The 72089-nt window shown below is 38.8% G+C and overlaps 2 protein-coding genes across 2 annotated transcripts; one reads left to right on the top strand and one right to left on the bottom strand.

Moving 5' to 3' along the window:
* Positions 1 to 13039: 13039 nt before the first annotated feature.
* On the top strand, positions 13040 to 39888 carry CCDC152 (coiled-coil domain containing 152). Its single transcript, XM_028097940.2, has 8 exons — positions 13040 to 13126; positions 15074 to 15179; positions 21685 to 21753; positions 31616 to 31680; positions 34757 to 34859; positions 36490 to 36617; positions 38850 to 38933; positions 39739 to 39888. The coding sequence occupies exons 1-8, from the start codon at positions 13040 to 13042 to the stop codon at positions 39886 to 39888; spliced, it is 792 nt and encodes a 263-aa protein (XP_027953741.1).
* An 820-nt stretch (positions 39889 to 40708) lies between these two features.
* On the bottom strand, positions 40709 to 51327 carry SELENOP (selenoprotein P). Its single transcript, XM_028098084.2, is given in 5 exon segments — positions 40709 to 41464; positions 45590 to 45707; positions 47175 to 47387; positions 48151 to 48366; positions 51256 to 51327. Coding segments are annotated over 4 exon segments (1170 nt in total). The 5' UTR covers positions 48354 to 48366; positions 51256 to 51327; the 3' UTR covers positions 40709 to 40828.
* Positions 51328 to 72089: the final 20762 nt, after the last annotated feature.

The following is a 72089-nucleotide window of genomic DNA, read 5'->3' as shown; positions in this document are numbered from 1 at the left end:
AAATGTGCTCAGATTGACATTTTCTGGAAAACTGCCTCTTGTGGAGTTTACTTCTAATGGCCTAAAAGTCTAGTATTGACTCAGCCTCATAGTTTTTGTAATGCTAATAGAAGGCAAGTCCTATTACACTGTTAAATGAATTAAACAAGGAGGCCATTGGGCTGAGGAGGCTCTAATGTCATGCAGGTTTGTTTTTTTTTTTTTAAGATTTATTTATTCATTACAGAGAGAGAGCATCAGTGGGAGGGGCAGAGAGAGAGGAGGAGAGAATCCCACGACCCTGAGATCATAACCTGAGCCAAAAACCAAGAGTCCAATGCTTAACTGTCTGGGCCACCCAGGCAACCCACCATGGAGGTTTATCTCAGCAAACCAAAACCTAAGACTGTAAATTCCTCAAGGTTATGATATCAAACCCTAAGGACAACTGATCACAAACAGCCAGTTAGGCTTTAAGCTATATTCTGTTAATAATTTCCTTGCTTTGCTTCCACCTTTTCTCTATAAAAAATCTCTCCCAGCTCCTGTTGCTGGAGCCCTCCTAACCACTTCTGGTTTGGTACTGCCTATTCAAATCAGTTTTTGTTCAAATAAACTCTTAAAAATTTTAATATGCCTCAGTTTATTTTTTAACACCACCAAAGCAACCTCAGAAGTTCATTGATTGTCTAAGGTCACACAAGGGCAAAGACTTGCATCTCAATGAGATGTATTTCTCAGTGGTTCTCAAATGCGCTCAACCAAAAGATGACATTTCATGGTCTTCAGTTCTATTTCTCTACCATTCTCTCACTACCATTTCTACTGAATCTGAAATGATGGGCTATTTCCTTTCAGATCTGTTTCAGAAATATAATTCATTGACTTGTAGACGACTCATTACAAACGATGAATTTCAGTTTTAGTTGTCGAACAAGAATTTGCTAAAGAATAAAGCAAACAGGCATTTTTTTCAAATTTTTATTTAAATTCTAGTTAGTTAACATACAGTGTAATATTGGTTTTAAGAGTAGAATTTAGTGGTTCATCACTTCCATAGAACACGAGTGCTCATCATAACAAGTGCCTCCTTAATGCCCATCACCCATCTAGTTCATCCCCCACCAACCTCCCTCCATCAACCTTCAGTTTGTTCTCTACAGTTAAGAGTCTCTAATGGTTTGTTTCCCTCTCTCTGCCCCCCTCCTTCCCCTATGTTCATCTGTCTTGTTTCCTAAATTCCACATATGAGTGAAATCATATGGTATTTGTCTTTCTCTGACTAACTTATTTCACTTACCATAATACTCTCTAGCTCCATCCATGTTGTTGCCAATGGCAAGGTTTCATTCTTTTTTATGGCTGAGTAGTATTCCATTGTGTGTGTGTATATATATATATATATACCACCTCTTCTTTATCCATTCATCAGTTGATGCATGCAGGCTCTTTCCATAGTTTGCTTATTGTTGATAGTGCTGCTATAAACATGTACCCCCTCAAATCTGTATTTTTGTATCCTTTGGGTAAATACTAGTAGTACAATTGCTGGGTCATAGGGTAGTTCTATTTTTAACTTTTTGAGGAACTTCCATACTGTTTTCCACAGTGGGGCAGATAGGCATTTATTTGGGTAATTAAGGAGACACAGATTCAGGTAGAAACCTGAGTTGCTGTCTGAGGAGGTGGGGTTATAAAGGCCAAGGGCTACAAGTATAGTTCTTAATCATGTCCCTTATGCAAAACACGGTTTGAAAGCAGGTAAACTGGGCATGGCTGAGTTACTATGCAAATGAGAGATTGAAACTTGTCAAATCACATTGGCTCCTTTCAAAGTGAAGAACACAAATGATTCAGGTGTCATGCTGAGGAGGGAGTTAAGCCCAGGCTGAGGGCTTGCAGCTGGCAAAAATTCATGATTCCTCCCATCAGGAGGTGCATAAATTTCTCCTCCCTTACCACCTCGCCTCTGACCCCATTTTAAAAGAGACTCTCTTAGCTAGGCTTGCTTGCTCTCTTTTGAAATCTCCTTTTTACATAATACGGTAACTTTGCTAGACTCAGAAAATCCATTTGTACACTGTTAATATTATTGAGGAGGAAAATATTCCCTTCTACTTTTCAAAGTCATGTGGTCTGGTCTAACAGTTAAATTGACATGAGACAGAATACCAGAAGAAAAACTACTTAAATTATGTTTGTACATACAGGAGGCCTGCAAAAGGAGCCAGATAATTGAAGCTTATATACCTTAGAGGGGCCTGGGGCTTCAAAGTGGGGGGAAGGCAATTTATGGGAAGATGAAAAGAGGAAATGTTTGTTAAACAAGGGTTACCCTGCCAGCTAGATAAATCAGAGGAAGTTACTGCTGGTAATAGGTCTCTTCCCAGTACAGGCCCCCTCTCTGATGTAAAATTACCCTTATAAAAAGGGCAACTTCTCTGTTTGCAGAGCTTCTCCTGTGTCTGTGGTTTCCCAAAGTATTCAGCTCAAAACAATCTATACACCAAAGAGTACTACGCATCACATAATGCCTTGTGTTATTGCAACTTTTATCAGGATTTTTGGGTAGACATCCGTCTCGGCTGTATTCTAATTATTTGGCCTTATTTAAAAGGAGTTTATTGGGCAATGTTTAATTTTCCTTGATAATTTCAAAAATTATAACGGGCTAAATCTCTAAAGATGTGGCTGCAAATGGTAGAAGTCAAAAAGCTAAATCTCTTGGTTTGTTACTACCTTTCTACATAGAATGGAGGTCCCCCTACCTACACTCACCCCCAGACAGGAATTTTACTGATTTGTTCTAACTCTGATACTCGCTGATGAGGGAGCAGAAGGCAAGCTGAGGACAAAACACAAGCTAATACCCCAAAATCACCCCCCACACACACACTCCCAGGTGGGATCTGTGACCTTCCTCAGGCACTCCTGGCCACCCTAAAGCAAAGGGAAAGAAAGACAAAGGGTTAACTTAACAGAGATCACACTCCTGCAGGACAGGAGTCTCCCTCAGTTTACAAATATCTTAGTGACTTATAAGAAAAAAGCATTCTTATCAATAACCTAACTTACAGAAGGAAATGTAGGTAAAATTAAAAGTCCTTATAACCTGCAGCCCATTGACAAATACTTGAGGCTGGCAGAGTCCAGTGTTGCTCCAGGAAGCTCCAACTATCTTCCTGTTTATGCCTTAGTAGAGGGAAAAACAACCTAAACTTGACAACGGCCTCGAGTATCTTGTAGGTCCTCTTTAGCATAGGAAAGTTCTTTTGAAAACCTCCCTTTTTCCTAACCTCCCCAACCAACTCCCAAGTATATAATCAGCCACCCCTCACAACCCCAGGGCAGCAGCTCTTTCTGCCCACCTGTCTGTCCCCGGGCTTTAATAAAACCACCATTTTGCACCACGGACATCTCAAGAATTTTCTTGTCACCAGCTCCGACCTCACCCCACCAAACCTCACCTACATTCAAAAACTACATCACTCCCTATATCAAATAATGGTGTCAGCACTTATGATGACCTCAGTTACACAATATCTAAGCCCTAAATATCCACTCTCTGACCTCCAAACACCCATTCCATTGCCAAGATTCAACCTCCACATACTCCTTGAATTTTGAATTTTCTCTTTTAAAAGTTCAGACTTTTATTGTCTGATTTCCCAAACTTCTCTTCCATCACCTCTGGTCTCACCAGATTTGTCTTTCTAAAATATAGATGGGATCATGCCAATCCTTTAGTTATAACATGTTGCTGACCTCCCCCTGCCATCAAGGTAAAATTTATCCTCCTTAGCCTGATTTTTAAGGCCCATCACAAATGGGTCCTGTGGCCCCGGCCCGCTACAGAGTTTCCAGCTAGGCACTTCTAACTCCTGTCTCAACCTAGCCAATCCTTAATCAAAATTCTGAGCTTTAACTCTGGTCTGAAGATTTTGATGGCCCACGTGGATTCTATTTTTAATTAAATGACTTAGTGGTCTTACCCCTGCCTTGTGTCCTCTCTCAGCCTAAAGCCAGCAAATCTGACCAATAGAAAGAACAAGCTTTCCTCCCCTGATCATAACAAATACATTTTTGAAATATCCAAATTCACCTGTATCCTTTTGAACAGCTCATTGACACGATGGTTTCTGAGCACATTTTAAGGAATTGTTTGCACTCGTTCATGGCTATAAAACAGTGACTGTTAGTGATGAAGCTCTAGAGGGAACCAAATGCCCGCATTCCTCTCAGGAGGTTTTGCAATGCTCTGAAGTAGTTGTGGGAGGGCTGTACCCCCTCCTCCTCAGCATCTCAAGCATCCCCAGTGCACAGACTACAACCCCTAAGCTTCCAAGCAAAACAAATAAACAACAGGGGAGCTTGAAAAACGTAAAAATCTGTGGAATGACAGTGCGGGAGTCAGAGGCATGGCCAACTTCATGGATATGTGCCCCGTGTAGTAGCCCAGGGTCGAGCCCCATGTAGAGAAGGGCCTATTCCTGGTTTAAGGCTCTGCTATGCTGTTCTGAAATTCTTAATTTTTTTAACAGGAGCCCCACATTTTCATTTTGCACAAGGGTCCACAAATTATGTAGCCAGTTGTGGTCAAAAGATTTGAAGCCTGGCACTTTCAGCCACATTTAGCCTTTCCTATGGAAAGATTTGATGTTGAATTTTCTTCATCAATTTTTTTTTTAAATCCAGGTCCAGTCATAAAATCTTTCAGCCCCATTTCCCCTAACATTGGTTAGAAGATATTCTGCCAGCGTCTGTTTCATTTTAGCACTTGCTAACCCTAGGCAGTTGATTTTCTCTATTCCTTCAGTAAGCAAGAGGATCCAGGTGGGATTTAATTATCTCCAATGATTTCTTGTGTGTTTATTTTCCCATTCTTCTCCCTGTTTTTGGCAATATTATTTTCTAATATTTTACAACAGCTGTGATGGAATCAGCTTCATTTTTGAGAGCTGGTTTTGAGTGTTTGGCCTAAAGATCCAGGTGGAAAGGCTGGTGCCTTCAGCCCAGCAGCTTAGAGGTGTTTAACCCTTCAGCTGAGTCTGTGAGGCCATTGTAATTTAGGTTTCTATGGTAGTTCAGGTTCTTGAAGCTTAAATTAGTCGCGTTGGTTCTCAGCAGTATTTTATTTCCCACTGTTGTCTTATTTGTTGCAGAACAAGGCTTTCAGAGGATTCAACATACTTTGGCAAATAAGGCAGCTCCTGACCTTGTTGCAAGCGGAAATCACCCAGTGGGCTTCAGACCAGCTGATGAAGGTGTCGAAGGGAGGTTATGACTCTAGATTCTCTCCTTAAAATTCTAACATAAACTCTGTAGGGATCACAAGATCGACTTAAATGGAACTGGAAATTGCCTTTTTGCAGCAACATCAATTAAGAATTGGACAAGAAGTCTTCATAATACATGCCATGTAGCAGAGGAAACAGTGACACTAAGCAATTTAAGAATCATGCAATGCAAATGAAGCCAGTGGATAAATTGTTTCATAGGAGTTGTAAATGATATTCAAGTATATTTGTCTCCTTAAATCTCTTTAAACTATATATACAATCGGTGTACGATTAAATTGCTATTGATGCTTCTTGGTAAAGATGAGAGATAAAAACAAATCACAGAATCCCATCACTCCATAACCTAGCAAGATGAACAAAACATAGATAAAACCAGTGACAAAGTTCAACAACAACAAAAACCAAATAAAAGAAAAGCCATAATCCTAGAACATAAATTGTAAAAGATGACAGCCAAGAGAATAACACAGGCAGGTTAGGGAGGGCTCATCTACTCACCCTCACCACCCTCAGACATTACTGATGAGTCAGAAAAGTCCTGACTTTATACCTTCTAACTATGGAGAGAAGTGGACTAAAGAAATACCTCCTCGGGGCACCTGGGTGGCTCTGTCGTTAAGCGTCTGCCTTCAGCTCAGGTCATGGTCCCAGGGTCCTGGGATCGATCCCCACATCGGGCTCCCTGCTCCGCGGGAGGCCTGCTTCTCCCTCTCCCACTCCCCCTGCTTGTGTTCCCTCTCTCACTGTCTCGCTCTGTCAAATAAATAAATAAAATCTTAAAAAAAAAGAAATACTTCCTCATGATGGGTAGAACAAAGGGAAACACTTGGGCTGAGTCTCCACTGAAACACGAGTTCTGGTCCTCCATGAACAACCCGAGAAAGAACCTATGTCATGAAGACATTCTCCCATGGAGTAGAATAAGTTCTTTATTAAAAGAACTTATTAAAAGGAAAATTCCATTAGTGAAGATTGAACACAATCTCAGAGGAGATGGCTAAGCCTGTTTTTCCAGTAAAGGCTGCAAACATCTTCATCCAAGTTGTTCCCACATTTTATATACAGGAAAATGGTTAGAACTTAATTCCCAGTCTTCAACTATAATTCAGAGGCCAGATAGATTTGTGAACTAATTAAAGGCAAAATAGGAGATTTATATTTGAATGTATAATAGATATTACTAGAAATTACATCCCTTCAAACTCCATCAAGCTGAAAGCCTCTCTTAACTTGGTCATGAGATTCAAAGAGTGAAAAGTTCCTGTTGGGGATGGTCATGGAAAAGATGTGACTGCAGACTGACCCATGAGCTGGACTGGGTACTCAGAGGCTCTTCATCCCCTCTGCTGTCCTTGAAAGGTGGGTTCCACTTGCCTTTCCCACTCCTAGAGGCTGCATAGCCTTGAAGACACAGCCTTGAGATAGTGATGTGGTGTTAAGAACCCCTGCACCGTATACATGACTGAACCTAGTTATGGTCTCTATGTAAACTCTGAAGGTTCGGCAGGTGGGTTTGGTGATCCATTCATCTCATTGCCACCCAACACAAACCTCATAAGTTCCCTTTGTTTATTAAAACTGCCACCTACCAACGTGGAGTGGTTTGCTTCTTCCTTTGGTCTCTCCCTCCCTCGGAGTAGGGGGTGGCTGGTTTCAGGGAAGCTCCCTGGATGGTTACAAACCAATGGTGCCCTAAAACTCAAGAAGACAAGAACCAATTTCCTTGTAAATAGTGCCCATGGGAGATCTAGAAGCCACTAAGAGAGATTAGTGAAAAGTAAGAATAAGATCAGGGAAAGTGAGCATTAAGAAGAAAGTGGGCAGGGGCACCTGGGTGGCTCAGTTGGTAAAGCATCTGCCTTCGGCTCAGGTCATGATCCTGGAGTACCCGGATCGAGTTCCACATCATGTTGTGCTCCCTGCTCAGCAAGGAGTCTGCGTCTCCCTCTGACCCTCCCTCCTCTCATGTTCTCTGTCTCTTTCTCTCAAATAAATAAAGAAAGAAAATCTTTAAAAAAAGAAGAAGAAGAAAGTGGGCAGAGAAGGGATGAAGGGAGTGAAATTTCCAAGGTACATTGCTGAAGGTGGAGGCTGTGTTTGCCTGGACCACCACAGCAAGGCCAAGTTAAGAGGAAGCCATCTGGGGCAGTGTTTGAGTGCCAATCTATCAGGAAATGTAACAAAATGAAGAAAACCACCCAGAACTCTTCTTCTAGACAACTATGTGGGATTAGAGGGAATCTTTTAATAATTTACTTGGGTTGGAATCTGAGAGCTCCTAAGAGTTGATCCCTAAGGAGATAGGATCAGGTTAAGAGAGTGACTGAAAATTTGGAGTCAGGCTAGGAGTGTTTAGGACATGGAGGAGGGAAAGAAAACCTACAAGCAAAGATGTGGCTTTTCACTTTCTCAGCTTGAAAGTGAAATTCAAAGGCTCTAGCTAAAACATCAAATTCTGCCTGAACTGTATCAAGAACATGTAATAAAATTTTGCAGAAAATTAGTGAAAGAGGGAATCTACCACTTACAAAGGAAAAAAAAGAGAGAGAGAAAAAAACCCTCGCAAACTGTCTGAAAACATCAGCTGTATAAACCCGAAGCACAACTCAGGGAGGGAAATGGATGAAGACCCGGGGAAAGAATTGGAAAGAATGACTCCCTTCTATCAAGGGCAGATTATCTCCAGTGAGAAAAAAAAAAAAATCTAGATGGTTTAGGCTCTATCCTGGAATCATATCCAAATTCCTCCCTGAAGTTGAGTCCAAGTAACATAGTTCCACAGGGTCATAGGGCTGGTGCATGGGATGGCTTTTACTTAATGAGTGTGAGTGGTGCTGCCGTCAGGCAGCCATGGGCCGGGACTGGAAGTGGCAGCTGAAGCTGAGACAATATAGTTCAAAAGTAGATATTGAAAAACGGGAACCTGATAAGGAAATAAGAGCAGGGAGCAGTGTGTCAAAAGAGCAAGCAGGAGGTAAGAAAGGCAACCCTGGCGTTTATCTGTTGTTGGCAACTAACTTTTTGATGTACCCTACACATCTCATTTTCATCTGATCTGCTCAAGACTTCCCTTGACCACTATATATAAAGCACCTCCCATTCACTTTTTAGTCAATATCCTGGATTTGTGTTTCTTTCTTTGCTCTTATTACAGTTTTTATTTATTGGGTTACTATTTTTCTCTCACAAACCAATGGTGCCCTAAAACTGTAAGCTCTCTGGGCTCAGGGACCATACCTGATTTGTTTATTCCTGTTCTCACATATCCCAGTACAGGTTTGGTGCCCAACAAGTATTTATTGACTAAATAGATGGGAAAGTGCCCAGGTCTTAAGAACGCAATCCTAAGAGACTTAAGTTCCAAATTAGGAGAATTATCTTACTTGTCTTTCTCTCCATAGTGCCTAAACCCTCAGTAGCTGGTACCTTGCAAGTACTTAACAAATATTTTTGAATGAAATAAGAAATGAAGCTGTTTGTAACCTAAAAAAAAAAAAAAATCAATGTTTATCACTCATCTTAAGAACCTTATATGAATAAATCAGTAACCTCGGGTTTCTTTACAATTGGGTAGGTTCATATGTTTATTTTCCAAATCAAGTTTTTTTTTTAATGGATTCAAACATTGCTTTCTCTGTACTCCCTTTGTTAGTATGGCACAATAATGTAATTAATTCCTCTCTTAGGTTTCCCAGGCAGTTTCTGAGCAAATACTCAATGACTCCTTTCTGTTTCTCAGTTGGATGATACTTGATGAATAAAACTGTGAATACAACTATGAAAGGCATTCCCTTTTTAAAAATGAAATCAGAGGAAGCTCATATAGTTTCTCATTGACAGATATATTTTGAACTCACTAGACTCAAAAAAAGCTAGTATCCATAAACTGGAAGAGAAGCTTATGACTCATTTCAAACTAGAAAAATCAAGCTAAATTTTTCTGACTTATTTCTGGTGTGTTGGTTCATTTCTATTTATTCTGACTATGCTAGACATTATGGAGAAAGATATATATATTACATATATATAAAATAAGGTTTAGATGGGCCTTAAAATGGGCTTGTTTCAAAAAGCATTATGATATGGGTTACACGGAACATTTAAATGTTCTGATCGGATAGAACCAGTAATTCAAAAGGCCATTTTCAATATACTCATGTGTTGTTACTAATGTCAAGGAAAACTTACTGAGTAGTCAGAAGTTAAAAAATTTAATGACATATTTATATATATGACTAGGTAATATACATATAAATAATATATATATTTTGTGTGAAATTAATGAGCTAAAAAACATGAGAAAATTACATTTTTAAAAAATATTTTGATGAGCAATGTTTTGTCATTAGACCGGTTTAAAATCCTAAAATTTTAGCTTTGTTATTTAGTCCACTGCTCTTATTTTAAAATTGAAAAAAAGGGAGGTTGGTGCTTGGGAAGATGAATCAACCTTCCCAGATTACTAACTGCAGAGAGAGGACTCCATCCCACATTTCCTACTTTGACCTAGTTCTCTTGCCACCATGCTATACTACTTTTCAAATAATAAAGTATGGATTATCCTATTACAGGCTACATGTATCTGCTTGCCAAATTTTGGCTTTCATAGGAAATGGAATTAATAAAAATATATCTCTCATCTCCCACTCAAAAAAAAGTAGATAGTGCAAAGTTGGCAGTGGATACACTTTCAAACAAAATTTTTAAATTATACTAATATTTTTGAACACTTACTTTATGCCAGGAACTGCATTAAGCACTTTTAAAATGCATCATTTCCTTTAATTATCACAACAGCCCCATGAGGTAGGCATTATTATTTAATGTCTATTTTACAGATAAAGAAGTGGAGGCAGGGGTGCCTGGGGTGCCTGGGTGGTTCAGTCGTTAAGCGTCTGCCTTGGGCTCAGGTCATGATCCCAGAGCCCCGCATCGGGCTCCCTGCTCAGTGGGAAGCCTGGTCTCCCTCTCCCACTCCCCCTGCTTGTGTTCCCCCTCTCACTGTCTCTCTCTCTGTCAAATAAATAAATAAAATCTTTAAAAAATAAAAAGTGAAGGCAGCTATACTTAAAAACTTGCCCAGGATCATTCAGTTGATAAACAAAAGAGTTGGGGGCTTGAATCCACACAGAGTCTATGCCTGGAACCATTAAGTTACCAAGATAAAGCTTTGTAGGTGGGAGACCAGATCCATTAGCCGGCTCTGGACAGCAGAGACAGCATTATATTACTGCTTTCATCTCCATCACCTAGCACAGTCTCCTGGTACCTTATAAGCCTGCTTCCTAAGTTTTCTCGAATACATTTATATAGTTTATTATTTATTCAACGGTGCTGACTCACTGATCAAAACTTAAAGCCAATGGGATTTATTCTTTGGTTGGGGAAAGAGTTAATAATATTAATAATTATGGATCTGGCAGCCACTGGGTGTTGAGTCCTGTCCTAGAGGAAATATCTAAGAAGTAGCAGATGCCGCAGGGAGCAAGGGCCAAGGAGGTAAGGGAGGAGAGGAGGTGGAACGCGGGTCGGGGCACAGGTGGGGCCAGGAGAAGGGCGGACCTGATGTTGGGGGAACTGGCTTCCGGGAGGGGACAGCCGTGTGGGGCGGACCGGCACCCGGAGGAGGAGGAGGTGTGGGAAACGGGGGGAATCTTGAGGCGAGGCAAGTAAGCTCCAGACATTTTGTCGGTAGGTTCGAAATTCCCACTTGGCCCTTGGAAATTCTTTTTTTCAGTCCCCCTCACAGACTCCCAGCCCCTCCCCTCGGGCCCGGGGGTGCATAGCCCGCAGGGGAGCTGGGCTCCTCTGGCCCCCCGCACGCGAGCGGAGGGAGCAGCGCCCCGAGCTTCGCGACTGAGTGAATTCGCAGAGGGCAGCTGGGACACGGGAAGAGGGAGGAGGTTGCGAGCCCCTCCTCCGGCGGGCGGGGCGCACGCGGAGCTGGGCGGGGGGGAGGGAGAGGGTGAGGCCCGGATGCTAGTCTGCGGTGGGGGGGGTGGGGAGGACGGGGAAGAAAATGGGGCTGTCGCCCACGGGGGGGGGTTGGTGCTGGGCCGCAGAGGTCTCAAGTCAGTCTCTGCTTCTCACCAAAGGATTTGACAGGCACTGAATCACCAGCTTGTCACCTAGTTTCACGGGCAAGAAGGCCGTATATCCACCCCCATGATCGAGGAAATGGGGCGGGGGAGGGGGGTACTATGAAGACACCTAGAAATGGACCGGATGGCTTTTGAGCCTGTGTGACAGACAAAAGGGAAAGCATGCAGTAACAGCCAGTGGAACGTGAGCGGTGGTTTTATAAAGAAAAACATTCCCAAGAGTCTCATTAGAGGAAAGGAGTTGGGAGAAAAATCAAGCTGAAATTAAAATGAATTTAATTCAAGAGCTGGGATCTGAGACAGAACGGAAGTAAAACCTTTTTTATTTAAAATGTTAGGAACTAAAAAGAAAAAAGAAAGTTGGGAGGGAATATTTTGCATTAACTACTTCAGATTATCCTGTAGTTCTTTTAAAGAATAACAGTTTATCAAGTAGAGGTGATTTTTGAATTTTACCCCAAAAGGAATTTTGCTGGATTTATCACAGGTTGCTTTTACAATTATTCACCTGCCTTAAAGATCAAGTTGTAACTTTCTAAGGGATTTTATAGAGTTTTACTTGAAAATGTGATGGAGGATAATAATTCAATAAACTGAAAATATACAGCTAAAATTCTTTAATTTAAAAACCACTAGTAGTTGTTAATGTCATATAATATCAAAAAGAGAAAGGAAATGGGATTTCTTTGTGAAGTAACAAATTGTCAAGCAATGTTTGTTTTGATGTCCCTCATTTTAAAGAAGAATATGACCCCTAAAATTACCTTCAGTAATCACTTTAGGAATTTACTTACCTTTTACTTTGGACTAGCTACCACTACCACTTTCACACACCAGGCACTGGCACAGGCTCTTTCCTCAATCTAGAACGTCTAAATTTCAAATTTGTATTTTCTCCTTCCAATTTGCTTGTGAAAAGCCTAAAGACAAGTGTCTCATACTTTTAGATTGCATTAATCCTCATTCTTCTATACACTCTCCCATCCCCAAATGTAAATGCTTGCAGTTTTGCAAAAGTCAATTTCTTCATCCTGACTGGAGGAGTTTACCTCTGGAATTCTGCAGAATTTCTTATGATTGGTTCCATAGGACTAAAACAAACTCATTCTTCACTTCACCAGTTAGCTGGCTAGACCCAAAGGAATTGTGGGGGCAGGGGATACAATTCAGTCCATGGCAATAGCACACCACCAGGAAATAGGGCAAAAAATATCAGTGGTGTGACAGTTAATAAACATTTTAAACATCTTAAATTGAGACTACCTATATTTAAAAGTCACACATCAGATTTAACAATACACCAGATTTTAGTGCTATCACACTGATGGCCAGGAGATGAGTCGAACATGGCATAGTTTTTTGTATAATAGGAACAAATAATTTCTACATGTGCACATAACATTGCACTAATTTTAGATTTGTTTAGAGAAAACTTGACTGGGGTGGCGTGGAGAGGACTGAGGAAGGCTTAATGCATTTAACTATTATTAATAATGAGTATAACAAAAATTTTCTGAGTGTAATGGAGCTCAAGTAGGTGCTCTGTGGGTAGAATACAGAAACGTTAGTATTTGAATTATCGCCACTATTGTAGTGCTTTAGCATTTGCTTATTTCTTTCATCTGTTTCTCACCCTGTTTACTCTTCACTAGTTTAGACATGAATCAAAGCAGCGAAGAATGTATGAAAAATATCAGCAGTGTGAATCTTGACAAACTTATAAATGACTTCTCACAGATAGAAAAGGTATGTAAAGATATAAAACAGTTGTAGTATAAAAGGAAAAGTGAAACAGATTTTGTCAGTGGGAGGAGCTGGGAAAAAAGAAAAACGTAACAAAAAATAAACAAGGTAAAGATAATGGAAATATATTTTGCTAAGCCCTGTCTCATTTTTAAAATCCATATTTCAAATATATTTCATTTTGGATCATTTGTATTAATATATCAAAATGTTTCTGGTACAAGGAAACAGTTGATATACTTTGGCTAAAGTTAAAGGGAAAATACATACTTAAGTGTTCAAAATGTCCATAAACCCAGGAATGTTTTAGTAAAAATTGAAATAGATTCAATGCACAATGTCTTACCATTATGACTAACTGATATTTTTTTTTTACTTTTTCCTATTCTGTCCCTTTTCCTTCTCTTTTGCCTAAAAACAGATCCCTTTGAAGTCTTCCCCCCTCCCCCGTCCCCCGCCACCCCTCTAACTCTGGACAAATCACATGATAGACCAAACCCACAAGCATATATTAGGTGTTTTCCCCCTCGTCTGCCCTGGAGAAGAATAGGAATAGCTGTTGAGAAGATGTAGGTAGATAAATGAAAGATTTGGGGAGTGGGCTTCTGAAGCAAAGGTGGGAAGGGGAATAATACTTACCTCTATTTTCTCTCCTTATCATTCTTTCCTATTCCTTCTTTTCCTCTGCACAGGATAGGATGGCCATAATAAAAAAATATCATGATGATGGGTATTTTGAGGTAACATTATCAACTTTTTTAAAACAATGAACTTGAGTTTTCTTAACCAAGTGACTCTTACCAAAATAAGAGAGAATAGAGAAAGAAATAAGAAGCGCTGTTGGTGGGAGAGGAATTGGTGCAAAGTTTTTGGAGATTATTCAGATATATCTATCCTATCCTTAAATATTTTAAATAAGAAATATTAATTTTTATGCGATAATGGTATTGTGATTATATTAAGAATTTTATCTCTTAGAGATACATACAGATGGTGAGATTTATGGAGTTGCTTTGAGATAAATTCAGAAGCAGAGAGAATAGGGAAGTGGGTAGAGATATAGATGATACAATGAATTGAAGATTTCTGAAGCTGTTCCTAGGATATATGGCAGCTATTATACTAGGCACAAAGATACCAAAACGGTATGTTTATTCATTGTTTGTAATAGCAAAAAACTGGAAACAACACAAATTCTCAAAAGGGAGACTAGTTAAATAAATTACAGGGACACGTGGGTGGCTCAGTTGGTTAAGCCACTGTCTTTGGCTGGGGTCATAATCTCGAGGTCCTGGGATCGAGCCCTGTGTCTCAGGCTTCCTGCTCCCTCCTTCTCCTCTTCCCCTGCTCATGCTCTCTCTCTCTCTCTCTCTCTCTCTCTCGTGAGGGCGCGTGCTCCGTCTCTCTCTTTCAAATAAATAAATAAAATCTTAAAATAAATAATACATAAGTAAATAAGTTACAGTGTACTCATAAATGAAACTCAATGGAAGTCTTTAAAAGAATGAAGTAGATCTATATGTGCTTATATGACGTAATCTCCAAGATAACATTCAAGTGGAACATCCAAGGTGCAAAACAGAGTATAATATAATCCTTTCCTATAGTTGTATAGTCATAAAATATCTTGGAAATATATATAAGGAATTTTTAACCATAGGACTGAGGGTTGGATAGTTGGAAAGAAGGGGATTCAAGTTAGGTCATATTTTGAATTTCATAACTCTTTATAACTGTTAATCTTTTAATTTTTCCCATGTTACTTTTTAAAATTAAAAATAAATTAGGAAGTTGACTTACATAAAATATATCCCAGAATTAATTATTAGAATTTTCAGTATTAAGTGGTCTGTATTTTCATTAGTCTTCATGTCATTAGGTAAAAAAAAAAAAAAAAAAATCGAAATAGTAGCATTGCTTTGGTAATAATATATATTATTTCTTCTACAGAAAATGATAGAAACCAGTGGGAAGAATAATATACTGGATATGCAGTTGGAAAAAACTAACTATTTGTTAAAAGTAATGCAAACAAAGGAGGTCTCAATTAAAGAAGGTTAGTTCTTTGCTGCCTGAAGAAATACTAATTCTAATGAAAGTATTTTTTGGTACAACAGTAATTAATATTATACCATACATTTGTAGAACATTTTAAATTCACATAGAACTTTCTGGGCTATCATTTCATTTTATCCTTACTAGAGCCCTGATAGACAGATAGGGTTGGTATTACTAAGCCACCTCAGTAATGAAGAAACAAAGGATGAAAGAAGTTAATCTGTCTGAGGCTGCTAAAGTAAGAAATGGCAAATCCAAGGCTCAATCCAGGCCTTCAAAACCATGGGAAAAATAACAGTTGAATTCCTACCTCACAGTTACACCAAAAGAAATTTCAGATGGGTCAAAAATTTTCGTGCCAAAAATGGGCTGTTCTAGTCCAAAGCTCCCCCCTCACTTCCGGGACAGCCAGTCCACATATACCTCTCAACTCCCAGCAGCCAGCTACCCTCCCAGCTGTGGCCCCGCTTTTGCTCTACCCTCCTCTGCCCACCTGCTGGCCTGCGGGGAGCCTGAGAGCCTGGGTTCTTTGCAGGGCAAGGTGCTGCTTTTGAGAACGTCTCCTTGCTTTGAGACACAATGGTCTGGGACGACACACAGATAAATGAGCTTCAGCTGCACCTCCAGTCCCAAAGCCTGGTAGTGCTTGGCTTCCCTGTGCAACCAGTTCAGGGCATCTGGAGAAGTCAAGAGAGCCTGAATTCCCTCAAGTTTACCTGGAACTTTGAGATGTTCCCAGGGTGTCCTGACAGTGTTCTTGTGCCTGACACTGAAACCCTGCTGTCCTTGGGCCTAGCTGTGCCTTAGGTGCCCCTGTTGCTTGGGGGTCACAGTGCTATTGGGGTAGAGGGGGTCATCCATGATGGAGTTTTCTCTAAATTTGCATGGAGGAATGCTTGCTGTTCAGGGGTGTCCCCAGGCTGGGCACTGATCCTGTTCATCCCAGCCACACTGTTCCCCGACCAACACTCCTCACCAGTAAGGTGCCCTGTTTCTGGAGGGGAAAACAGCAACAACGGCAACAAAACACATACACAGATATTCCCTTGCTATGTTAACTAAGAGGGCCTAAAAACAGCAACAGCCGCAGTAGCAACAAGAACCCAGATCTTGGTTTCCAATACTATTTTACAATAAAAGGAACCAGGGCTCCTTAGAGAATGGCTGATTCTAGGACCGAGGCAGGAAATATATTAAGATGAGCCTGAAGCGTCTTGCAGTACCAGAAAGCAGGAAAATGCTCAAAAAGATAAAACACTCCACAATGATGGGGGTATGTCAAAGGGATACAAGAGCCAACTGAAAGAGTTCTCAATGGCAAAGCTGAGACAATTTGGCCAACAAACTAAATAAAGTAATATTGGGTTGTAACCCAAAGTATATAATAAATATCTATGAGCCCATACTGATAAGAATAGATAAATAAATAAGGGAGAAGAGACATCTTTTCTGCAGAATTCCTGATAACTTATGTAAGTGGTGTTCCCTCAAAGAGGCAAATCAGAATGCCCCACTCATGAAGTGTGGGTTGTGTAGAGTGACTTTCTTCACTGTGTGAAATATACAGTATGGAAAACAGGGTGGTGGAGAGTAACTATACAGTGGAGAAACCTGACATGTGTCACTTAGGGCAAACGATCAAGGTCAACTTGATGCCACATTGATAGTATGTACCCTTGATATGGTGTGATGAAAATGGCACTTCACCTCTGTGATCTTCCCCCAAAAAACCCATAACCCCATCTAATCATGAGGTAAGCATCACACAAATCCCCGTAAAGGAACATTCCACAAAATACCTGACCAGCACTCTGCAAAACTGTCAAGGTCATCAAAAACAAGAAAACTCTGAGAAACTATCACACCCAAGTGGACACGATGAGTAAATGTAATGTGGTATTGTGAATGGGATCCTGGAATAGAAAAAGAACATAAGGTAAAAACCAAGAAAACCTGAATAAAGCATAGATTCTAGTTAATAATGTATCAACATTGGTTCATTAATTATTACAGACATACCATACTAATGTTAGATGTTAATAGGGGAAACGGGGCATAGGATATTGGGCAATTCTCTATAATACCTTCCTGGTTTTTCAGGATATGTATTTAGTATAAAACCATACTAAAATATAAAGTTAAAGGTGAGAAAAAAATGAAACCACAGAAAAAAATAGAAGAGAATATGGGTTTTTGTGGGGGTTTTGTGTGTTTGTTTTTTAGACAGAGAAGACCTTTTCAAATGTGACATTCATCTGATTAAATAAATTATGGCATATTTATTTAATGAAATACTAAGCAGCTGATAAAAAGAATAAAGTAGCTCTCTATATGACATAGAATAATCTCCAAGATACGGTAAATGAAAGCAACAATGTTCACAACAGCATGCTATCATTTTTATAAAAATATCTTTGTGCACACAGAACACCCTCTCCCTTATGCATTTGTGTATCTCTGGAAAGATAAACAGCATCAGCCTCCTGGTAACAGTGCTTGCTTTGGGGGAAGGGAAACTGATTAGTCTGGGGGCAGAGATTAGAGAGATAATCATTTTTCACTATATTATTGTGTTTCATGTGTATTTATTATTTGAAAAAATAAACACTTTTTAAAAATCCAGTTCTACTTATTCTTAATCTAATGGCCTTTTCACTGGATAACACACAGCCGAAGTAAAAGAACTAGTGGGAATAACAGCTTATAGAGCCAAGTGTGTACTAGTTCAGTTAGGAAGAACAAACTACGTATATGATTGGCTTTCTTAAACAATAAAGAACGAGACCATGATATTGTATTTTCTACATTTGATACCAGATAAAGAATTTCTGTGCCAGTTCAAGATGATAGCAATATTAGTATTGAGGGCCAAGTGCTAAAAAAAAAAAAAAAAAAAAAATCCTTTTCATACAGAATTGTATTCAACATTTCCAAGTGCTTTGTGAAGTAGATGTTAATGTTCAAATTGCTAGTTAATGGTAGAGCCTAAATTTGAGCTCAAAATAACCATTTATTTACTCAATTATACAGTATAAGAAGTAGCTTAATATTCTGAACTCTAACTTTTAGAAGAATTGGATAGGATAGTATTAATTGTAAAATCCAACAGAAATGATGTGGGTAAAGGTATGCAAAGAGAATTAAAAGCCATTATTCTAAAATAATGAATGGTATTCCACCTTATGAACAATTTTTTTATTGAGCCAGTTTCCTTTGGGAAAAGAAGAAGTGTTGAGAGAGCCACCTCGTGTTCATTTTTGAAAATACACATTTTTTAAAAAAAATCAGTATACTTTCAGTTTCAGGGCTCTGTTTTCAATTTGCTGATTATAGTTGGCCCTTGAACAACACAGGTTTGAACTGCATGAATCCACTTATATGTGCATGCTTTTTCATAAATACAGTGCAATACTGGAAAGGTATTTTCTCTTCCTTGTGATTTTCCTAGTAGCATTTTCTTTTCCCTAGCCTTATTTTATTGTAATAATAAGGCTATAATACATAACACAAAATATGTGTTAATGCACTTTATGTGATCAGTAAGGTTCCGGCCAACCGTCAGCTATTAGTAAAGTTTTTGAACTTTTTTTTCTTTTTAAAGGAAACTCTACATCCAATCTGGGGCTCGAACTCACGACCCTGAGATCAAGAGTCGCATGCTCCACCAACTGAGCCAGCAAGGCACTCCCTTAATTTTCTTTTTACTTTTCTTTTTTTTTAAGGATTTTATTTATTTATTTGAGAAAGAGAGTATGAGAGATAGCACGAGAGGGAAGAGGGTCAGAGGGAGAAGCAGACTCCCTGCCGAGCAGGGAGCCCGATGCGGGACTCGATCCCGGGACTCCAGGATCATGACCCGAGCCGAAGGCAGTCGCCCAACCAACTGAGCCACCCAGGCACTCCCTTAATTTTCTAATTGTAGCAACTGACATAGCAACATATGCAGTAGGCAATGTCAAATGTGATTTAACCATCATTCCATTACTGGGAAATACCAAAAGAGAAAAAAATGGAGGATGGTGGACACTTTGAGCGGATGGGAGGAATGGTAGAGGGGATACGCGGAGGAGTGAAAAACCACAATAGTAGAACCTGATATCTGCATAAAGCTTTTAACTTCTACAAAATACTTTCATTTGTTGAAGAAAGTACATGGAGACTCAGTTCAGGACCTCTAATTGAAAGACAGAGTTTTGCATTCTCCCCTCACAATATTGGTTCTTTCCTTTAGTCAATAAATAAAAATACTATCGAACACCTATGAAATAGTCACCATGTTAGGTGCAAGAAATATCAAAATTAATAAGATATGATCTTTACCTGAAAGAGTTCACCATCTAGTGGGAGAAGCCACAAATAACTAAAATGAAATGTGAGAAATGGAGAGAAGAGATATAAACAAATTGCTGAGAGGCAGAGGAGAGAAATAAAAAACAATAACAATCTTGAATATGTGTAAGTAAATTTAGAAAGTATTGTTTTCTCATTTGGTTGTCAGAACAGTCATATATATGAGAATAGTTTTATATGTGAGGGAGGATGGGTATTACCCATACTTGTATTTTGCAGATGGAGAATATAAAATTCAAATAGGGTGTCATAGCTAGAGAGTGAAAAAGGAAACTCTACTCTAGTCCCTCAGACTCCAAGTTTCATGGTTTCATCAGCATATCCTATAATTCCTGACGAAGTATTGAATAGAAGATTAACCGTAGGATTTGAAATGGGGAAAACCTATGTTTGAGTCCATACCTTCCATTTACTAACTCTGGAATCCTGGGCAAGTAACCAAACCTCTATGGATGACTGTCTCCCTTTGTAAAATCAGGCCAATAATACCAACCTCTCAGTATCATTGTGAATACTAATTGGGGTAATGTTTATAATGCACTTAACATAATGCCTGGCAGAATGAACACACAATAAATGGTATTATTATTATTATACCTAGATATCTTTTTATTATCAGATACAAATATGGTATTTAATATTTAACCATCAAAACAGATGCCCAACTAGAATGGAAGCCAGTCAGTATGCCATATTAGTACATATCCATCTGAATATCCATCTTGGTTCTCTAAAACTGAATGAAAGAGAGTAAGACTCAATATTTATTAGTTGTTAAGCCAAGCACATAAAGGTGAAATTGTCCTACTAAAAAAAAAAAAAAAAGTTGAAATTGTCCTTAAACTTTAAAGTTTTTTTTAATTTTTTATTGTTATGTTAATCACCATACATCATTAGTTCTTGATATAGTGTTCCATGATTCATTGTTTGTGCATAACACCCAGTGCTCCACGCAGAACGTGCCCTCCTTAATACCCATCACCAGGCTAACCCATCCCCCACCCCCCTCCCCTCTAGAACCCTCAGTTTGTTTTTCAGAGTCCGTCGTCTCTCATGGTTCCTCTCCCCCTCCGACTTTAAAGTTTTAATATTTTAAAGATATTAAGTTATTCTTTTGTGGGCTTTTCATCACTATATATTTAGCTAGTGTAATTGTAAACTTAAACTAATGCAGCCTGTGCCCCCGAAACTTCTAGTGAAAATGAAATAGCAATAACTATCAAAAAGAGTCTTTCTCTGACTCTGCCCTCTTTCCGGGACCTCCAACCTACTCTTATTACTCTAGAAGACACTCCTGAGCTAGTCTTCTTTATGGTAGTAAGGTAGTTAAGTCATAGGCTTTATTGCTGGACTGGTGGGGTTCAGGTTGTAGCTCTACCACTTACTAGTTATAAGTGTGACCTTGGGCAATTTACTAAACTTCTGTGTGTCCATTTCCTCACATGTAAAATGAGGCAACTACTAGGACCCACCTCATACGGTTAGGAGGGCTAACTTATTCAGTATTTGCAAAGCACTTAGAATAACAATATAACATGTTCTTTTCAGGCCAGAGCTTTTCCACTTACCCCTTTCTTGCTTCAGTTTACTATAATATTGCCTGTCTATCGATCAATCACTCAAAAAATATTTATGGAGTGCCTGGTATGGACCACGACTTCTCTAAATACTAGGGAGAAATGGTGAACAAAACTGATATCTGGAACTTACAGCCAAGTGGACTGTTTGAATTACAGAAGTTTCCATCTCTATTGCTACCCACCAAAGGTTTAGCTATTACTAGTTATAACCAAGAGTATATTGAAAGCTTATATTCACATGACAGGGCATAAATGCTTGCAGTGAAGGCCCCCAGACATGTCCAAGTATACCTTCCCTCTAGAACAAATATTCCTAAAGCACATGGAGCTGGGGATCCCTCCAATGCTGTATTTATTGTGCATGGAAAGCTCATGACCAAATCCCAGAATGCGTTTGACTTGAAGGGTAATTAAAAGGTACTTATTATATTATTTACTTCGAGATAGCTGGTTGCTTTATTAAGATCTCATAATTGTCAATTAAGTATTTTATTTTAAGTCTTTCAACTTTGAGACAATAGTTCCAAAAAGGAAGCAAATAATTTTCAGATAAATATATCTTTCATATTTTAGAATGTGCTACTCTTCATAATATGATAAAAGGGCTACAACAGACCATTGAATCTCAACATGATTTGAAAGGTAAGTTAGAAAAAAAAATCTTTAAAAATATGTTATATTTGAGTACCTTTAAAAATAGAGTTTTTACATCACTGACAGTAAATTTCTTTTAATCTGGTCTTGTTAAATTCATCAGCTAATGGCAAAACTCCTTATTACCAAATCATACTTTCCTAAATTATTATGAAATAAGAAATACCACGATGAACAGGACAATTCAGTCTTATTCTGACAGGGACATCAGGGATGTTTTATAATCAATCATAATAATTGTCTTTATTATTTTCAAAAGTTTAGAAATATATTTATTCTTGGGAGTACTTTTGGTCTTTAAAGACTGTGATTCAGTTTTGAAGGGTAGTCATTTACTGGTAGTTATATGATGAAGATACTATTCAAACTGCAGTGATAGTTTGCTATTTAATTTTTTATCATAAATGAGGCTATGTTTGTATAAATGAAGCCAACATCTTCAGCTTACCTTATTTTTGCTAGTCATGCTAACCCAATGTGCCTGTTCATTAACAAAATGGACAAAGCAACAAAGTGTTTTGTCCTGTTCTGATTTAGCTACAGTGCAGTGTTTATGGGATTTTCCTCTACTATATTGGAGATTAGATGAAATTGCCTTCAAAGTCCCTCCCAATATAAGACTCACATCAATTAAGAATTTTTCATTTTAGTCCTCTATTTTTATGATAAAGAAAGTACTTTATATATGGAAGGGAAGCATAATAATGATCTTACACACCATTTATTTGCTTTGGCATATTATTCCTTATTGTCTTTATAATGTTCTTTTTTTTAAGATTTTATTTATTCACTTGAGAGAGGGAGAGAGTGCACAAGCAGGGGGAGAGGCAGAGGGAGAGGAAGAAGCAGACTCCCCACTGAGCGGGGAGCCTGATGTGGGACTCAATCCCAGGAACCTGGGATCACGACCTGAGGAAGGCAGTTGCTTAACCAACTGAGCTACCCAGACAGCCCTGTCTTTATAATGTTCTAATTGAGATTTATCCTTAAGAATTACCATTAGTTCTTACTCCCCACCCCATTGTTTTACCTTAAAATATTTTTTCAAGGGTTGATTAAACAAATATAAAAATTATATTAGCAGACTTCACGTTTACACTGTCAAACAGCATCTGCAGTACAGAAAGGATTCATTTTCCTGGCAATACACCACTAAAAGCTGTTCCGGAGATCAAGGAGGGTAATAAATGGGAAACAACACCATCTCCAATGCCTTTTCTTTTGGCTGAGTCCTGCAGACTTCTGATCCCCTTATGTCCCATAGATTTTCACTTTTCTTGGCTCTAGCAGTCTGCTCACTTTTTTTACATTTGAATCCCATCCCACACCTGGTTTGGGCTTTCATTTTCCCATCTCAATGCTGATGGTTCAAAACAACTTTTCCCTTCTCTGTGACTAAATACACCTAAATTGTGGGTGTTCATAATCCTTAGAGTTCTCTTATTCTAGGATTCAAATGGTAAATGGTATTTAACTGTTCCCAGGATTTGTTCAAATAAAACATCTACCAGAAATTAAAGTTATTTTGAAGCCCCAGAAAGGTAATGTTTAATATATTCATTACTGAATTATAATTATTTTTTGTAAAAAAGATACCAAATATTGACCAATAGTCAAGGATACAATCTTTTCACAGACATAATTGCCTGTCTTTGAAGTAATGTATGTTTGGAGTTTAGAGCATGGACATGGGTCTTTAGAAATAGAGTATGATTCATCACAATATATCAAATGATAGGGATTTTTCCTATATTATATTACTGTATATTATCTTACATGCTAGTTTAGGAGAACCCCCATAATTCATTGTATGAAAGATAGTGTCATTCTGACATCTAACTTATGGTTAGTTACTACCAGGGCAAAGAAAACAAGATTCAGAGATTTTTGTTCATTAGAAGAGGACTCGGGAATTTAAGAATTCAAACACATGGGCAGGGTGTCATGGAGAAGAGAGACACATGAAATCAGCTGCAAACACAGAGCACTTCTAAAATCAGTAGAATTCAAGCTTCTTTTTGCCAATTATCTCTAGATAATTTCTTGCAATTTAATATTGCTTTTTTTCCCTGTCTGAACTAAACCTGAGTAACTTGAATTTATTTAGGCCCTTATACTCTATCAGGGTAGGTTTCCAGAAGGACACTGTTATGTATAGTACAACTTTACTTTACAAAATCAATCAATCATAGTAAGCAAAATGATAATCAAAATTGATCACTGATTAGAATGTTTTTAAAAGGACAATAGCACATGGTTGAGTGTATTCTATAAAAGAATTATCTAAGAAAGTAAGCTAATCAATGATTAGTTTACTCCTAAAGAAAACAGCATTGCTCAATTTAAAAGTAGTTTGAGGGGTGCCTGGGTGGCTCAGTCATTAAGCATCTGCCTTCAGCTCAGGTCATGATCCCCAGGGTCCTGGGATCGAGCCCCGCATTGGGCTCCCTGCTCAGCGGGAAGCCTGCTTCTCCCTCTCCCACTCCCCCTGCTTGCGTTCCCTCTCTCACTGTGTCTCTCTCTGTCAAATAAATAAGATCTTTAAAATAAATAAATAAATAAATAATAAAAGTAGTTTGAAAAATGTAGAAATACTTCTTTCAGCATACAATAACTTAACATGTTAGCTTCTATAATATCCTTGGAAAAATGCTACATTCATATAAGCACATTCCCCATATGGAGAAATGATCTGCTATGAGTATATACTTCAGAATCTTCATTATTTAAAAATTGCCTCTGCCCAAAAGAAATTTACTAAAGGCACATTAAAAGAAAGCTAAGAACAAAACCCATAAACAAGGCTAACTACATAATTTGCAGGGCCCCACACAAAAATGAAAATGTGGGGCCCAATGTGCCAAAGGTAGGGAAAAGTAACATTAAATTCTAAAATATAGAGCTTTTTTCTTTCTTCTGTGGTCTCTCTCAATTTGCCAGGGTTTTATACTTTTGTTAATGTTTCTTTAAGTAAAAAAGAATAAAAATTTTTAGTTAGGAACATAAATATGTTAGGAACATAAACATTTTAGTTAGGAACATAAACATTCATCTTTATATTGTACAAGCCAGTTTTGAATTCAAAGATACACAATACACAAAAGTACCCAATTAATACTTCATAGCTTGTACATGCATATCTGTTTCATTCTTGCCACAATAGTGAAAATGCTGCACAAAACTACCTAAACCATTTATTATTCATTTTACTTCTTGATACCTGCACATTCTACCAATACTCTCTACCTTCACTTCCTGATGAACAAAGAAGGACTAAGAGGAAAAGAAACTGTGAATTTTCCTATCCTTCTCTTTCCTTTTATGTCATCCTCTTTAACATAATTAGATGTTTAAGAGAGGGAAATAACAGAATTGAGAAAGGATATGATAGAGTTGCATGGTCATTCATGTTTCTTAGAATGCTATTTCTTTCTTTCTGAATTTGAAGCAAGTTCTAGTTCAAAAGAAAATAAGGACCCTTGCTTACCTAGTTGTAAATGGAACATGTTCATCTTGTACTTGTACCTTTGAGTTTTGCTGAGCTCCCAGGCATCCTAAGTCCACTAGAATTCTGTGCTCATGGGGCATTGCAAATGAGGTGTATGAATATAGTGGCAAGGAGGAGTGGACATAGTTATGGCTCTTACTTTCTCTGCTCGCATGCATGCTGCATTGTCCAACTGGAATTTACTTAAAAATGTAAGTGCAAAGACAAAATTAGTAAGAAGTTCAAAGACAGAATTATCAAGAATGTGCAGACATTGAAGGCAGAAGCAAGGACAGCACCCTTCTGAGTGCAGGGTCCCATGCAGCTGCACAGATCACACACCCATAGCGCTAGCCCTGCCAATGAATAAGAAGAGAGTTAGGAAAATACTTGGATCAGAAGCCTAATCTAGAGGTAGTTGCTTCAATATAGCACAAAAGTTAACTCTAAATCTTCTAGAAACCAAGGCAAAACAAAATAAGACAAAGAACAATGCAGTTATATAACTATTAATTTCCAATTAAAAATAATAAAATAAAAACATTCAGTTAATTAAAAGACAAAAACTTTTCCAGGATCTGAGTAAATGCTGCTGGAGGACAGTTCCAGTTTAAATCAACACAGCCTTTATTCAGGCAACCATGTAAGGAAACTTAATGTAAAACTATCTAGCTCATTATGGAATGAAATTATTACAAAGCTATGCAATCCAATCATCAATGATATTTTTTAAAAAGCCAACTCACTGTAATTGTATAATGAATACAAAGACAGTGTACACTTAAGGACCTCCCAGTTCAATACCAAAGGAGAATAACTAATTTTAGAAAAATATATCACAAAATTATTGGAGTCCAAGAGAATAAAATGAATTTTGCCTAGGCCAGAGAAAGATTATTTGTCAAATATCAGGACCAGGCAGACTCTACAATGATGCAAAATGCTGTTGGAATTTATAGATACTCCAGCCAGAGCAGCCTTACACCTTAAAGAAGTGGCCAGAGTGGGAACCTGTGTTTGGAAATCTAACGTAGGGGCACCTGGGTGGCTCAGTTGGTTAAGTGTCTGCCTTCGGCTCAGGTCATGATCCCAGTGTCCCGGGATCGAGTCCCATATCGGGCTCCCTGCTCAGTGGAGAGCCTGCTTCTCCCTCTGTCCTTCACCCAGCTTGTGCTATCTCACTCTGGTAGGATGATGAAAAAACAACAGTGCCAACGATAATCATATGTTGCTTGTACTACAAATGAAAGCCAACATAGAGCCAACTGAAATGTAATATAAAGTATTAAGGAAGTTAGCTACATCTTCAGTAGGGGGCTTTAGGTCACAGATGAGTTCTGTGGTTCTATTTAGCAAAATCATAGACGTGCCTAAGTCAGATAAGATGCAAGTAGTTTAACATTTAGATGGGTTGATCAGTTTTTCTGGAAGAGGGAAGATTTCTTATCATTAAAATGTCAGTTGTCCTCAAGTTAATATACACATTTAGTGCCATTTTAATTAAAATTCTCAATTGGGGATGGGAGAGATTGTATAAAATAATCTTAAAGCTCATTTGACAGAAGAAACAAATAAGAAAACTGAAAAATAAGAAGAATGTGGAGGAGGGAGAGTTTTGTTACCAGGTAACAACATGCCCCAAAACTGCTGTAATGAAATCAATATGGTATTGGCATAAAAACTGAAAAAGACATCCCCAGAAAGAATAGAGAACTAGATTCTAGAAACAGGCCCCAATATTTGTCAGTGTAATATATGACACAAGAAATATTTCAATTTATTGGAAAAAGAATGGCATTTTAACATATGGTACTAGCACAACTAGCTTTCCATCTGGAAGAAAAGAAAGTTGGACTCTTTCCCACCACATTAAAAATAAATTCCAGATGGATAAAGCTGCGGTGTAAAAAAGAACAATAAAAAGTTAAAAGAAAATTCAGGATATAACATTAGCTGTATGCAGGATACAACCTGGAGCCGTGGGGTGTCCTCTTAACCAATCTGAAAACCTCAGATACTATATAAAGAGAAAAAAAAAAGACCAAACTTTCTTAATAACAATACAATAAAAGTACACAACAGAGGTGCCTGGGTGGCATAGTCAGTTAAGCCTCCAACTCTTGGTTTCAGCTCAGGTCATGATCTCATGGTCTTGAGATCAAGCCCGCCATCGGGCTCTGTACAGAGCATGCAGTCTGCTTGAGCTTCTCTTGACTTCTCCCTCTGCCCCTCCCCTCTGCTATCTCTCTCTCTCTCTAAAATAAGTAAATCTTTTTTTAAAAAAAAGGGAGAAACAAAAATAAAACAACTTACATGTTATTTTGTCACACAAAAGTAAGAAAAAAACAAGTAATTTATTCAAAAAAGTGTTTTCAAGTACCAGTGTAGTTTTTTTTTATTTTTTATTTAAATTCAACTTAGATAACATATAGTATATTATTAGTTTCAGGGATAGAATTTAGGGATTCATCAGTTGCATATAACACCTAGTGCTCATTACATCAAGTGCCCCCCTATTGCCCATCTCCCAATTGCCTCACCCCCCACCTCCCCTCCAGCAACCCTTCAGTTGAGAGTCTCTTATGGTTTGCCTCCGTCTCTGTTTTCATCTTATTTTATTTTTCTTTTCCTTCCCCTATATAATTTATATCTACAATATACAACAAGCTCTATAAATTGACCAGCAGGGATAAAAAAGAATTTTTAAATGGGTAAAAGATATGAATAAAATTATGGAAATGTGTATGTGTATGCATATGTATGATCCAGAGGTTAAGTGCAAGGGGAAAAGCTGATAAGGAAACACAATTACACCAGGGGTGTGGGAGTAGGAGAAAGAAGGAGAAAAAAAGAGGGAGAGGAAGAAGGCAGAAAGAAAATGAAAGAAAGAGAAGGGAAGAGTGTCCTAAAAGTAGCTCAGAGTGTTTGATATGATCCTATTTATTTAAAATTATAAAAATGTATGTAGATATATGCATAAAAATTGCAGACTTGAAGGAATGTCCATTTTTAGGAAATGTTTTTTGCAAAGTAATATATATAGTATAATTTTATATTGGTAAAAATAAATAAAACCAGTACAAATGTGTGATATGTTTATAAATAATTATATAAGCTGGGAGAAAAGTAGGGAAGAAATACAGATCAGGTTGCTAACATTGATAACTTCGGTGAAATAAGTGGTCAGGGAAGGTGTGTAGAGATGATTAGCTTCCCTTTACAGATGCTTCACTTACTAAGACAAGCAAGTATACTTTTATAAATTAGAAAACATCAAATACCTTTTCTTTCATCTTTCAGTAATGAATGCTACAGCATTTCTAATAGATACATGAGGTATTAGTTGCCTAGTTAGCACAAAGTTTTTTAGGCAGCTCCCAGCCCTTAATTACTGTGACAAAAACAAAACAAAACAAAACAAAACAAAAATAAAACAAACAAAAACAAATATCTGCTTTCCCTTAAAACACCTAGAAGTTAACAAGAATGAGTAGAGAACCTGTCAAGCACTGCTCCTTCTTCATCATCTGGTGTCAGGAGATGGCTTTTGGTTATATATAAAAAGATGTTGACTATGGTAGGTCTGAAACAGTAGGGCAAATTAAAGATGCAAAACCATATTTTAATACATTTCATTTCATTGTTTAAGTTTTACATGAAAATACATTAAGTAAATATAACTATGCTCTCAATAATGTTTCTGTAGGATAAAACCTTCCTCCCTTTTTAGCTTAGATATCTAGCTTAGAATATCATTTATCTTCTCTTTTGGGAATGGTTTTATTTTCCTTACCTTTTCTAACACCAGTTAGACTAATCCTCAAAGATGGATCAATCCAACCATACATCTGCTTACTTATAATACTACAGTTACTGAAGGTTACTGGTAAAAAATCATACATTACAGACCCACATTAATTTATAAATCTCAGTTTCAATTATACCCTTCATTTATCCTCGCTTTTCAAACTTTTCACCTTCAAACCAACTTTAAATCTGTTTCTTTCTCTTTGAACTTATTTTACTTTCTATTTCACTGAAAAAAAAATGAAAGCTGTCAGACATAAACTACCTCGTTCTTTTTTATAGATTTTTATTTATTTGAGGGAGAGAGAGAACATGAGGTGGGGGGAGGAGCAGAGGGAGAAGCAGACTCCCCACTGAGCAGGAAGCCCGATGATCTCCGATGATTCCGATCCATCCAGGGATTCCAGGATCACGACCTGAGCTGAAGGCAGACGCTTAATGCTGGGAAAATACTAGGGTCTCCTAAAAAGGCAAACTTAAAAAATTCCACACATAAAATGGCCTAAATATCATTAATAATTACATTCTCCATAATCTTTTATCCAAAAACTTCAAAGCTATCAATCTCTTTCGGTGCTTTGAATGAGCAATCAAAATAGTCCCATTTATTCAAGTTTAAAACTAAATTTCCCCTTTCTCAATATGGAAGCATAGACGGAATAGACGATAAAAGTTATTTCATCCAACATCGTGAGCCTACAGATATGGAAATCATCTATAACACAATCTCATAAACTAGCTAAATCTTATAACCTACTACCTCTTCTTCCCACCGCACCCTTTCTAAAGATATACATACCTGGACATATCCTTACTACCTTCCTCCTTCACTTAAAAAAAAGAAAATCCTTCCTATCCAAAGTTAATTCCTCCACTTGGGTTTAACTCTTATCTCTCTTCTGGAGTATTGCGTCTTCAATTGTCCCTTCTTCTCTGTCTTTTATTTCTCTCTTTCTGCTGTCCATTCCTTCAGCATTTAAACAACTCAGATCTCTCCCATCTCTTAAACAAACAAGAAAACAGTGTTTCCTTGACTTTGGATTTATTCCCTCCAGTTGCCCTCACTCTTTCCTTTTACAATCAAACCTCAAAGGAATGGCCTGTACTCACTATCCATTTCCTCATCTTCACGTAGTCCTCATCGTCATGTAGTCTTCAACTTAAAATAATTGGGCATTTCCCAAAGTTTTCAGATTTGAAGTGCTTTCGCTTGATCTTTTTATCGCGTTTATTGCCACTGATTATGACCCCTTTAACCTCTCTTTTCTTATCACCACTCTCTCCTGCATCTCTGGACACTTCTCAGTCTCCTTACAGGATACTCTTCTTTGGCCACTTCTAAATGTTTCTCAGCCTACCAGAAATATTCCCTGGAGGGCGCCTGGGTGGCTCAGATGGTTAAGCGTCTGCCTTCTGCTCAAGTCATGATCCCAGGGTCCTGGTATTGACTCCCCAATCATGCTCCCTGCTCAGCGGGGAGCCTGCTTCTCCCTCTGCCTCTTTCTCTCTCTGTCTCTTATGAATAAATAAATAAAATCTTTATTAAAAAAAAGAAATATTCCCTGGGTATCTCAAGCAATCAAATTTAGCATAGTAAAGACCTACACTCATCATTTCACTCCTAAAATCTTCCTCTAATTTTTCCCAAACTGATGAACATTTTTCAATCACCCAAACAAATTACCCAACCTACAAAGCAAAGGTTCCCCTTTCTTTTTTGCCTCTGCTATCCATTCAGTCACTAAGTCTCCTGGTAATCTTACCATCTTACTATCTAAATAATTATATTCATTTTCCTTTTATGTCCTACTGCCACTGATCTAATTTAGGCTCCTGTTATTTCTTACTTGACCTATTTTTACTGATACCAATTTCTCTAGGGTCAAAACCCTCCCATTCATCCTTTACACTGCCAGATAATTTTTTTAACCTGTAACTAGTCATTTCACTTCACTGTTCAAAATTCTTTGACTCCGTAACCTAGAAAATAAAATATAAAGTCGTTCATATAGAATATATCCACCTCCTATTAGGATATGACTTCCACCTATTTAGTACATCCTCCTCACCGTTTACACTCCAACAATAATGTACTTGAATTGTAATTTTCCCAAACATGCGATCCTCACTCAAACCCGAAGGCTTCTGTACAGTTTTCTGTATGTGAAATGCCTCTCTTCAGCATGGAGTAACCCGCATCATTTAAGTCTCATTGCCAATGGCTCCTCCTCGGTAAATCCTTTCCTGGCTTCAAGCTGATTGAGGATTTTCTTCCACAGGTTCCCATGGTCTTTCAGACACGCTACTGTTACCGAGCAATTATCATAGCACATCGTAACTACTTCCACATCTGTTTTACCATTAGGCTCTTCTTTGAAGAGCTATAATTTTCTTTGTTTTAACATTCCCAGTGCTATGCACAGAGCCACATGTGCAATAGAGGCTGTATGTATGTATTGAAAGCATACATGAATGGAAACTTGAAATGTTAAATATTTTCTCATATTAATTAAAAAGTACTATGTACTAGGATGCCCTCTGGTGATTTTTACACAGGTGAAAATGAACAACTAAAAAGAAATGCTGATCTTATGAAAGAGAAGTTAAAAGCTCATGAACAGGTGAGTTTATATATTTTTATATTCAATCAAATTCCTGTAGACCATTTGTCTTCTCAAATTAGAAGAAAAGGGGGGTTGTTCTCATTAATGAATACAGCCAAAATTTGGAGAGGAAATAAGTATGTGTATATGTGTGGCAGAATTTTTAACGAATAAAAATCTTTAAAGAAATAACAATTTGAATGACTCTAGTCTCTTTGCAGACTATAATGCACTAATATATCACTTGCCTTACTTTTTCTTTCCACCAAAAAGAAATGCAACTATTTTGCTACATATTTACATATTTTTAAATTATGTTAATAGAATTTTTACTCTAGAGTATACTCTATTTTTTTCAAAGACTTTATTTTTAAGTAATCTTTACACCCAACATGGGGCTCAAACCCACAACCCCAAGATCAAGAATCACACATTCCACTGACTGAGCCAGACAGGCAAACCTAGAGTATACTCTATTAATTAGCATTTAAAACATTTTTTATTATAAAATAAATGAATCATTAATCTTTCTGACTTGAGTAATCTGTGTACTTTTATTGCATCATTCAAATGAAAGGAGGTTTTTATGTGGATCACCAATTATTTATCTCCCAAAGGCTACCATACCCTCTGCTACTTTTTCTTTTCTTCCATAGGAACAACATATGGCAGCAATTATAAAACAGATAACACAGTACCTAAACATAAAAAGTGCTCAGTAAATGTCAGTTCCCACTGCCCTTTGGGAGGTGTATTATGATAATTTTTTTCTCATCTCCCAGGAGCCAATATGTCAAACTCTGGCAGACCTCAGGTTTCCAAAACTCAAATTGGATCTTTATCAAACTTAGAACTTCAACTTGAAGGATCATTTCCAAATTCAATCTGGTCCCACACTTGAGATAGTTTAAATATCTCTGGAATATATCCCACCCTTTATTTTTCCTTTCTTTTATCCCTTTCTTTTCTTCTTTCCCACTCTTTCCTTATTTGGCTCTAAAGCTCAACTATACATATATATATATAAAAGTTAGGGTATAATTGGGGCAGAGAGAGAAGGGGGAGAAATGTTTGCCTTCTTTCTCTTCTAAAATGTCAAACCATAGAATATTGCTTTGCCTAGGATACTTTAGGAGTTTTCAAAGGGGTGGAAATTAAAGAGAAAATACCATAATCCAAGATTCAGAAGTTCTTAATTAGCAGCTGTTCAAAGCAAACTAAAGATAATCTCAATCCAATGAGAAGTCTCTAGTACAAAACGTCCAGGTACATCCAAAACATATGGAGAACCACTCTCTAGGAAAACACTCAGGAGGTACTCAATGACCTTATTTATAAGACTGGAAGAGGTTTTGTAACTTGTATACAGAGGATCCTTAAATTTTATAAAAACAAAACACAATATGGGGGTTTTCCCCTCACAATTTAAAGTTTCCAGAAGGCAAATGAAAAGAAGGCAACCAAGAATAACTTGTTGGGACTTGGTCCCCTTAGAAAGAGAAAAGAATTGGATTCCTCAGAGCTGACATAGGCTAAAGTTGGGGAGAAGAACCTAGTGCGGTACAGCCAGGCCCGAGCCCACATATTAAAATAGCCTTTATGCCTAGAGGCTGGAGTGAAAATCCTGTCTTTCCAAATTAATGGACACTTTCCACTTCAGTGATGGCATCTTCACGTGGCAAAATCAATGGGGAATGAAAACATACATAGACTTGTCTCTTGCAGTTTCTCAGAGCAGCAAATGCTTAGTTGAGTCAGGAGTAGTTTAGGAAAACCACTCTGTGGTTGCCCATCTAGAAATCTAGATACATGCATGTGAAAAGTGACAGTTCATGAGATTCGCCTTTATATTCACCTGCCAAGGTTTAATCACAGCCAACGGTTAGATAGTTTGGCCATTCCTACAAGTTGCCAGGCGGGTTGAGTAGCACAAGTAGGTATCCACACTATCTCCCCTTGAACTTATATAATCTCGGCACACGTACCTCCATGTTTAATTGTGGACACCTAACCTCTTCAATACCACTGAATATCTGTTGAAAGCTGTGAGCACTTTCTGAGAAAAATGCTCAATAGTACACATGCATATATATATATATATATATGTCTAATTTTCATACAATTTCAGAAAGTTAATGGATCTTCAAAAGCCCATTTACTGGGCCTAGGCTAGGAACTTTTGACTTAAATAATTCGTGTTGGCACTCTTATTCAGTCAGCAAATATTATCCAGAGATATACAGGGAGTTGAGGATACAATGGTAAGTAAAAACCAAGTCCCTGTTTTTATGATGTTTAGTTTAGAAGCTTTTCTTGAACCTCTTGCCTTCATTAATGTACCTTTCTTAGTATCCTCTTTTACTTTTATTCTTGCCGCTTTCCTTTTTCCTGCCTACATCTTAGGCCTGTGAGTGGTTTCTTTATGTAGAAACATCCCTCTGGAAAAACTGTAAATTTTATCTTTAGGGGCTTTCTCTTCCAACACATTAGCACAATAATCACTTCTGTGCTTCAGCAACCTAAGAAACCAATCACAGGCACCTGGTGAGAACTTCTCAACTCCCAAACTCATCCTTCTCTAGCCTCCTCCTTATAAAGCTAACCCTTACCATGGGTAGTACTTAACCTCCTTCTGGGAATTAGGGATGTATATATAATTTTCAGAAATAGAACTTCAGGCCACATTCAAAGGATTCATCCTATGTTACATTAAGCCTGCCAGTTATCAAACAGAACTTACTATTGGCTCTAAAGTATAGCTTTGGCTTTAATAGACATATTTTAATGCTATCATGGCATTTATTCGTTAACAATTAACAAAATATTTTGAGCATCTATGATATATTAAAGACTGGTGATGAGTATTCAGGAAGCAAAGATAAGATGTTCTCTCTAGATGGTCTCTCTCTCCCTGGACCAGAAACTGATCCTTCTCAAAGCTGATTATTCAAGTGATAAGCAATATCTTTCCCCTCTAGATATGATTACTATTAAAAATTAACATAAACTTTGAGAATTTCACCTTTCTAATTAATGGAAGGTTGTGTGTGTACACATATGTAATTGAGGAATGAATATATATTTTAATCCTTAGGAATATAAAAATAATATTGCCAAACTTATGAGTGAAATGAAAATCAAAGAGGAGGGACATAAGATAGAAATAAGGAAACTTCATCAGGATATGCAGCAAAAAAGTAAGTTTTTTATTTTTAACTTAATTAATTCTAAGACATCATAAAATAATTTAAATGCATGTATAAACTTTTTTCAGTAATTGCCAGTTTTCTTGAATGAACATTGCCTTGATGCATTTGAATTTAAGTTTTGTACCTTTCTATATATTTATGTGATATAAATTACAACATTTCTAAACTGGATTTATGGTTTTTGTAATTACCATTACTTAATCTGAAACAGTTAATGTCCTGTCACTGTAAGATTACAGTGAAATGTATAATTAATAGCTTTGATATTTATATGGTCTGCATACGGAATATTATTTCAGTAATGAGATATTCTTCCCTCACTAAAGCAGGTCTCATGAACTTATGTTGAGAGTTCACTGGTTTCATGAAAGTAATAGAAACTTTTCTTAGTATGGGCTCATACTTATGTACAATATATGCAAAAATTTACTAGAAATGGTAAGTCAGAATATAAACCTACATCTACAAACTGCTATAAGAAAGCATAGAAGATAATCTTTGTGAACTTGAGTTAGCCACAACTTCTTAGAAAGAATTAAAAAGCACAAACAATAAAGGAAAAAAATTCTAAATTGAACTTTATCAAAATTACTAACTCTGTCCTTCAACACTGTTAAGTACGAGGCCCTGATCCCAAAGAATGAATATGGCTCAGATTCATTGGGGAAGATGGGAAAAAGAGTCTCTCAGCAGAGAGAAAATAAAAGCCAAGACAAATAGAGGGGGAGACGTAGGACATTTTAGGGAATAATAGTCCATCTCCTACCTTGTCTTTGTGCCATATGGAAAGGTTAGCAAAAGAAAAGCCAAAAACTGTGGCTAGGGCTGGATTCTTTGACCCCTTGAATTGTAGGATAAAAGAAATGGGAAGTGATTAAAGGTTTTTGAGAAGGTGATGGCCATACTTAGAGGTATGCTTTAGGAAGACTAACCTGGCAACAGTGTATAGGATGTAGGGACTGGTGATTGAAAGCCTGGACACAGAGTCCAAGTGAGGAAAAACAAGTCTTGAAACTAAGTAAGTAGTGAATTGGTCTTGGATGGAGAGCCCTTATTGGTGGGGTTTGTGGATGAATTGACTCTTTTCTCCCTAAAGTTGGAGATTCCCTTGAGGCTCCCATCCTGAATGACATGGTGTCATTAATAGGAATAGGAAAGTTGAGAGAAGAGGAAATTTGACGTAGCATAGAGATGTGGTGTGAATATGACAGATGCCCAATCATGTGGAATAGAGTTTAGCGGGTGTTTGATGTAGCTCTAAAATCATCCAGTAATTTGGAGTCCTCTGTACCTAGGAACCCAAGCTTTGTGTCCCTCTTTAACTACTAAGTCTCCTATTTATTCTCTCTCTATTATATATATATTATATAAAATTGATGTTTAAGAATACAAATCAGTTTATTTGTTCAAAAGTACTTCACGGGTAATTTTTGTGTTTCAAGAATTTTGTAGGGCCTTGTCAAAAATATATAAAAGCTACCCTGTATATAAATGGTTTCTAAAATATTTTTATTAATAAAATTTACTTTCTTGTGGATTGTTTAAAGTGCTAAAGATATACAAGTTTATAAGATTTTTGAAACATTAAGATGAATTAATTTTATTTACTTTTGTTCAGTTGAGTCAAATGAAGAAAAGCATAAAGACCTAATAGAGAAAAAGGAGGTGGAAATTTCAGAGTTAAATGCAAAGTTAAGAACTCAAGAAAAGGAAAAACAAAGTGAAATAATCAAATTACAGTTAGAGGTAAGTGTGTAAGAGTCTGCTAAATTTGAAGATGCATCCCTTAGTCTAGACTCGACTTTGTTGGTTTTTTTTTTCATCACAGTGAGATAAATTTCAGGAGTAGTTAAAACCCTGACACACACACACACACACACACACACACACAGAGGCTCACTCTCCATCACACATAGTTCTCAAACATCTGATACAACTAGCTACCCTGCCTTTCAGCACTTGGCCTGAAGGTGGGACTCTTCAGTCATTCAGAATGTCCTGGTTTCCACAGAGGGTACTGTTTCCTCTGAGACTGAAGACCTGTAACTCAAAATTTCCCCACACTTTGTAGCTGAGTCTATGCAAGCTTCATAGGTCTACCATTCCAGCAGTGGAGAGAATGTTTCTAATCCTTAACATTTTTCTCTCCTCAGCAGAAACTGTGGAACCCTGGTAAACCAATTAGAAATTCCTTCGGCTTTATTAAAAAGAGACAAGCTGCTCCCTAATAAATGTGTGGAAAATAGTTACCGTATGGGCAGACAAACCAGATTTTTTTTTTTTTTAATGTTAAAGGGACTTCAAATAGGGCATCTCAAAGGCTACAGTTCCAGTTCTAAGCTCTAAAGCCCTTTCAGGAGGTTGTTTAACTAGATGTCAGAATCTCAAAGACACGGATGTTTGACAGTATATTTGTTCTTTAAAATTTTTATCTAGATTCTACCCATCTCCACTTCCATCTTTCTTCCATTGCTTTTCCCCAGCCTGACTCCCACTTTACCTTGTGTTCTCAGAATTCACCAGCTTAGTTAGCTTACTATTCATGTTCATGAAAGTTTGGTATCTCTGGGGTGCTTGTTGAGGTCCAATGCTGAAATCCATATAACCTTTGAGCAAAGGGGGCTGATGCTGACTTGAGAGGCATTTGGCTGCTGCTACTTTCTCTGGTCAATGTGCCCACAACCCACGGACGGGAAGGGCCGGGGAGCCAACTGAGATCCCGTCGGACATGTTTCAAGACTTACCATCAACTTCTAATCCCTTTATTGAAAATGTGCATTTTGTTTGCCATTTGGCCCTGTCACTGGTCTGGCCCAAGTCTGTTGTCTACATTGATATACAGAACGTTTTGTTATTCATCTTCATTGTAACTATCCATTTACCTCCTTAAACCAGAACACAATCTCACTGAGTTTGTTTTTAGACCACAAAGAGGATACACCGACCTCAACCTGAAGGGAAGAATTATAATGAAAGACTCTGTGGAACACCTGGGTGGTTGAGTCGGTTAAGCGTCTGCCTTCGGCTCAGGTCATGATCCCAGGGTCCTGGAATCGAGTCCCCCATCGGGCTCACTGCTCAGTGGGGAGCCTGCTTCTCCCTCTATCTGCTAGTGCCCTTGTTTGTGTTCTGTCTCTCTCCATGAGAATTTTTAAACCTGATTCAGGTTAATGTCAAACCAGTTAGAGTTCAAACTAAATCAACAAAATTATATCCAAATTCTACTACTCAGCCTCAAAGAGTTTACAGCAGAGTATATGAGTTTTTACCCCATGACTGTTGACTACACTATGTTTTCGTTACAAAAGGACATCCATGGTAACATGAAAATATTTTTATCCATCTTTAAGTTAACTAGGTTCCCAACCCTGGTAATCTAGATTCTCTACCTAATATCTTAACAAAAATTTTGTGCTGACTCTATCCCAGAATCTCTAAGGTACTGCCCAGGCATTTGGTACTTTTAAAAATCTCTCCAGGTGGGGCACCTGGGTGGCTCAGTCGTTAAGCATCTGCCTTCGGCTCAGGTCATGATCCCAGGGTCCTGGGATCAAGCCCCACATCGGGCTCCCCGCTCGGCAGGAAGCCTGCTTTTCCCTCTCCCCCTCCCCCTGCTTGTGTTCCCTCTCTCGCTGTGTCTCTCTGTCAAATAAATAAAATCTTTTAAAAAAATAATAAAATAAAATAAATAAAATAAAATAAAATAAAATAAAATAAAATAAAATAAAATAAAATAAAAATCTCTCCAGGTAATTTTAACATGCAGCAAGGTTAATCTTGTTTGGGTGTTCTTTGCTCTTTCTTAAAAATTGTTTCTTAAAGAAAGACTTCTCTATCTTGTGTTAGACAGAGAATATACTTAAATTACAGATTATATGTTAAAAAACATAATGGATTATGCTTATATTTATAGAAATAATTGTTTTTAGTTGTTTAGCTAGAATGTTCTCAATAACTTTCTTTTTAAACTTGATTCAGTTTGATGCCAAACTAGCAAGAGTTCAAACTAAATCAAAATCATATCCAGATTCTACTGTTTTGCCACAGAGTATCTACAGAAGGGTATGTGAGATTTTATTCTGTAGCTACTGTTTAAGAAAATAAAGTTTCTTAGTGTGTTTCTATAAAAGCTGTCTAGTGTTACTAACAATATACTTAACAGTTTTTCTTAAAATATATCTCACAATCAGATCTTAGGTTTTGAATAATCTTTAAAAGTCATTTCCAATTTGAGGGTGACTGGGTGGCTCAGTTAAGCACCAGACTATTGGTTTCAGCTCTGGTCATGATCTCAGGGACATGAGATCGAGCCCCGCATTGGGCCATGTGCTCAGCCTGGAGTCTGCTTGAGAGATTCTCTCTCTCCCTCTCCCTACCCCTCCCTACTGCATGCATGTTCATTCTCTCTCTCTGTAAAATAAATAAAACTTTAAAAGTCATCTTCAATTTAAAGTAATAAATCTTAGCAGTAAATTAAAACATCAGAGAAGTCTTTGACTCTTCGGGCCATCTAAGGAATTCTGTAATATATTCTGAACTAGGGCTGACCTACTATTCTGAAGTTATTTAGGCACTCAGATAATAGATTTCTTTTTGTTCAACTCCTCTTTTATGGTTTATAACTTCAAGCTATATAGGGAGAAGGGAATGAACTAGAACAAATGGTACTAATACGTATTTTGGTATCCTTATTCCAGTTTTACCCCATAAGCTTCTAAAAATAAAATTATAAACCTTTCAAAATAAGCTGTCTTTTAAAATACCTACTTAAACCAGAAATGCAGTTTTTGTTGTTGTTTTGTTGTTTCTTGTATTTAATCTTACTATTTCTGAATTGCAGTAACACATTTCTTTCTGCTTTATTTAGAAGCTTCAACATCTGCAAGAAGAGAAAAACAGGGAGATTGCATTTCTTCGTAATACCGTTCACGATTTAGAGCAACGCCTCTCCCTTGGCAAAGAGTCTCAACTTAACTCTACTGGCAAAGGCTCTTACCTTAAGCGTAGACGGTTTTGAGTAGGATAATAAATTCATTAGTTTCTACTTAATTTCTTTAAAAGAAGTTGAAAATTTGCTTCTGTCATTAATATACTGCCTAAACAATAACAATGAAAAAAAGAAAGCTTTAAACTTTTTAAATTGAGTTTATTTAAACAAATCCACATTCGTCCAATCATATACTGCATGCTTGCTTAATAGTATAAACCATAAAGGTTTATAGGACTTGGTTTACCTACTGAACCATCATTGACTATGGAAATACTTTCTAAGCAATCAAGAGATAGACAACATTCTTTTATCTTTTCCATTACAACTTTCAAGACAGACTATCTTAAATTTAAGAGTGTGATACAATGCTAGATAAAGAAAACAAGATATAAGGGCTTCATTCATATGTAATAGTAAAAATCAAGATATGACTCTTAGATATACAAAGTATAAATGGATATTTAAAATGTAGTCCTAGCAAAATATTCATGTGTCAGTATTTCTGAAACTTAAAAGACAGAATTCACTGAGTTCTTTAAAGGTTTAGTCAGTTAAAAACATAAGATTAAAAAGACAAAGATAATATTTTTTTGAGAAATAAGAAAAAAATGGAAAACATGTCTTTGTTGTTCTTTCTCCATTCTAAATTGCTAACTATCCAACAGAAACCCCTAGGTCATAGTTTACGTCTCTGTTCTCATTGAAGCAAGCAGAATACTGGAAAAAGAGAAAAAAAAAACATATTAACCAAATGCTGCAATCACCTTTATAATAAAATAATGAAAATATGGTTTGGGTCAAAATTTCTTTGACTTAAATTTTAAAATTTTGAAGCCAATATGATAGATTTCTCCATGTTTGTACAAATCCAATTCTTATTTTTGGGTCATTATTAATTAGGTGGCTTATAAAATGCTGGAAATGAAATTGTCTAGACTGACTTGGGGAGTATGTCTTATTTAAGTATTTAGTATGAAGGTCATTTTCACATTTTGGCCTTATGTTTTCAGCTTCAATTGGTGCTGGCTTCTGTGGGCTGAAGCTGCTGACTTGCTTGTCAGGCAGCTGGAGGTAAACGTCACTGTCAAGATTCAATGACGTTCTCCTCTGCCCAAAGTCCCTGTCAGCTGCATAGAGAGGGGAGGCTTTCTTTACATTGTCAGGTGACTGCAGACCCTGTTTTTTCAAATATCAGATGTCGTCAGTGTCAGCAACAGCTGTTAGGGGCCAACCCTGAATCTTTAGGCAATTTGCAGAGTAATTGATTTATACATCCCTTTTGTCAGAGCCTCTTTTGTGGAACAGAAGGTTGTAAACTTTCACTTCCTGCTGGCAGATCTCAGGTCTCTGGGTGGCCCTCTGTTTGGTGGTTCTTGTGTTTATGGTGGCAATGGAGGCCTCAAGGAGTGGGACGCTCAGCAGCATCTGGGGCTTCTGGTTGCTGATTCTCTGAAACCCCATCAATCCCATGATGCTGATGCCCATGCTTGTGATGATGACGATGGTGGTGGTGGTGGTGGTGGTGATGTGGCTGGGGAGCCTCAGTTGTATTTCCCACAGTAGTCAAAGATACCATTTTACAGAAGTCTTCAGCTTCCAGGGTCTAGAACAAATTTATAATCCTTTATCAATAAATGTATAGGTATAGCAGGAGTGCACAAAAAATGATTTGTAGAGCTAAAATATGTAAAATGCAAACCAGTTAATTAGGATTGAACTGGCTTTGTTTTTCTAGTGTCATATTAATGAGATAAAAATTTGATACCGGTTTCAACACCTAGACTTTCTATTAAAATTTGGTTCCCATCATACCTAATTATAAACTGCTTCTTGTGCAAAGTTTGCATTTAATCAAGGAATCCTCAAGCATCTTACAAGGAAATTAACATTAATGTTTTCCAAATAGATAAAATAGAGCATAAGATGATTAAAATTCAACAGTTCACCTAAGCTTCTATACTGGTTAAATCAACAGCAGAATTCAAATTTTCCTAATCAAGAGCATTTCCTAAATTTTTAAGAATTCTGAAGAAGAATTTAAGAGATACATAAGGCTTAAAAAGAAAGCAAACCACTTTACTTACACTGCAGAAGCAAAGCTAAATAAACTGGTTAAAAGAACTTATATTGATTGCAGTCAAGTCAAACAAATATCAAATCTTAGAAGCAGCTGAACTACATGGAACCTTTCACACCTGTGTCAATCTACCGTTCTATCCAAATTTAATGTTATATTCTGAAGCAAATTAATTTCTCTCTGATAATTCAAAAATGCCAATAAACTGCTCAAGATGAGTCATTTTTCATGCCTCAGCTTATGGCAGGGAATGTTTTGAACTTCACTAGTTTTGTTACTGTGTCCCTCCTGTCAAGCTGCGGTGGGCAAGGAGCAAATTCCTGCCCATCTTGCGCTGAGCAAGAGGTTCCATTCTGCATCAATCTAGTTAATTTGCTGCAAGTCTTTTTTATTGTTTAGTGTACCCATAAATCATAGGCTTAAAGCTTACAGATACAGCAGTGTCATACGAAACTTCTACCTAAAGTGATTTGTAAGTAAAGTTAGTGAGTCTTTGGTCTCTCAAACTGATCTTCTAAGTGTTATGGTTCATTGTTTTGAAAAGTTAAAAATTCCACTGGATTTTTGCATGTAACTATTAAATGGTACATATTTTGGTTATTTCTAAATTACTTTTGAGAATTCAACGCAATTTTTAAAGTTTGTATTCAAATTCCACTTAGTTAACATAGTGTAATATTAGGTTCAGGTGTACAATATAGTGATTTAACACTTCCATACAACACCTGGTGCTCATCACAGCAAATGAATTCCTTCATCCTCATCACCTATTTAACCCATCCCCCACAGCCACCTCCCCTCTGATAACCATCAGTTTGTTCTCTGTAGTTAAGAGTCTGTTTCTGATTCTTGGTTTGCCCCCCGCCATTTCTTTCTTTCTTTTTTTTTTTTTTGCTTTGTTTTTCATTTTATCTTACTTCTTTTTTTTCCTAAGTTTTTACTTAAATTCCAGCTAGTTAACATTCAGTAAAATATTAGTTTCAGGTATAGAAGTTAGTAATTCATCACTTACGTATAACACCCAGTGCTCATCACAAGTGCCCTCCTTAAAGGCCATCACTTGTTTAAACCATCCCATCTCCCCCCCACCTCCTCTCCAGCAACCCCTAGTCTGTTTCTATAATTAAGGGTCTGTTTCTTGGTTTGCCTCTCTTTTTGTTTTCCCCATGTTCATTTGCTTTGTTTCTTAAATTTCACATATGAGTAAAATTATATGGTATTTGTCTTTCTCTGACTGATTTCACTTAGCATAATACTCCCTAGCTCCATCCACACCATTTCAAATGGCAAGATTTCATTCTTTTTTATGTCTGAGTAATATTCCATTATACCCACACACATACACACCACATCTTCCTATTCATTTACCAATCAATAACACTTGGGCCATTTCCATAATTTGGCTATTGTAGATAATGCTGCTATAAACAAGGGTGCATGTATCCTCTTGAATCAGTATTTTCGTATTCTTTTGGTAAACACTACTGCAATTCCTGGATCATAGGGTAGCTCTATTTTTAACTTTTTGAGGAACCTCCATACTGTTTTCCAGAGTGGCTGCACCAGTTTGTGTTCCCACCAACAGTGTAAGAGGGTTCCCCTTTCTCCACATCCTCCCCCAAACCTGTTGTTTCTTGTGTTATTGATTTTAGCCATTCTGACAGGTGTGAAGTGATATCTCGCGGTAGTTTTGATTTGCATTTCCCTGATGATCAGTGATGTTGAGCATCTCTTCATGTGTCTGTTTGCCATCTATATGTCTTCTTTGGAAAAATGTCTATTCATGTGTTCTGCCCATTTTTTATTTGGATTATTTGGTGTTGAGTTTTAGAAGTTCTTTATATATTTTGGATACTAACCCTTTATCAGATATGTCATTTGCAAATATCTTCTCCCATTCCATAGGTTGCCTTTTAGTTTTGTTGATTATTTCTTTCACTTTTGAGAATTTAATACTATAAACAATTTGATAAACCTAGTAACAGTTTGATAATGTTTAAAATATACTACATAATGTTCTAAATGTTCAAAGATTGGTAGTAGTAGTCTAATTTCAGAAAGCCAATTACTATATTTTATTGATCCTACAATGTATTTTTTTCACATTTTAATGTCTTTAAAATCAGAATGCATCCTACTATTGGTGTTGTAACATTGTGGCCCACCTTAACTGACAGCATTTTTTTAAGTAGTACATAAAATAATGTGTCATTTAATTGACGGCATCTAGGATACAATGAAATAGGAAAACTCCAATTTGCTTTGGCATATCAGATATATATGGTATATTATTCCTATTTACAGGTGACTCATAAATTTTAAGCATGTTATGGGAACTGTTTCTGCCTTTGTTTCAATATAACTGAGTATATTTGTAACTATTAGGCACTTGCGAAAATGCAAAATACTAAAATAATCCCAGAATATAAGGAATCAATATAGCTAGCATTTATTAAGCACTTAGAAGTTAGACATTGAGTTAATACTTTATTTGCATTATCTCAGTCTCCCCCTCTTTAAAAGCAGTAGAATAAGCTTCATAGGATTATAATGAAGATTAAAATGTGAAAAATTATATAACTAGAGTAATTAACCTGTTGTGCTTCATAACAACTAAATTAGTTAATTAAATAATTCATTAAAAATTGAGATGGCTTTCTTTACACCTGGAAAAATCTGAAGGATGTATAGCTCACAAATAAAACTCAGAATTAGTTTTAGGGGTGCCTGGGTGGCTCAGTCAGTTAAGCGTCTGCCTTTGGCTCAGGTCATGATCCCAGGTCCTGGGATCGGGCCCCGCGTCAGGCTCTCTGCTGAGCAGGGAGCTTGTTTCTCCCTCTCCTTCTGCCTGCCACTCTGCCTACTTGTGATCTCTCTCTCTCTCTCTCTCTCTCTCTGTGTTAAATAAATAGATAAAATCTTTAAAAAAAAAAGAATTATTTTTAAACCTGAGTTCAAATTTTGCCAATTTGCCCTATTAAGGAAAATTGTTTGGAATTATTTTCCTTTTCAACATGGGGGCGGTTCTAGTTAATATATAAATTAAAATCAATTCTCATAACAAGGAAGAAATATTCTCACAGTTGTTAGGAGAGAAGTATCAGTAACGAGTAGAAAATCTATTCCATTGTGAAATAAACACAGTGATTCTGGCTACAGAATGGGCAGACAGTGTAAGCGCTTCATGGAAAAGCTGATAGTCTTACATCTTTGATAAATTAAGTAGCTATCTGGGCCCCAATTCCATTTCAGGTAATGCCATGGATAAGCTTTGCTATCAGTATGCTCTCTTGTGAACATATTCAGGATATTACAATAATGATATTTTATGTTAGCTGAATTCTTTGAGCACTTGGAACACATGCAATATCATTTGGTGGTATTTGAAATATGTGATCTATGCTGACTTTGTTTTCAAAACTCCTTCTAGATAAAAGCAGCAATACAGATCTTGAAAAGATGTCTTACAGTATATGTTACATAATAGAAAGAATGTGTAATTATAAAAATTACCATTGTAGTTTATTTTTAGTATAACCAACAGAAACATTGATTAACTAATTAGTCTTGAAATGACACTAACTTATTTAGATAGCCCTTAAAAGATTTTCTCTTTTCTCCCAGTAAAAATAATTAAGAAAAATAAAATACCATGAGAGAGCAGTTTCCACACTTCTCTTTACAGTAAGTAATTTTAATGGCTTCTTCTATATACGGGAAAGTTAGGAAGGAGTAAGGCAAACCAAGATGGTATACAAGACGGCCACATCTAAAAAAAAAAGGGCAAACATAGTATCATTACAATGTTTTCTGTATCATGATCGTACGTAAGCAGTTTGGGATAGGTACTGTTGGGTTTAATGGTCTTGTAAAAAGACCCATCCATTCACAACTTCAGTAAATTTCCTTGAATGGGGTCTCAGATGAGCTCCCTGGCACTGAATACCAGCTTAGGTCACAGCAAGACTACAGTGAATCTAACACTAGCATTTCAAAATGTTACAGATATACCACTATTAATAATATCAAAACTACGTAGTTAAGTCACTGTGACTTGGTCAAATACAATTTGGTAAGAGACATAAATTCTACCAATGCCCAAACCACTTACTTATCATAAATTGGGCTCTGCAAATCACATGAGGTTTTCATAACCACTATGGCAGCACAAATTCCACACAACACAAAAATCACAGCATAACAAAAAAGATCCTCATGTCTTGGCCAGTAACCCATTTATTTAAAAAATATATCTGATGCAACAAAAATTTCAGCATAATGAAAGAAATGGAATTACAATACTTGGTATTCCCAAAAATGGTGGAGTTGAAATGTCCTTCTTGCCCACATTTTACCCAGGATATATAATATTATGTGAATATCAAAGAGCTACACTTTGCAACTATCTAAATTAGAAGTTTGCAGTCCGGGGCGCCTGGGTGGCTCAGTTGGTTAAGTGACTGCCTTTGGCTCAGGTCATGATCCTGGAGTCCCAGGATCGAGTCCCATATCGGGCTCCCTGCTCTGCAAGGAGTCTGCTTCTCCCTCTGACCCTCTTCCCTCTCGTGCTCTCTCTCATTCTCTCTCTCTCAAATAGATAAATAAAATCTTTAAAAAAAAAAAAGTTTGCAGTCCAAAAAGAACATGTAATATTAAAAATATTTAGAGTAAGATGAAACAGAGCTTAGGCCTAAACAGAGTCTGACTCACCATTTCTGGAGAGTCCAAAGAAAATAGAATCAACTAGTCATGTTGGTCATATCAAATAACATAAGCATCGAGGTTCCCTCAAAATACAAATGTTTTATTCACCCAAGGGATCAAAAGAAGATTTATGCAGGTTGGACTTAAAAGATTAACACACTTTATAGTTCAGAAATTCAGGTATGTCGCTTTTAAACTATTAATCAGATTAGAGATAAGCAAGTGGTCTGCAAAGTATAGTTATTCATCTGAAAAATTCTTAGGTTAGAATTGTACATGATATACAAATTGCTCCTTTCTCAGAATGCCCATCTACAGGGGGGATGAGTCTAGTCAATTTTCTGTATTTCCCTACTAGAATGGTAAATTCTTTTGCACAAAAGAAAGTCATTTCAAAAAACATTAAAACCAAACATTTTAATGTGCTCGCTGAGTGTCTGGTAACAAAACAAAAGAAGATGTCTTATTTTAAATCACTTACTATTAAATTAAATGCAAAGGTTATATTTTAATTTGGGGTGTGTGTACACACCTGTCATATATGAGGAAGTCCTCCTTTTTCCCATTTAAGAGCATCCAGACATCTGTTTGGTTTTCTTCTTGTTGATAAACAGCAATATACTCTGAAACCTTATTTTTAAGATGCATATATTTTAATTGAGAAGAAAGTCCTTGATGATTAACAACAACATAAGAGATGTTCAAATATCCTTCTTTCTCCAGTTTTACTCGCAGGTCTTCCAATCTAAAATATTTAGGAAAAATACAAAAAAGGAATAATCTCATTTAATTTATTAGTGAATTCTCTCTCCTTGCTATTTTTTTACATGAAACTCTTTTACTATTTTTTACTTATATCTCTTCTTTATATTGTTGTAAAAAACTAAAAGTTACGTTTTGTCAATATTTACTGAGCACTTGCGCTCAGTTAAAACCTTATGCTGACTGTACAAGCAATAGCTCATTTGGTCCTCAAATTAATCCTACAAAGTGTATGTTTTTTAATCCATCTGACAGAGAATTCTACCCAATAAATACTTACTGAAGAACCTAACAAATATGTTTGTTATACATATAATTTATATATACATATACATATATATGTTTGTGAAATGACACAAGGCATTTGATGGCAAGTCTAGTGTTGATTGTACTCCAGCAAAGCACTCGCATTTGCTTTCTCTATCAAAATAACTAACCCATTTGCAGGATTACATTTTAGAACATTTCATTACACAAGTAATACATATTTAGTAGGACATTATAAAATATAGGTCCACAAAATGAAGAAAATTTTTCTATAATCCCAGGAAAACCACTATATATATTTTGGTATATATCCTCCTAGTATACTTTCCTCTAACATGTTTTATGCAAACATGTATAGTTTTTCTAAAGATGTGATTTAATAAACACATCTTTTCCATTTCTATGTTTCTTTTATGTACGTATGTATGTGTTCGATTGCGTTCCCCTTGAGAAATCCTAGAGCACAGAACGGCTCTCACCTGGATGCCTGCAGAATGCACAGGTATCAGCTGGCTTGAAGAAGGGCCACCACTGTCACTGAACCACTTGAGTTCACCATTGGATTTTGATCCCCTATGCTCCAGGCTGGAGGCGGCTTACAAAAGGAGCTTTGTCCCTGGCTCTCTGCTCCTCCCCATGGGAGAAGACAGAGAGCCAGGGCAAGCCCCAGGCTTCTCCACATTGCTGGGCTTGTCCTGTAACAGAGGAAACCTTGCTGTCATCTTCACAGGCGATTTTACAATCATAACCGGGAATTTCTATAAATCCAGCCAGTACCGTTCCCCTTCCTGTCAGGAGCTAGCCCGGGGATTCTATCCCAGGGTTGCTGGGCTCATTATGTTCGGCCTCCTTGCACCAAATCTTCCCAGAACAGTTTCAGAAAATCAGCCAGAGGCAGGGGAGTGGTCAAAGCACCTCTGAACTACCTGGCTTGGCAAGAAACTTCAGTAAGCATGCTGTGGAGATCTGCCTGAACAGGCAACCAACTACTTGTCTAGAACATAAAGGTTGAGAGTTGAGACTGTGGCCTCTATAACCAAGTAACATTCTGCAAACGTATTTTTGTTTTTATTTGAGATGCGGGGTGCCTGGGGGTTAAGAGTCTGCCTTTGGCTCAGGTCCTGATCCCGGAGTCCTGGGATGGAGCCCCAATCAAATCGGGCTCCCAGCTCAGCGGGGTGCCTGCTTCTCCCTCTGCCCCTCCCCCATCGCTGCCCCTCCCCCCCTCAAATAAGTTCTGACTGCTTCTTTCCACCCTCCACCAATCTAAGAAAGGAAAGGGTAAGTAGGGGATTCTGCACAGAAAGGAAAAGAGCCAGCATGGGTAGAGAACCCAGGAAGAAAGGAGGGAGCAGTGAGGGCACAGGTGGGGCCCTCAGCTCTGCAGGTTCAAGCATCCTGTATTTCGGAGTCTCCTGGCTTTGGTTCCTCTTTTGTTCCTCTTATTCTTTAAAGTCTAGCTCTATGTTAACAATAAAGGATTTGAATCTTTTCAGGTATAAAACCGCCTGCCAAAATGTTAGTATCATATCTGAGGTAACTATGACCAAAGAAAAAACTCTGACCAAGGAGAAATGTCACAAATTGCTGTCCCTCTACCAAACTCACTGCAGTTTACACTCCGTCTATGTACTAGCAATCATGACTTTCAGAAGTTTCTGTGACTAGATGGCATGCTCTTGGGTAAAAAGATGCCCCCCTCTGAGTAGAAAAGCTCAGTATCTGACCAGAAATATCCCCAAACTAAGGCTAACTCTCCCAGCAGAGAGGTACACATAAAACAAGGGATCTGTAAAGAGGTGGTAAAAATAAGGAACGCATTCAGCAGAGATGAGCAGTAAAAGAAAACTCCACCCATGAACAGGCTTATTCTGATACAAAAGTCTGTGGAGAGAGATCGGGACAACATGCTAGAACTGGGAAGTTGGCACACTTTCAGGCACTAATCTGGGATAAGAAAGTAAAAGTACATTTGGGGGAGGTAGGGGAGGGAAAGAGGGTGGGCAGCTAATGATAAGTTACCTAGAGCGAGCCCAGAATTAAGATGAGTGTAGAAAAGCTAGAATCAGATTGACTGGGGCTCTGGTGCACCGGTAGATGTAGACAGAAATTTTAAAAACCGGACTATCTTTCACATCATTTAATACCACAAAATTCCTACCTATATAGGGTATACTGATAAAAGCCTAACTAAAAGAGAGGGAAATTAAATGATTTATTAAGGCCATCCCAACTATTCTAATTTTTTAGGTTTCTAGTGTTTAAAAAACAGAGGCTATATCTGGACTAAATCTAGGGCATTTCTTTAGGATGGCATTTATACTGACGGCACAATTACCCTTATTATAGCTACCACTCATTGAGCATTTATAGAACTCTACACGGGTGGTGCTAAGCACTTCTCTGTCAGTTAATCCTTACATCTATGTGACCTTCACCTCCTTCTGCAGCTCAGGAAACCTTGGCTAAGAGAGAGTTAGGCATCTTGCCCAAGTCCACACAGGTGGCAAATCACAAGAGACTGGATTCAAACCAGTTCTGCTAAATCCAAAAACAGGACCTCTTAGCTATTAGATAGATTACCTCTAACAATTATAGTAGCCAGGGTTTTATTTGTTTATGCCCGAGGATGGCAAAGAGAACATCAAAATAATTCGAGCTGTTTTGTTTTTTACTAGACTGGAGGGAGATCCCCTACTTTCTAGAATATAATTTCAGTAATTATAGAATCTTCAGCATAAATTCAGCACTTGGTATCCTCACTTCACCATATACATACCCTTTCAAGGGGCTAAATAGTAAATATAAAGGAAAAGACTTTTCCCCTTATTTCCCTCATTTAGTTTTTTGATGAAAAAAGACATAAAGCCATTGGCAGAGGGTAGTGGATTATGGAGTACACACACATTTTCTTCTACTATATAATCAATAGGCTGTTCAACTTTTTTTGAGATCATTTTTTGCATAATAAACATTTGATTATAATTATAGCTATCAGATAGCTGTGTAAAAACAATGAAGATAAATAACTCAACTGCAATTATTGGAAGCTGTTGAAAGTAGTTCTAAATTTCACTAATCCCACCACTATTCAGTTAGGGAAACTAGATTTTTGGCCAATTGCAGACTTACATCTGTTTTAAATTCCCCATTAAGAGTTGGCCATATCTCACTCTCGGCCCTTCAAACCCAGGGGCTGATTTTTCCTGAGAGTTCTCACTCTGCATTTCAGTGGGAGATAGTTAAGCTTGAACACGCAGTATTGCCATATAACAACACAACTCTGCAGAGTCACGGCGTTGGATTTCTCCAGCCTCCCCTGCTCCCATCTTTGTCCTGCGGACAGGGCAGAAATCAGCAAGGACTGCCTCGAGCCGAGGCAGACCTTCACCTGCCCCACCCAATTCCACACTCTTCTGTTCTCTTTCTTTTGTATTTTTTTTTTTTTAATTTAACCATCTCCCTTTTTAAAACTCTGTGCTAAGGACAGAAACATTTTATCAGACTTAAAATCAAATTATTTTCCAAACTCTAAAAGAATCAAGGTTGAATCAAATATTGGAAAACACAAAGTTCCTACTTACACAACCCCTTCCGAGCAGCCTCCTTCCTCTCTCTTTGCTCAGCTCTGCAGCTCCTTCAAGTCATAGCCAGAAGCCCTGATATTTATAGTCCTGTTGTTTACCTCTCTCCAGCCATAGTCCAAAGTTCATTGCTCGCTCTGGCTGTGACCTTGCAAGCTGAGCAAACCCTTGAACTGATCATTATAAACAACTTAAAAAAAAGTAGCAAGGGCTGCCAAGCATAAAATGGGGAGAAAGGGTTTTTTTTTGCAATTACTGATTTATTCCCTATCCTTTTTAGTCACCCCAGTATCTGGGATTTAATGGTACAGTCGGGGGCGGGAGGCAGGGCTAAGGGTAAAAAGGCCTCCAAGTCATGTTCTTTTTCAAAACTATCATAGGGAAAAACATTTGCTGAGCCAGCAAGTGAAACTGCAGCTTTTTAAAAAAGAAAAAAAATGGGTGGTTATTTTTTTTTCCTTCTGCTCTGTTGTGGACAGGTTAGCCTAACCCAGACTGTGTGAGCTTTCTCAGAAAAGTCACCTGCTGTTTCAGAACTTTCTGGTCTCCTGTGGTTACAAACCTGCTTGGATTGTTTTGCTATGTTTAACACTTGGATCTGTGTGGGATCTCACAGGACCTCTGTGTGGTCATTGAAGGAAAGGAATGAGAAACTAGGGCTCCTAGCTGTGGGAAACCAAGCCTCATATTCTCATCATCTAAATAAAAGTTTCTAGGGGTAGTAGTTGGACATGGAAAAGGGTATAGCTATTTCAAATTTTTCACAAATGAAAAGTCTTTTTCTTTCAGAAAGAGGTGAATTCTTTCTACTAACTGCTACATGTGAGCACACCATGGTGTATAAAGTGAGGAGCACTGTCAAATGATGCCATCCCTGGATAGTGATGGCTTTCAAGTAAGCCTTGCTTTGCCTATGAATGTATTTTGCCCAAACAAACCCCTGTTGACTGTTGTGTGCTGGGTACATTGTATCACGGTCGGTAAATACAATGAGGCTCAGATGTTAGCCTTCCCACAAAGAAACATTGAATTAGAAGCTTGACTTTTGAAAGCCAAATTCTGTTTACTCACACAAAGCAGTAGGTACTAACCATTTTGGGTTCCAGATCCCTTTGAGAAATACTTAATTTCTCCCCAGGGGAAAAAAAAAATTGCAAATATACAAACTCACTTTTTGAAAGAATCTTGTGAAAAATCTTTGTATAAAGCAGATAGCCCCCTGGTAGCTCATTTCCCAAATTATAGGAAGAATCATCTTGGGTCTGTCTGCAGCAGGAAATCCAGTATTTTCTCATCACCTCCTTTCTTTACAAGTGGCTTAGCAGCTGTCTCTCGCCCCAAAAGTTTCCCCCCACCAAGTGTGCATCTAGCTCCAAAGCAAAGGACCCAGGATTGTGTGTGTTCAGGCCAGTGTGTGTCTAAAACCCCAGGAGGCAAAAGGAGAAGATGAGGCGCTTCTGCCATCTGAGGAGAAGCCATCCTTAACAGCCTCTTCTGTGCCAGGCAACCTGCGACCAGTCAGCATTTTTAAGAAAGCAGAATATTCAAACAAATCTTTATTTGATGTTAAATCCAATTACATGAAATCAAACAAATATTTATTAGGTGCTTATGATAGGCACAAGTTCCCTTGTCCTCAAGGATCTCAAAATCTAATCGATAGACACACAGGTAAGCAGAAAAACAAAAGAAAACCAAAAAAAACCCACTATAAAGTGTGATTATGTCCTAAGGGCTACATGCACAAGGTTCTGTTGGAAACTTGGAAATGAAAAAAGGAGCATCTTAATCCAGCCTAGAGATAGGGCCAGCACGCTAGATTAGTATACTTCAAGCAAGTTCAACAGGCACGTTCTTAGATTTTACTCTCTACTTCAGAGCACCCAGCAAATCTGACCACAGCACTGTCTAGAAAGCTTTTTTTGTTCCAATTTGTATGAATAATTAAAATCTCCTGACCAGTTGCTCCAGCCACACCACACAATTGAACATTAAGATCATTGACTATATTCTTGCAAGTTCAACTTCATCCTAATGATCTCGTCTCTTATGACTTCCAACCCTGAAGCCAAGAATTTTCTTCATACTGTCTCATTTCTTCCCCATTCTTATTATTTGTCCCCAGAATGTTTATGCATTTATTTAAGCCATGTTTGTAATAAGCATGCTCACCCTTTTATAGGTAGTAGATAATTTCCATGGAGGATAGAATCTGAGTCCAAGATATACTTAAAAGAGAGATGAGCTATAAATATGACTTTATAAATCAGTTTATTAGCTATAGCAGTTGATCATACAGCATTGATCTGTTAACATTTGTAAAACATTGATGTCTCAAAATATTAGAAAGTGAAAGACTGCCATTACTGTGTAAAATATTAGCTCCCTTAGCTTGGTTGTTAGGTGGTGTTTTACATGCAAAGGGAAATGAAAACCCCTCCCAATATATTGGGGGAAATAGCACCTGTTGAGCTGAATGATTCTTCCTTCCCTTGCATGTATAAGAAGGTGCCCTAGACTTTATCTTCTGCATTGTTCCAAATATAATATTGTTTGAGCATCCATGTTGAAAGATAAGCCACTGAGTGTGGAAGAGATGTCTGGGAAAAAGCAAGATGTTTTCAAAGGAAACGAGATAAATGAGAACAGTGGTCAAAAGAAAGCATAGAAACAGCAACTTTGGTTACATAAGGACGAACTTGATCCTTTGAGATCCATATGAAACTGAACTATGCTTTGAAGGGAGCTTTTCTTCAAGCTCACAACTTTACAGATCTGAGAACTGTTTGATATACGAAACACAAATCGTTAAGGAGGTACAGTGCCAAATTTCATGTGGGACTGAGCACAGAGAGCAATAAACAACAGACAAATTTTGCTTGAAATAGGATGTTATTAATTAAAACAAACAAACTTGTCAAAACCAGAGCTAATGCCCACAGCCCCTCATGGAATAGAGTGTTGGCATCAACATACAAGGAACAGGTAGGGGCCTCAAAGGGCCCCCAAATGACATAATCCCCTGAATTAATGAAACACCACATTCATAGAATATGCCGTTTGTGTTTTGACCTACAGCAAAACCAGGTACATATTTAAGTTTTATAACACATTTGCTAATTGGTAGAATTTTGAGAGTTTTTTTAAAAAAAGCTTAGTTGATAGGCTTTTTTTTTTTGAACAATGAGATTAGTATTAATGATTTCTAAAATATTCATTGTTGGAAAAAATAGGGACTAACATATTAGCTAATTTTTAAAGCATTTTAATTAACATGGAATTTTTAACATTATGATGACATAGCAAGAATCACATACTCTGAAAAACCAATGTTCAATTAATTTATTTTAGCTTATCTCTTAAAATATCAGTATTGTTTCTCTTTTTTTTTTAAGATTTTATTTATTTATTTGTCAGAGAGCGAGAGAGAGAGCACAAGTGGGGGGGAGCGGCAGAGGGAGAAGCAGGCTCACCGCCGAGCAGGGAGCCCGATGCGGGACTGGATCCCCAGACCCTGGGATCATGACCTGAGCCGAAGGCAGATGACCAACCGCCTGAGCCACCCAGGCGCCCTCTTATTCATTTTTTAAAGCGTTGCAGAAGTATTCTCTGTGTTTTAGAGTGGTGTCCACCTGACAATAGCTGCATTGAGGCTCTAACCCACACACAGATGTTGAGCTTAGAGAGGTGCTTAGGAGATTCTTGGATCAACTGCAGCCACACTAGGCAGAGGTCATGTGGGAAAGTGGTGTCCTGATTCACACCATCTGCCCTGTACCACAGGTACGGGGACCCCGTCCTCTTGGAAGAAAAAGCACATCGATGTCGAAGTTAACCAGCATTCCAACTAAATGTGTGGCTTTGATCAAGGACTCTTCCTGTGAGTCTAATAACTTTTAGAAAACTATTTTTATAAAAAGAATATTCCTGGTAAATCTGGCAATTATTTTGCACCTATAATAATATTGATCAATCCTTAAGTCATTTGTTTAGATCGGTGTTTAGAGTAGATTTTATGGAAAATTTTCCTAAGTGTCCCATCTAGTGTTCCCGAAATCTAAAAGGAAATGCAACTCTGGTTCCTAGTCTCATATTTTCTTGCCCTTTCTGTTTAAATAAATAAATAAATGACCCTTGCCCTTTCTGTTTCTTCCACTAGCCATTACCAAGCGGCACCTCAAAGTGTATCAGACTATACTCCCACCCTAAAGTACATTGTAGCACTTGTTTCCATCATCAAATAGTTGTTTAATTTGAGTTTATTTCGCCATTTGTAAGTGTATTGACTGATTAGTTTGCTACAGCTGCCAGAGCCACGTGCCACACATTGGTTGGCTTAAGCCTCAGAAATGTATTTTCTCACAGTTCTGGAAGCTAGAAGTCCAAGATCAAGTTGATTTCATTCTGAAACCTCTCTCCTTGGTTTGTATGGCCATATTCTCTGTTCTCACATGGTCTTCCTCTGTATGTGCCTATGTCCTAATCTTTTCTTAAGAGGATACCAGTCATGATGAATTAGAGCCCAGCTGACATCATTTTGCCTTAACTACCTCTTTAAAGGCTCTATTTCCAAATAGTCACATTCTGAGGTACTAGAGGTAAGGACTTCAACATATGAATTTGGGAGAACACAATTCAGCCCATTATATTGACCATTTGTATGTCCTCCTCTGTGACATGCTAGATCATGCCAGCTGGTATTTTACTATTAATTGGTTCCCCTTTTTAAATTTATTACAAACATTATTTGTATATTAAGGAAATTATGCTTTCTCTTTGTGTTTTTCTTTGCTGTTTTATGTATCAAATTACATAAGTGCATCTTTTAAATTCGGGCTTATTAACAGTATAAGTCTAGGTGCAGAAGGGATTTTACTTCTCTTATGCCCTTAAAATACCACATAGAAGCAAGACACCCCAGTTTTTCTTGGGGTTTTCAAAGTAGGTTTTGCTATAAGAGAGTTTCAATGTAATGTTGGTAGCAAGGAGACCTCTTAGCTATAAAATACAGAAAGCCAGTACTCGTATTTAGCTCTAGGTTCTCCTCTGTTACAGCCTCGTTATTAACCCTCTCAATTGTGCTGGAGCAAGCGGTCCTTAAAAGGGTCATTCTAAAACATTCTAAAAAGAAATAAAGAAAACAGGGTGTCTGGGTGGCTCAGTCCTTAAGCGTCTGACTTTGGCTCAGGGCATGGTTCCTGGGTCCTGGGATCGAGCCCCGCATCGGGCTCCCTGCTCCGCGGGAAGCCTGCTTCTCCCTCCCCCACTCCCCCTGCTTGTGTTCCCTCTCTCGCTGTGTCTCTCTCTGTCAAATAAATAAATAAATAAAATCTTAAAAAAGAAAGAAAACAACAGTTTGTGGAACCAGCTGTCTTTTTAGGCAGATAAATAATCACCTATATGGTTTAGTTTGAGAGGCACAAAAATACTTCCTCTGTACCTTACATCCTCCCAGTAAACCTGTCCTTGGCTCCAGGAAGTGCTGGGATATAGCAGGTGGTAGTAGAGACGAAGGTTACTATCAGCACAGTAACTCAGCACTGGGACGAGGTCATGGGCCTAAGGAAATGAGGCCCAGGAGGGTTCGATAATGAAACTTAGAGCTCAGAACCGTGGAAAATACAAAGAGTCACGTTGTCATCACCACACACTATTTATCACGCCCTTCCTGGGTGGTGGTGTTCACCGAAGAGACACATGGTCCCTGGGTCTGTGGGAATCCTCATGTGAAGAGGGGAAGAAATTGGGTAGAGAATGTTCCTTCTGGAGGCAGAGAGTAAACAGGAGACCCACGGCTCCACAGTTCTCCCTGGAAACTGGAACTTCAGTACCCTCTGTTCCGGTTTTCCAACTTGTATAACAGTATCTATGGTTTTTTACTACCGGAACCTAGAATCACACACTGTCAGAGAAGGGAGACATCACCCTAGGCCAGTTCATCCCCCTCAGTGACAAATAAGGGAGCAGAGCCCCCATTTAAATAAAATGACTTCTCTCCATTGGGAAGGAAGGGGAGGAAGGCGGGAGGAGATCAGTTGGGGAAAAGGAGGTGTTAGCTATTTGAACACTATTGGCAATTCATCAGTAATTTACAATTAGAAAAGCAATATACTGGATTTCCCTTTTGAAATGAAACATGGGTTGTGTAAATAGGTGTCTGTTTCAGTCCTAAGATCTTCCATGGTTATGTAATTCAAAAATATAAATATTCGAACAAAGCAACCAATAGCAGAATATATACTTTCCCCAATTAGAGAATTAATGGGAAAATGGCATTTTTGAAAAATGACTCCATGATAACTGTTAAAGCAAGTTTTGACCTTTAGGTCAATAGCTTAATCCTGAATACATATTTGGGCAGGATTATCTAAAAGAAGCATAGGGGTGCTTGAGTGGCTCAATTGGTTAAGCGACTGCCTTTGGCTCAGGTCACGATCCTGGAGTCCCGGAATCGAGTCCCGCATTGGGCTCCCTGCTCAGCAGGGAGTCTGCTTCTCCCTCTGACCCTCCTACCTCTCCATGCTCTCTGTCTCTCATTCTTTCTCTCTCAAATAAATAAATAAAATATTTAAAATAAAAATAAAATAAAAGAAGCATAAAAGTGTGTGTGTGTGTGTGCATGCACATGAGCATGACCACACACACACAGGCACTGAGTATGACTCCAGAGTGAGAGTAAGCAGAAGACACGCACATGAAAAAGAGTGGGAAGATATATTCAGAATTAGCCATGGTTCTCCTTCAATATAAGGGTGATTTTTAGTTCTTTGTGCTCAGTTGTTTTTTTTTCTAACAAGTCTACAATAATAACGGCTGTCATTTATCACGTACCAGCCACGACCCTAAGTCTTTTCCAAACCATGGCTCACTTAATCCTCAAGCAGCGTGGGACCCATGCTTTATAAATGGCATGAGGCAATGAGATGTTGAGTAGCCTCCCCCAGATCTGGATCTAGAAAGTAGAGGAGCTGAGATCAAACTCATCAGTTCCAGAGCTCAAGGGTTCAACTGCTACAATAAACATGAATTTACTTCTCCTTGTAAATGTGTGCACGCGTGTGTGTGTGTGTACAGTCGACCCTTGAACAACATGGGTTTGAACTTCATGGGTCCACTTATTCGCAGACACATTCGCAGTACTGTACTGTATTTATCAAAAGTATTTTCTCTTCCTTATGATCTTAACATTTTCTCTTCTCTAGCTTACTTTATTGTAGGAATACAGTATATAATACATATACCAGACAAAATACGTGTTAATCAACTAAGTTATCGGTAAGGCTTTTGGTCAACAGGAGGCTTTTAGTAGTCACATTTTTGAGGGGAGTCATAAGTAATATGGATTTTCAGTTGCACAGGGGTTGGCACCCCTAAACCCCACATTGTTCAAGGGTCATCTGTGCGTGATTGGCTGTATTTAAGGCGAGGCGCACGTATGCTGAGACTTGGTATGTTGAAATAAATGCATGACACCTAAAGCTGAATTCCATTTTCCCGGTTGCTGGAGAAGAGTCACTATAACTATTTCCCAAACTACCTTAACTGCTAGGCCTTTTCAACTGAAGAAAGAATAAACATGCAGGAGGAGAAAGAAGGTACTGCAAAGCCTCTCCTGCTGTTTGCCTGGCAGCCAACCCAGAACAAAGAGCACGCTCTCAGATTATCCCTAGGAGCCTACAGTTCAGACGCTTCAGATGAGCATGCTGTGCAATTGTACTGTAAAGACGTAGACTTGAAGTCTTCAGACTCCCTACAGGAAAGCATTCTGAAACCTCTCTCCTAGGCTCTACATAAACACTGCTGGTGTGGAAAGTCACCACTCAGAGGTGGTATGCTGTCTGCCGAGTCTCCCACGTCACAAGTAATGTCTCCTGACATGCACCCGAAGTCTCATGGTGCAAACAAGCTCCATCCTCAGGAGCTACACAGAAAAGCAGATGCTCTAAACCTGCTATGGTTGGTCGTTTTGCACAGCTCCCTCCTCATCAAGTCTACCTTTTCCTTGTGAGATAACAAAGGTAAAGCTAATATTTGAGAGTAGTAAGTTCCAATGGAAAACATCTCTCTATGTTGCCTTGGTGTCATGATAGTCTGGGCTCATCACGTCCCCTCAAAGTTTAAGTAACTACGGAAGAGGAAGCTGGTGCTAAGTAATATGCCAGTAATGTTCCAAAGGTGCTGGAATGGACAAATATAGCTATAAAGCCAATCAGGCCTTAGGTAGGTAATATTCCAGGGTTCCTTTGACTCTCTGACCCCAAACCATCAGGCCCAGACCCTGGTCTCCAGCCTCAATATTCTTAAGACCTTTGGAATCATCCAGCCTTCAGAACACACCTGGACTCAGCCTTGGCTATTGCTTGCATCTTCCAACTTCAGCCTTGGGTTTGCCACAAACTGTGAGTCCTGGCTCTGCTCATGTTTGACATCTCCTGATGTACTGACCCTGGTTGTATTTGCTGAGTTGGCTTTTGCCTTCCAAACAAGGTTTTCACTTCTGGCCAGCACTTGCCTATTTATGCTATTATTTTTTTTTGTTATGTTATGTTAATCACCATACGTGACATCATTAGTTTTTGATGTAGTGTTCCATGATTCATTGTTTGTGTATAACACCCAGTGCTCCATGCAGTACGTGCCCTCCTTAATACCCGTCACCAGGCTAGCCCATCCCCCCACCACCCTCCCCTCTAGAACCTTCAGTTTGTTTCTCATAGTCCATAGTCTCTCATCGTTCGTCTCTCCCTCTGATGTCCCCCCCCATTTTTCCCTTCCTTCTCCTAATGTCCTCCCTGCTATTCCTTATGTTTCACAGATAAGTGAAACCATATGATAATTGACTTTCTCTGCTTGACTTATTTCACTTAGCATAATCTCCTCCAGTCCCATCCATGCAAGTTGGTACAGCTACTTTGGAAAACAGTGTGGAGGTTCCTCAGAAAATTAAAAATAGAGCTACCCTATGACCCAGCAATTGGACTACTGGGTATTTACCCCAAAGACACAGATGTAGTGAAAAAAAAAGGCCATGGGCGCCTGGGTGGCTCAGTTGGTTAAGCGACTGCCTTCGGCTCAGGTCATGATCCTGGAGTCCCGGGATCGAGTCCCGCATCGGGCTCCCTGCTCGGCGGGGAGTCTGCTTCTCCCTCTGACCCTCTTCCCTCTCGTGCTTTCTATCTCTCATTCTCTCTCTCTCTCAAATAAATAAATAAAATCTTTAAAAAAAATAAAAAGGCCATATGCACCCCAATGTTCATAGCAGCAATGTCCGCAAGAGCCAAACTGTGGAAAGAGCTGAGATGCCCTTTGACAGATGAATGGATAAAGAAGATGTGGCCCATACATACAATGGAATATTACTCAGCCGTCGGAAAGGATGAATACCCAACTTTTACATCAACGTGGATGGGACTGGAGGAGATTATGCTAAGTGAAATAAGTCAAGCAGAGAAAGTCAATTATTTATGTTATTATTATTTCAGTGTCAGGACTGACAATTCTCATGACCCTGAAGGCTTAATCAGGCCGATGAAATGAGTCCAGACCACTGTTCCCACCTTATCTCCCACCACACCTCAGGATGGCTCCCCTGTTACAGCCTGAGGGCCTCACTTGCCTCTGGCACTCCGCACCCCGCCCCCACCTGCACCTTTGTCAACACATCCCCTGCCCCGAGGGCCGTTCCCTCTGCTCTCCAGTTCAGATCCTAGCTCAGGGCTAGAAGGTCAGGCTCTGGAATCAGATTGCTTCTGAGGGTGTCCAGCTTTTCTACTTATTAACTACACGACCCAGGGCAAGTTACTTAACACTTAGTGCTTAGGTTCTCCCCTGTGTAGAACAAGAATAACAGTATTCTCGGTGGAGGCACTCTGGCTCCTATCCCGCATTTCCTTCCTCTCCCTCAGTACACAGCTCTGAAGTTTTGGTGCAGCTCTGTGCTCAGGCTAAACAATAAAAACCAAAAAGCCTCCATTTCTCAGCCAGTCCTGCCGCTCGGAGGTCTATATGACACAGCTCTAACCAATGGGATGGAGTCTGAAGTCTGCGGGGGACCCCTAGGGCAGTTTTTCCTTCCACTTATGAACACTTGTGGTTTTCTTGATCTTTCTGCTGGGATGCCAGTGTAATGCCTGGAGTGGATCAGCCACTTTACACCAAGGGGATAGAAACCACAACTAAGCCGGTGGAACAGGAAGCTAGAAAGAGCTGGAAGCTTGATGATTTCTCAAGCACCTGCGTCAGCCCCAGACTGCCTGGCCCTGGACTCCTTCTTATATGAAGACAAATAAGCCTCCACATCATTATGCTGCTATGGTCGGGTTTCTGTTACCTAACAGCCTCAGACAGTTGTTGTGAGGATTGAATAAGAAAATACATGTACGCACTTGGCACAATGCCTGATTTAGTAAGTGCTCATGAAGTGTTTGTTGTTGTTGCTCTTTCGAACCCCTACTCAAGTCCCGATTGCTGCACAGCCGGCCACCCTGCCATGAGACCTCCCTCCTCAATGGACGCTCCAGCTTACATTCTGCCCCACTCATTGAGCCTTAGGTCTCTTCTACTGCTGTAATTTTGGTATTGTTGTTATTGAACTTGTATTTCCTAACTCTTCAGGGGGATAATCTGTTGTAGGGGGAATGTGTGATGCTCCCAGGTCTTCCCCTAATGCTTAGCCCAGTTCTGTGTGTACAGGTGCTACTCAGTGAATAATCAGTTGTTGGTTCAGGAACGTTAGGACTGCTGAAGCATGTGAAAGGTTGTTTTCTCACATTTTTGTTGTACTTCATGGCCAGATCCTTTAAAACTAAAGAATTCTCTTGATGAATTATACAGCCAAGAGGTTTTTATGAAATTATATAGGTAATAAACTTTCTTTAGCTTTTGGCTATAGAATCGATATTCTATCAATGGCAAGTTTTGAAAGGCTAGTGATTCAACATAGATTTTAAGAGTAGCATTAGCTATAAATACATATTTTCTTACTTATCAAGTGATACAATATTCCAACAAGCTACCCTCACCCCAGGCATCGGACTATAAACAGACCTAAGACTGGAGGAGAAAATGCACTGTCCAGTGAACTCTTCATACCTTGTCCTCTCCTTCACTTGCCCAAATGGCAGGTGGCAGGCCCCGCCTGCTTCCCCATATCTTACCCTATGCATCTCTTCTGTCTGGGTGTTTCTGAGTTATATCCTTTCATAATAAATGGGCAATCCCAGTAATAAAATGTTTCTCTGACTCCCGTAAACTATTCTAGCAAATTAATCAAACCCAAGTAGGGGGTAGTTGGAACTTCCAACCTAGAGCTGATTGGTGAGACACACAGGTGACAACCTGGACTTATGACTGGCATCTGAATGGGGGAGGGGCGGCTTGTGGGACTGAGCCCTTCACCTGCCGGATCTGATGCTATCTCCATGTAGATAGTGTCAGAGTTGAGTGAAATTGTAGGACACTCAGTGGGTGTCAGGAAATTGCTTGGGAGTGCAGGGAAAAGACACACACATTGGAACTGGGTATCAGAATTATACCCTACTATTTAAAAGTGGTATAAAAATAAAAAAAATATGGCAAAAGTCCCAAGAAATCTCAGGAAGGGAAGACATGGTGTTTTTAGTGTCTTGGTCACTGTCCCTAAGATGTGGTTTTTTTTGTTAAATCAACAAATAATTATTGAGTATACAAATGTTGATATTATTCTAAGCACTGGATATATATTAAAAAGAAAAACTAAAACACCCATTCCTACTCGTATGGCACTTATGGTCTAATGGTAGAACAAAGGTCAATGAGGGCTATGCAACAGAGACTAGAAAACAGGGAAAGTAGCTGGTTCATAGAGTTGGTGAAGGCTTCCCTGATGAGGTAACAATTGAGCTGCAACCCGAATGAGCTGTAGGAGTGAATCAGATGTGAAGTTAGAGGAAGCTAGCAGAACACAAGCAAAGACCTATGATGGGAGCGAGCATGGCAGAAGGAAGGAACTGAATAAAGCCTGTGTAGCTGGGGCAGGGCACAGCATTGAAACTGGGGCCATGCACAGGGGCCAGACCAGGCCAGACCACACTGTAGACCTTGTGGGAGTTTGCGAGTAACAGAGCAGATTCGAATTTTCAAGGACCCCTTTAGTGTACAGCGAGGAATGGGTTGGAAGGTAGCAAGAGTGGCAAGTGTAGACCAGATAACCCAGAAGAGCTTCTCCAAAGGCCAATCGCTGCCTTTTTAGCCAGCAGCCCCCTTCTTGCAGGTGCCCAGGAGCTCAAAAAGGAGCTTGGAGGGCCCACTGACAACACTTGGCCAGAAGAGTTTGGAGCTGGAGGAAGGGCCAAACTCAACTTAAAGAGTTGTTCTAAGGTTTTTGCTGGACTCATACTTTCCCTCCTCGCTTTCAAGTGAGACTCAAAACTCATGCCTTGCCATCCTGGTGACCACAAATGCATATTCTGTGTAGTTTGTTGTCCTGAGAAAAGGGAGTCCATTTTTTTCTCCTAAAGTAATACCATTTAGAGTCACTATGAAAAGTAGAGAAGGGACTGATAAAGAAGAATCAAGAGTCTTCAGAAGGTTCTGTGTTTGTGTTGGGAAAGAATGTTTCACCTCAGGCATGTGTGAGTTTAGCATAACAGCCTGGCGGGGGAGAAGAGCTGCATGACTGGCTTTCTGGCAGATTTCCAGAGGCTCCTATCTTCCTGGGTTTCCACTGCCAGTGTCTGGCTACAGCCCCCCAGGCCTGGGGCCAGGGAAGCATGTATTTTGGTGAAAAGGAACACAGCATTCCTCAGAGCTGAAGACTTCACTCAAAATCTTATTTGCATTTGCTCTGAGAAAAGCTTGGAGTTTTCTTGATCTGAGTCCAAAGGCAATGTATTCTGGAAAATATGAGAAAAAAATTTATGCCTAGCAACTAGAAGCCTCTAGAGAGGAAAAACATGTTTTTCTTTTTCTTTTTTCCTGAAGAAAGCTCCAGGAAGCAGGCTTGCAATCAATCTCTCCAGCATTCCTAAGCCCTTAGAGAATGCACACTAGTCATTTTATAGTTGCACAAGAAGTATCATTTCACCAGTACTAAATAAACACCACGAAACCTGGGTCTACATAAGATGTTAAAAGTTGCTTAGCAACAAAACTGGCTGTATTCCTTTTTTCCTCCCTACCTCCATTTGTTCAAATGAAACAAACAAGCAGCCACACTTTGCAACATGTTGGAGATCACAGCTGTGCGTCCAGGGGAAATGTTTCATGAGCCTGAGATCTGAGTCCCCAGGAGTGGAGGCCCTGACCTCAGTCTGAGCGATCAGGCTACACTTGCCTCAGACCCAGTTCTCATAGTACTTTGAAGAGATCCGTCTTCCTCGGGCCCAGGCAGTCTTCCCATCCTGCAAACTCCTGCAAAAAATATGCTGAAGGTCACAACAATGTGTATATACTTAACTACTCAACTATACACTTAAAAATGGTTAAGATGGTAAATTTTATGTGATTTTTTTTTTTACCATCATAACATGCCTAAGGTCACACAGCTAGGAAATGAGAGAGGTGGCACCAAAGTCCCTGCTCTTACCCCTACCCCATACTACAATTCACCTTCAAGCTTAGTCTCTCACTTCATCTTATTTTAGTGCATGTCACAGCTCACACCATCACTGGTTTTTCTAGGTGCTTATTTATTTCTGTATTTGTTTATTATCTGCCCCTAACACTAAAACCAGGGATCATGGCCATCTTATTTCCTTCTGCAGCCTCAGCATCCAGGAGGGGTGGCTTAAACAATGGGAATCTCTTTTCCCACAGTTCTGAAGCTAGAAATCCAAGAACAAGGTATTGGCAGGATTGGACGCCCAGCCTGCAGTACTTTATGATGGAAGCCCTAGCAAACTCATACTGACGCCTTTGTAGTTCCACAAACGGAAGAAAAAGAATTTACTTAAAACTATAAAAATCATCTTTTCATAGTAAATATATTTTAACTCATCTATAACAGGTTTGGGACAGGTATCCCCCACTTGTCCAAAGTTTGCCTTACACCTCCTCGCTTGTACAAGAGACTTCCATTAGTACTTATTTTTGCAATCCAAAAGAAATCCAAAGAGGAGTTCTGCTTTTATGGAAAAAGGCCAACAGTGACAATAGCAGACAGCGAGCCTTGTAGGGGCAACACAGCCCGAGCAGCGAGAATGGCTCCACCGAGTTGCTCCCGGGGGGCTTTGCTCAACATCTCAGCATCACGCCATTTAGAGCTTTGAACCGTGTCTGTGAGCATCTGTGTTTTATCTTACTTAATTTTATGCATCTGTTAGTAAGACGTGTTACGAGGCATGAGAAAAATCTAGAAGAGGTTATTTTGGGGGTCTGGGAATGCTCAAAAATGTTTCTGTATAAATTAATGGTAATTTCTTCTTCGTCTTATGATATTTGGGCTCTGGAAGGTTTTATAGACATGTTCTACTTTCGGATAGTGGGAGAAGCCTCTATTTGGTATAAGTTTCTTACTTAAGGAATAACTTTCTGTTAACAAAAGATGTGCATTGGAGAGAAATTAGAAAATAAGCATAAGCAAAATGAAGAAAATAAAAATCACTCATTTATCCTCAACTTATATTCTAATGTAGCACCAACGATTTATCTTTGCAGATCTATACAGTAATGGTCCACAGTGTTCTAATGGATTATGGACTTTTCCTACATATTCTCAATGTGACTTTAGTCAAGTGTGACCAAGTCAGAACCTCCATGAGCTCACCTGTAAAATGGGAATAATAAGAATGGCCTCCCTGACCTGGAAAACCTGCCAAAATAAGTGTTTTGTGGTTTATCTAGGAATAATACAGAAAATATTGCTGATATTTTTGGTGAAGAAAATCAATTTTGTATAGTTTATTTCAACCTAAATAAAATGTGACTTTTGTTTAAAAAACAAAAAAAAAGAATGGCCTCCCTGGGTTTTTGTCAATTATATATAATCAAGTACTGTGTATACTGTGGGTATTGTGTAATATATATATAATCAGGTATTGTGTATAAAACACCTGACTAAGTGGCCACTAAGTAGGCAAACAAAAAATACTCTGTATATTTTTACATAGCCAGCTTGTATTTTACCAAATGCGCTTATTCTGCACATGCTATTTTTGCAATCTGGCTTTTCTCATGTTTGGCATAGTTTCATTACTAGCTATTTATTAAGTTTCATTTCTGGGTATATAAGTGCCCCACACATAAGAATGTTTTTTCCGGTCTCACTTGAACAGCCTTTCTTCAGGCCTCTTGGTAGAGAATTCCATGCCATTCTAAGACTGCTGGTCTTTTAGCAGGCTCCTTGTGTTTGGGAAAACTTCCAAAAGCAGTTGAGTTTGAGAACATGTTCAACTTTGAGACATCGCCAAGGCAGCAAAGAATAAACAGAACTGTTCCTGCTGACTCTGCATTTTGCTGCCAGATGCCTTGGTTAACGTGTGGGAAGAGGAAACAAAACGGAATTATGAAATGAAATGCTTGGGAGCCCACAAAATGATGGTAGCCGAGTGGATGTTCGCTCCTCGGGGGCTTTTAGCAGTGGCTTTAAGGGTCAGCTATGTCCCAAGCCCACGTGTCTGAGCCAGAGCGAGGCTGCCGCCGGATGGAGGAGGCCATCGGAGGAGACTCCAGTGGGGCTGCCAGCCAAGTGCACCAGGAAGCTGCCCCCCCCAGGGCACCTCTCTTGGCTCTCCCACCAAAAAGCAACCTCATTCACCAGAAATTCTGTCCACTGAGCTTTCCTAAAATGCAAAAACACATGAGACTATTTAAACCTGAAGTTCTTGGGATAAATGAGTTTCAAGTTCCTTCCTAAAGCAGGTCCTAATGGGGGAAGGGCCACAGCTGGAGAGAACACATGGCATGTGAGGGTAAGAAAGACACCCAGTTCCAGAGGGGAGGCTGGAAGTTAAGTCCTGCTTACCTCCAACTGGGGAAGGACCAGTCTAAGCTGTGCTGGGCCATAGGGTGGTGTGATTGGTACTCAAGGTCTCTCACGATTACCCTATAGTTATCATGAGGAAAAGTCTACCTTCGTCCTGGGCTTCAGGGTATCTCCCAAGGACGTGCAGACCGAGATGGCTTCCACATAGATAACAACTGCTTCTATCCAAGTGGCACTTTGTGGAGTGAGCTTCGGCTCTATAGAAAACACAAGACAGAGAGCACCGTGGGTGCCCGCCCATCAGCAGCAGTTCTTTCTTCCAGTAATTCCATCCCATCAAGTCAACTCAACAAATATTTGCCAGATGTCCCTTGGGAACAGGACACTGCATCAGGGTTGATCTGCCAAATGAAGGCAGCGGCCTGCATTTCGGAGCTCTCTCACGCAGCACTACCAGCCACTTAAAAACTGGAGGCTGCGGGCGCCTGGGTGGCTCAGTTGGTTAAGCGACTGCCTTCAGCTCAGGTCATGATCCTGGAGTCCCGGGATCGAATCCCGCATTGGGCTCCCTGCTCAGCCAGGAGTCTGCTTCTCCCTCTGACCTTCCCCCCTCTCCTGCTCTCTCTCTCTCTCTAATAAATAAATAAAATCTTAAAAAAAAAAAACAAAACTGGAGGCTGCGAGGGAGTCAGCAACAGGAAGACTGGCCAAGGAACCCTCACTCTTGCTGCCACACCCAAAGGTCAACTGCTGTGCCCCTCTGCACTGAAAGGGAAGGAGTACTATGATACCACAGGCCGGCCCAGTAGGGATTTTCTGCCAACCAGCTTTTTTAACGACAAAGAAAGAATCTCTCTAAGGATAAACAATTTAACATGGATCTTTAAATAACCCTAAGAAACAGATGTGACTGTTTATTTCATAAGAGACATGAGAGATAGATTTTGTGGAACAGTATGTTCAAGAATGTGGGCCATTGGCAAAATATTGCTGCAGCTGGTCACATACATTTTAATGCATTTTTTTTCTGCTTGTTTTTCTACAGTTTGGAAGCACAGAAAGTTGTCAACATAAACTTTATGCTATGAAGATGGCCCCAGTAGAACCCTTAAAATGACACAATTCCCAGAGTATTCCTCACAAGCACAACTAAGCAATCTTACTCATTTTTTTAAGGATGCCTGAAGACATGAGCCCATTTCTTCATGTGAAAAAAATGTACATTGCCCTGGCCAAATGGATCACAATGCCTCCCAAGGCTACAGTCTCCTTCTAAAGGAAACTGCTCCAGGCCATTGATCCCAATTCAGGCTACCCATTAGAATCCCTGGAGAGCTTTGAAAACATGTCATTATCTAAGCCCCACTCCCACAATCTAATTCCAAAATTCTAATTAATCTTGGATGGGGTCTAGTTTCTAAAGCCATCACAGAAGATTCTGTTTTGCAGACTAGATTGAGAACCACTGTTCTAGACCATTCCATAAGCAGGAGTGACCAAGCTAAATACAATCCCGCACTTCCTCCTCCATATGCAATTGATTGGACCAATGTATAACACTTGGCCCAAGGACAGCCAATACCCAAGTTGGCCTGGGTCCTTTGAAGTGGCCTGGGTTGGGATCTCTAAGACCAACCCCATAGTTAGAGATTTGCTAGGAGAACTCATGGAATCCAGCACATAGGTGGACTCACAGCTAGGATTTATTGCAGTGACAGTAAGGATACACCATCAGATCACAATGGAAAAGGACACAGACAGAATCTAGAGAAATCCATGCACAGGCCTATGTTCTCCTTCTGTGAGGAGACACACATGAGCATGCTACTCTCTCCAGCACTGAAAAATGCAGTAACATGTGTATGGTGTTTCTGACCAGGAAAGCTCATTAGAGACAGAGCATTCAACATTTTTACTGGGGGCTGGTCACATCTGCACTCTGCCTATCACCTTCCAAATTCCTGACTCCCAGAAGGAAAGCAGGTATTCAGCATAAATCACATTGTTTATGCAAACAGTCTAGGCACGGAGAACCACCCTTATCAGTTATGAGAATGGTGGAAACACCCAGACACCAGCCAAGGGCCAATCTTGTAAGCCGGCCCTTCTAGAGACAGTCTCAGGCCTGCTGTGTTAACTCCTTTCTGGACACAGTCCAAAACAGAAGTGATAATGCTTTAGCTGGACTGATAAATTCTGTCTCAGTAATATGACTTGGGAAACAAGAATAGCCTCAGACTGTTGAGTTTTAGGGGAGAAATAACCAGACACAAAGAAAAACAAAGATAAGGGCATGGCTGAGTCACAGTGGTGGCAACACTCTAGTGAAGAGAACGAAGTCCAGTGCTGAGGGTTCAACAAGATAACTCAGCTATTCAAACTCTGTTGGTTCTTCTGTTTCCCAAATGTTGTTCCTCTTCTCTCCCTGAAACCTATCACCCCAACCTCTCCTGATTTTCCATGTGATTTTTGTGTCCCTTAGAGTCACTTTATAAGTTGATCCTCTCTACTTGTGGTTCATCCTCTCTATAAACCTCACTCAGCCAGAGTAAGTCTTGTTAGCTCTTTTAGTTAAAAGATATTAAGCCCACTCATGGCATGATGCTGACCCAGGACCACCTCAGTCATAGGCAAAGAAAGAGCAACTACCACCAACTTCAAAGAAGAGGGGAACAGCCATGTGAGTTCATCACCCAGACTAGGCTTCACAAAGCCACAGCTATCATTCTTGGCAACATGCTGCCTTCTACATCAGTTGGACTTTTGGCTGAATTTGTTGATACCTTTGCAGAAATGATTTTGAAGTTTTGGGCGTATAGACCATGAAGACTTGGTCTTCATAGGCCCAGAATTAAAACAACTGATTGAGAACTGTAGAAAAGTTCCTAGTTCTACAAACTTCTATCTATGTCTGCTTATATCTTAGTTTCACCCACTTAATGTTTAGCTGAACATGTCTATGGACTTCAAAATATTTTTTAAGTAAGCTGTATGCCCAACATGGGGCTTGAACTCATGACCCCAAGATCAAGAGTCACATACTCTACTGAGTGAGCCAGCCAGGAACCCCTCAAAATCTTTTTAAACAGGGAAATAATCATATATATATTTAGTTCAGATGCTGTGAAATTCAGCCTTTTAGGTCAAAGGAGTAAGTCCTTCCTCTATCCGAGGAATACTAGTTTATTCCTTTTCATCCCTCAGTCCATCTTCCCAGTGCTAACACTTTCTGTCACCATTATATATCCCTTCTATCATCAGTGGTTATTGATTCAAATAAATGTTAGAATCTTAGACTTGGAAGAGACATTACAAATCATTTGAAATTCAATCCTCTGGGGCACCTGGGTGGCTCAGTCAGTTAAGCGGCTACCTTCAGCTCAGGTCAAAATCCCAGGGTCCTGGGATCGAGCCCCACGTCAGGCTCCTTGCTCAGTGGGGAGCCTGCTTCTCCCTCTCAATCTCTCTCTCTGCCTCTCTCTCTCTCTGCCTCTCTCTCTCTGTGTCAAATAAATAAATAAAATCTTCAAAAAAGAAAAAAAGATATTCAATCCTCTGGTTTTAAAGATGAAAAGCTGTCGGCCCAGCAAGACTTATAGACTTACCCAAGGTCTCACAGATGGCTTGAACCAAAGAAGAATTAGAACTCTAATCTCCTGACTCACAGGAGATTTAATTTATTGCCACTCTAGGGCTCTTCATCCTGTTTTTTTCCTGTGCAATAAAATTTAGGTCCAAAACTATGGGTAATTTCTGGCTCTTTCTGCAGTGTTTATTTTTTCAAAGTCTGTTGTCATTCCCAGAAAATATTAACATTCACAAGGCTGTGGCTCTGTGATTGTGCAATAAGTAAATAATACTTCATTCTCCAGTGTGTTATCGTTTACTGACTAAGATCACATGTTCCTAAAGAAGACAGTCTCAAATTTTGTTTTTTTGAGTCTCTAAGAATAAGTCAGCACAATGTGTTATTTGCTGGAGTTACGCTTAAAAGAGAATTTAACCTTTACTCACTCATTTACTTTTAAGACTATGTCGAGTGACAGTATTCAACTCAAAGAAGGTAAATGTTAACCTGCATAACAACTTTACTTGGAAGTTAGGCATCAGTTAATCTATTAGTAATCAATGAAGAAGAACTTAGTTAACCACTATTAAAATCCCAACACTGTTCCAGGGTTAGGTATGATAGAGAGAGGCAAAGCAATACAAACTAAGATACTCTCAGAACATTTAAATGCAGAAAAACATCAATAATATGACAAGAAATATTTAAAATAATAAGCACTTATATCATAGGGTAAATCTTACAATGTCACAAGAACTCAAGGATGAGAGAGATCAGCAGATACAGAGCAAGTCCAATTCATATTTTAATATTTTCTGACTTGGAAGTTGTTAGAATAGAGCCCCTGAGGTGTAGAAGAAAGCAAGCCATCATTGGTATCCATCTGATTTTTATCTCTAATTCTTTCATGCATATAATGAGTTTTGATTGAGCACATTTTTATGCTAACAATTTGCTAGCCATTGCAAAGGATCCAACCATGGGCATATTGCTGAAACTCTTAAGGCCTCAGTTTCCTCATCAGTGAAATATGAGAAGTGGACCAGATAATACTAGGTCCCTTCTAGTTTTTATGTTCTGTGAGTCTAAAATCTCCAAGATGAAGAAAGAATTCTTGCTAAGTTCTTACAATCTATTGGAAGCTATAGGATTTGTGTGCGTGAGATATTTAAATAGGAATATCCAATTTTCAGGGGTTCTAGACTTTTTTGTCCTCCTAATACACAGGAGGGTTATAACCTATTTCCTTCAGTGCCTCGGTCAGTACACCTCACAGTGGCTCAGCCACCTCTTTGCACAATTAGGAATCACTGAACTCAATGTTCAAATGAATGGAATAGTTGACAGAGGGACTAATGAGCAGAA

Source organism: Eumetopias jubatus, unplaced genomic scaffold, assembly GCF_037043125.1.
Source record: "Eumetopias jubatus isolate StellerSeaLion01/CBP00866 unplaced genomic scaffold, mEumJub1_p1.0 scaffold_5, whole genome shotgun sequence".
NCBI classification, from domain to species: domain Eukaryota; kingdom Metazoa; phylum Chordata; class Mammalia; order Carnivora; family Otariidae; genus Eumetopias; species Eumetopias jubatus.
This window is presented reverse-complemented; position numbering and strand designations above follow the sequence as displayed.

Coding starts and splice junctions, on each gene's coding strand:
- CCDC152 (XM_028097940.2), top strand. CDS start 13,040: ATGAATCAAAGCAGCGAAGAATGTATGAAAAATATCAGCAGTGTGAAT. Junction 13,127..15,073: donor ACTTCTCACAGATAGAAAAG/GTATGTAAAGAT, acceptor TTTCTTCTACAG/AAAATGATAGAAACCAGTGG. Junction 36,618..38,849: donor TAATCAAATTACAGTTAGAG/GTAAGTGTGTAA, acceptor AACTTGATTCAG/TTTGATGCCAAACTAGCAAG.